The sequence below is a fragment of the Lactuca serriola genome, chromosome 5 (assembly GCF_051521515.1).
Source record: "Lactuca serriola cultivar US96UC23 chromosome 5, Lser_US96UC23_V15, whole genome shotgun sequence".
In the NCBI taxonomy this organism is placed as follows: domain Eukaryota; kingdom Viridiplantae; phylum Streptophyta; class Magnoliopsida; order Asterales; family Asteraceae; genus Lactuca; species Lactuca serriola.
In genome coordinates, this window is record NC_136412.1 from 304,398,044 (window position 1) to 304,470,132 (window position 72,089).

At 37.7% G+C, this 72,089-nt stretch overlaps 3 protein-coding genes across 7 annotated transcripts in view; 1 reads left to right on the plus strand and 2 right to left on the minus strand.

Moving 5' to 3' along the window:
* The window catches only part of LOC145054829 (ammonium transporter 2-like), a 4,957-nt gene extending 2,072 nt beyond the window's left edge, over positions 1–2,885 (minus strand). The window contains exons 1-2 of the mRNA XM_079003090.1: positions 2,173–2,885; positions 1–317 (exon numbers count right to left, since the gene is read on the minus strand). The exon at positions 1–317 is cut by the window's left edge and continues 73 nt beyond it. Of these exons, the coding sequence (XP_078859216.1) occupies positions 1–317; positions 2,173–2,814 (959 nt within the window). The 5' untranslated portion in view covers positions 2,815–2,885. The remainder of the gene's footprint in view (positions 318–2,172) is intronic.
* Positions 2,886–9,368: 6,483 nt separating this feature from the next.
* LOC145054830 (uncharacterized protein At5g02240-like) lies at positions 9,369–14,517 on the plus strand. 3 transcript variants are annotated; one of them, XM_079003093.1, is made up of 8 exons: positions 9,369–9,593; positions 10,297–10,568; positions 10,655–10,691; positions 10,783–10,880; positions 10,980–11,041; positions 11,129–11,252; positions 11,320–11,440; positions 14,334–14,517. In XM_079003093.1, exons 1-7 carry the CDS (start codon positions 9,413–9,415, stop codon positions 11,437–11,439), a joined length of 894 nt encoding a protein of 297 aa, XP_078859219.1. In that variant the 5' UTR covers positions 9,369–9,412; the 3' UTR covers position 11,440; positions 14,334–14,517. The 3 variants fall into 3 exon arrangements, with proteins under 3 accessions (XP_078859219.1, XP_078859220.1, XP_078859217.1); XM_079003094.1 differs by lacking the exon at positions 14,334–14,517 and adding an exon at positions 11,575–11,675; XM_079003091.1 differs by lacking the exon at positions 14,334–14,517 and having other exon boundaries at positions 11,320–11,554.
* Positions 14,518–28,379: 13,862 nt separating this feature from the next.
* SIEL (ARM repeat superfamily protein) lies at positions 28,380–34,280 on the minus strand. Of its 3 annotated transcripts, none has more exons than XM_079003097.1 (9): positions 33,545–34,280; positions 33,394–33,474; positions 31,898–32,131; positions 31,555–31,746; positions 31,332–31,472; positions 31,157–31,246; positions 30,598–31,079; positions 28,924–30,000; positions 28,380–28,769 (listed from the first exon to the last, which is right to left on the minus strand). In XM_079003097.1, the coding sequence occupies exons 1-8, from the start codon at positions 34,268–34,270 to the stop codon at positions 29,205–29,207; spliced, it is 2,742 nt and encodes a 913-aa protein (XP_078859223.1). In that variant the 5' UTR covers positions 34,271–34,280; the 3' UTR covers positions 28,380–28,769; positions 28,924–29,204. The 3 variants fall into 3 exon arrangements, with proteins under 3 accessions (XP_078859223.1, XP_078859221.1, XP_078859222.1); XM_079003095.1 differs by having other exon boundaries at positions 28,380–28,774; XM_079003096.1 differs by having other exon boundaries at positions 28,380–28,824.
* Between the last annotated feature and the right edge of the window lie 37,809 nt (positions 34,281–72,089).

The following is a 72,089-nucleotide window of genomic DNA, read 5'->3' on the forward strand; positions in this document are numbered from 1 at the left end:
ATGACTATCGCCGCCCATGATTGCACCACCCCTGCTCCCGGAGTAATGCAGGCTAGGCCTGTCATCATACCCTGAACAGCCCCAATCACCGATGGTTTTCCAAAGAAAACCACATCGAGAGTCGTCCAAACCAGAAGACTTGTGGCGGCGGATATGTTTGTGTTTAACACCGCCACCGAAGCAGGAACGTTAGCTGCGTATGGAGCTCCGCCGTTGAAACCAGACCACCCCATCCATAGTAATCCGGCTCCGGCGAGCATCAGCAATACGTTGTTTGGAGGGAACCTTTCCCTATCACTTTTTAACCTTGGTCCAACCTTCAATGCCAAAAATATTATATACGGTTAATTTGAATAGCAATTTAATTTAAAAATAATTCAAGAAATCATAAATATAAATGGATTTTGAGATAGTTTATATGTTTCTTTAGTAGTTACTATTTTTTTTTTTTGACTATTTAAACGTTATGAATAATTTTTGTTTTGTTCTGTATAATAGTTTTTTTTTATCATACATAATTTATGGTTTGTAGGGTTAAAAAAAACATTATATTGTTATGTATTACGAAAAATATATTGTATACTAATCAACTCACTATCAATAAGGCATCTCAATTGTCAAATAAAGGGAATTTTATTGATTTGATTGTGATAAACATGATGGAATGAAACTACATATCCTATTGATCATTTTTTTATTAAACTATAATGATTATATTATTAAATACAAATTTATTTTTATTTTATTCTAAGAAGTTAATTTTAACTTTTAAATAGATATTGGTTCCTACTTCCTAATTGAAATAAGATATCAGAAGTACTTTAGACGGACTCTCACTATTTGCGCTCCAACTCGAAAGATGTATCAATATATAAATGAACATAAGGTTATAGAAAAGTTGAATACATGATTTGATTAAATTCAATTCCATTATGATTCTTTAATTCTTTTCAAAAAGATAATGTGAAACAAAAACCATGTAAGCTTGACTTGTGAAAAAGGTTGGTAGGCGTAATATTATTGTTTATTTATATAAGCTACATACTCTTTTTAATAAGTTTTGTAAATATAAGCATAACATATTTGATTCAAAATGGTGTTGGATTTGCAGAGAGTTGGCTCGTCAACTCTTCATCAGTTTATGACCCTATAGTATCTATCGAAGCAACCACTTGATCAAAAGAAAATGAAGTCTTTAAATAATTGGTATCATATATGGAATATCATGTGAATGTATGGTCGACAATACATATAAAAATTTGACTATATATCTATCTAAAAAGTCTCCGCGTTTACAACCCTTTTTGTTTTCCTTTTGCATCTCTATAGTATTGTGTATATTTTAGCTTGTTATAAAATTGTTTTTTAGATAAAATATACGATTATTAATTTATGATTTAATATCAAGTAAATAACACTCTATATTATAATACTTCATTTATACAAATTATATTTCATATTTGTTACAAAATGTACCACGTTATATCATTTGCATGGAAGCAAACTATATTGATCAGCTAATTAAAAAGATAAAATATTAAATATCTTAATTTTAAATTATCACACATCTTATTTAAAAACAACTTTGTTATTAAAAATGAAAAAATAAAATAAAATCTCACACAAAAATAAATATTTGGTCATTTTATAAAACTAATATTATACATTTGTATAGACTTTTTTATTTATATATTTATACATGATACTTGGTAAAACAATGTTGTCATCAAAATATCATTAATAATCATATTATATTATCGTGTATTTATTAATTTCATCGGTGGTTAACATGTTCGCACTTTGGTTATAATAATCATATTATAACCAACAACTTATTTATTTATTTAATATGTCTAAGGGATAAATAAACAGTTTTTTCCTTCAAAACACGATCAAAAAGAAAGTTAAAAAAAATCTTTCACCAACTCATGTAAAAAGTCTTGCAAGGTAAGTAAGGCGAAGTCATATTCTTAAATTCTTACTCAATTTTTTATTTTAAAAAGTATAGTATATGTAATTCATAATCCGTGTTTCGTATTTTTAAACTATTTAAAAGTTCATTTCATCAAATTTCATATCTCCTGTTATTAAAATTATATTTATGAATAAATACAATATGTATTATCTATTTTAAATAATGAAATTAATGATAGACAGTAAACGTGTACATACCCAGTAGGCAGCAGTGAAACCGGCGATCCCTGATGACAGATGAATAACATAGCCGCCGGAGTAGTCAATAACACCCCAATGATACAGAAAACCACCACCCCACAGACTAAATGCTCCGACGGTGTATGAAAACACCAACCACAGAGGAACGAAAGCCATCCAAGCCCTGATATTCATCCTCCCAAGCACAGATCCAGCCAGCAGAATCATCGTAATAGCAGCAAAAGTGAACTGAAAATACACCATCGTAGCCATCGGATAAAACGGCCTGGTCGCCGGAGATTCAACTCTGCCGTCGCTGTAATAGTGAATGGTCTCAGGCAGGACGGCTTGACGGGCGAGATACTTCTGACCCAACGCCGGTGCACCCTTCCCCCAGAAAGGAAGGAGTTCATCGCCAAAAGCCATCCGGTAGCAAAGTAAGACCCAGCAAATGAGGACGGCGGCGAAGGCGTAAAGGGCCATGAAGGCGGAGTTGACCGCCCATTTCTTTTTGACGACGGAGGCGTAGAGGATGACGAGCCCCGGCATGCTTTGGAGTCCGACGAGGGCAGATGCTGTCATTTGCCATGCGTTGTCGCCTTTGTTGAGCCAATCGGGAACTGCCGGGAGGTGTTCTTGGTATGCTCCCGGTGTCGCCATTTTTGTTCCAAGATTTGTTCTAGATTGATGACAAAGTAGGTGGAAGTTTGTGAATGGTAAAAATAGGGTCATAATGAGTTATTTATGGAATCATGTCTGCATATTTTGATACCGACAGAAATATATTTTCTTTTGCTTAAAATTATAAAATATGTAAATAAATAAATTATTAACCCAAAATAATTCTCATTTGTGAACATGTATTTTTTCTCTTGAAGAAATAACACGTACAATTCATAATCATAACTTGTTAATAAATTAAATCATCCTTTTAAATATTTGACAAAATGAGCTCCTAGTAGGAAATTAGAAACGGATGCTAAGCACACCAACCAAATAAAGAAACAATTACTCGGATTTTTTATTGTTTTGAATTTGTGTTCTAGTTCTTATGTACATGAAATGAATTGTAAGAGGAATAGTCTTCTCTATAAGACTTATAAATCATTTAGCAACGACTTCTTTCTTCCTCGTTAATTTTCGTTGAAAATGCTAATTAATAAGATGGAAAAGCTAGACGGTATTGTAGGAATTAAAATTTTGTCAATATTAACACAATTTTTGTTACTATGCTCCCCAACATTTTTTTGGTGACTTTTTGGACGATTAAAGAATGAAAATTCAGACGCTCATTCTAGAAAAATTAATGCCTAATTAGGTGTAAATTGGTTAGGCAAGTGATTTTGTATACCATGATATTTCAAAGGGGGTATTAGGAATTTTAATATAGCCTCTGAGTTTCTCTCTCTATCTATATACATAAGTATTTATTTCATAGTTTCATACATAAGTTAACAATCTACACGTAAGAAAATTTTGGAAAGTAATAGGAAAAATAATGCAAAAAGTCGTAGGTCTTTGAGGGTTGGCGCTAGTCTTTTGGTCTTTTGGTATTGTCAAATGTCAACTAATAATTGGTCAATGGGTGAACGTCTCGCGGCAGCTTTGTTCATTTAAGGGGGAAATGGAATGGGGTATCGAGACAACTAGAGATGGAAATTGGTTAATTAATAAAGTGGGGTTGAGGCTAATATTTATACCCGTCCGTACATTACATAAGGTGGGATTGGGATTGCGGATATCTGATCGTTTTAAAGATAACATATGTAACTAAAGGCTATTTTTAACTGGTTAAGGGTAACACGATCATTAGTTATATTAAGATTTAATTAACTTTATATAGATCTCTTTAAATAACCTCAAGAATGTCATTCTCATAGATGATATATCGTCTCCTCGATAAGAGTCTAATGGTTGAGATGTGAAATTTCACGTAGAAGGTATTAGGTTCAAAACATGTGACCCGTAACGAAAGCAAAGAACAAGAACTATCCACAGGGAATGGTTTATTGAAGTCAAGATGCCCATTAAGGCTTACCAAAAACCTTTTATAAAGAATGAAGCTAAATTTTACAAGAGCAAATTTATGAACATTTAAATTGACATGAAGTTTTCATGATTTACCTCCTAACTAAATAAGAGAAAATAAAAGTACGAAAAACAAATATACTGCCATAACAACATAGTAAAAGAAAATAAAGAAATAAACTAAAATTGGAAAAAAAACTAACAATGAGGACCTAAACGGAGTAATTTTCCGACGATATAGTGTAGGCCTTCAAATTCCTTACGAACCTGTTTCCAAATGTGTTGGTAGCATATAAAGTTTTGTCCATATTAATGGTTATAGTAGCTACCACGTAAAGAAATTTTTCGAAATTGAATTTATTGAAATCATATCTTCGAAGTACCATGAGTCAAGAAAGATAAACAGATTAGCAATTTGAGTATCGAAAGTCACTTTCTACAAAGTCTTGATTATTATAAAATAAAACTTGTTTTTATTTCAGAAAAAAAAAGTACGTAGGCATCAGTTTTTGTATGTTTTTGTTTGTATAACCATGATTGAGTTTGATTATAAATTTATGTTTCACCTTTGCTATATTTCTTTTACATATAAGGGCATTCATTTAGTATATCGCATTAGGCATTGAAAGTCAATGGACCGATCCTACAAGTTGGGCCTCTTTGAACTCATCTGTCTTTCTCCCATCTATCAATGAAAACATGAGCTATACCATCAATCTCCTCCACATCACCCTGACACATCCAAAAAGATTGGTAGTTTTTAAGTATAAAGAATAAAGAGAAAATGGGAATGTGAGAAGATTGTTAGTGATCATGTGATAGTTACATTGTGGAAATCTCTCTATAGCTACACATGGACTAACTATGGCTAAGTAAACAAACTAATAGACTAACAAATAGCTAAGTAATCTCAAAATAAGACATGTGTTAAATATCGACATCCTCCCCTCAAGTTGAACTTTGATGAATATCATCAAGGTTTAACTTAGAAATAAGATTTTGAAACTAAGGATTCCATTATCTTTTGTAAATATTTTTGCTACTTGTTTCTTTATGGGAATATCATAATATGCTTTGGTACTACAAATCTAAGTTTATATTGATCATAGACTAGATGGCAACCAATATAAGGTGTTTGGTTCTTTCATTAGATATTGGATTTTCAGTTATGTGGATATGAGCTTTATTATCACACCATAAGGTGACTAGAATTTTAATTTTAATTTTCAAATCTCTAAGGATGTAACTGACCCATAAGAGCTCACACACCGTAGAAGTTAAGATTTTGTATTCAGCTTCACATGATGATCTTGAGATGGCTTTTTGTTTCTTTATTGTCTAAAATAGTAAGGATGATCCTAGAAAAATACAATATCATATAAGAGACTTTCTTGTATTATGCAAGTTACTCGATCAAAATCGGTGCATGCATTAATCGTGATTGTCGATTAATGACGTGCCCCCTAGCACGGGCAAGGATTAAAGCCCCGGGTTGGAGGACCCTTCAGTTGGCTTGGCCAAGCCCAGCATGGCCGCCCCAATAGGGCTCCAACCCCCGGGTGTCCCCTCAGGGTGGGACGTCCACACAAAAGGCCCGGCACGCCAAGGGCACTCTCCGCTACACGACAAACATAACGAATCCAGGCGACAAAGAGTTTGCTCAGAGCATTATCGTCTAAGCCAATAGTTGTCACCGACACAACAAGGGACACGATTAACCAATCAGGGTAACGGATCCTGTCGGAACAATAGTCCTTATCTCTCGTACAGACCACCGAGGATCATCAATATAAAAGGATCTTTATCCCGCTTTGAGAAGTAAGTGATCTCTACAAGTTTTCACCACTCTCATCCTGATACTCCTCACCGACTTGACCGTCGGAGCGTTTTCCTAGGACCTCCTTCCGGAGAACGGCTGGCGACCTTACTTATCGTGACTTTGCAGATTCTCTCCAACGCAGGATCACATCCTCAAAGCTGGTGATCAGAGCCAAGGTCGCATTATTTGGTGTCGTCTATTTTTATGACAAGCGATTCACAAAGCCACATTCCATTTCACCCCCAAAATGGCTAACGAAATCGCCGGTGAACCCTCAGATCAAATGAATAGCCCGATACGACCAATGATATTGTTGAAAATATCTATCACCCCCATGATGCCAACGAAGCAAGTCGTCACAGCTATCTGTGATGCATCTCCATCCGGCCGCCCGACACCGACATTCATGGGCCACGACGATACAAACCCAAAACACAGCCTACAACCAACACCTAACACTTATCCTTAGTAGCACGACACCACTGGTCTCCCATACCGCCGGTGGACAAAATATATTCCCCCAAACCCCATTACCGCCGATCTTCCAAACAATCGACGGTCCACAACAGATTGCGCAAATAACACTACTAATAACATCCCAAACCGCGAGTGGACATCCACCCCTACTGCAAACACTGACAATCCATATAAACAGTGCGACCAACGGCCCACACGCAGCACCCCAGACGTCAACTTATCCGACGTTTACGGCGAGAACTATGTTGTCGTCGTCATTACAACAATATCAACAACCCTCGATAACTTAACAACTCACCATTCCGTTCCAACCACAAAACTTCTATGGCCCAACACCAACAAATCTAGAGACGTACAACAATATGTTGATACACCCATACTTGGCAATGCAGCAACCCAATTACCACTATATCCAACAAACCCCGAACCAAGACTGCCTCACGCGAAGCCTCACCTCACTATTTGTGAAAGAACTCCTAGACTACGAGATACCCAACACTGTAAAGCTACATGGCCATAAATCCTACAACGGTATCATAGACCCGGACAACCATATCGACACGTACGAGTGGACCATGACATCCCTCAAACTCGACGAACGTTTTTGGTGCACGTATTTCCCTATCACAAGACCAAGTCCATGAACCAATCCAATAACAACAAATTAGAGAATACAATAGTTATTTTCTAAGACAAACTAGATACAAACCACCGGCCAAAAGTCAATGACTAAACAACACTTGAAGGAAGAATGAGCAAACAGAGTTTCCTGATAAATAATACCTATTATGCGAACATATGCCTTTACAAAACTCTATCGAAGACACCACTGACGATCTCCCTCATCCATATTAAATAACTATTAGTCTTGAAGCTACACACCATATTTTAGGATGATATAACGATTAACGAATGCGTACTAACGATTCTCCCACACATAAAATTGGACGAAATTTTAAGAACCCTCAAATTAAGCTATGCCTCTCTTTTGGCTCTCTTTTTGCCTTCTTGCATTCCCTTTTCCACATAAGAGCAACCACAACGGACCTGCAAATTTGTGTTTTGCAGACCAATATTCCTTTAATGGACCTCTATACTTGCCGGCATTTTGTGTAGCGCTACAGTATCCCAACAAATTGATGTGAAACTGTTCATCACCTCTAATCTATATATATATATATATATATATATATATATATATTCTTTTTTATCCCCTTTTTAATAATAAAAGAAAACATTACTTTTATTCATTTGTTATGGAAGTAATTTAAAAACTATACAAAACACTCTTTTGTTGTATATTTTATGGTTTTGATGATTTAACAAAATAAAATAATTAATACAAAATGATGTTATTAGATAACAAACTCATATATATATATATATATATATATATATATATATATATATATATATATATATATATGTGTGTGTGTGTGATTCAACCTTAACAAACATAACATAGATAGTAAATGAAAAACATAAATAAAATAAAAATGTAGAGATTGTGAAGATTGTTTCCGTTCCTCAAGGTACTCAAAGTATTGGTTACAGTTTTGAGATCATTGGTCTTATCTTGAACTTGAACTCCTTCTCTATGATCTTCTCCAGATCCTTGATATGGATGTGGTTGGTTTTGAGATGCTCGATATTGAAATCTTTGTCCGTAAGATCCTTGACCTTGATCATCTTGTTGAGACTCTTTTATTATTTTCCTCATTTTGAATATACTTACGAAACTCAGGATCAGAGATATTATTCAAATTATTAAATGCCTTAATTGAATATGTTGGATAAGTATACTAACTTAGACAACTAGTTTTTATTTATACTGTATTCAAACGTTAAAATAAATGTAATGTTTTTTTTTTCTAGTTATATAATATCTTCAATTCAATTTTAAAATGTAATTTTCATCTTATTTATGTTGTAAAATCAGTTAATACTATTATTAATAATAATTAATAAATTATAATAAACTTAATTAAATAAAATCATATAATTTTATAAGAAATATTAGTTTATAATTATAATATTATGTTTATGGTGTTAATGTTTAGTGTACGATTGGAATTGAAAATGATTTTTACACAAAAATAATATGACTTTTAGTGTTAGCCTAGTGTTCGTCTAAGAAAAATTAGTTGATCCAATATTCAACAAAGCCCAAACACTTAACAGTATAAATACAAATAAGGTGGCAACCTAACTAGGAGGGAAGCCCAAACCCCAACACCTTGTGAATTTTTGACAATTTCTTTACCTTTTGAAACACCAACATTTTCCACTTAACTATATCGTTTAGCAACCGGTTAGTAAGCTATTTTGGAAACTTAGGTCTTAGAGATTATCATTATGTTGCCCATATTATCGTTTATTTCTTTGGTTCTTCCAATCCTTCCATTTCTTATTTCCTTGATTCCATGTCGACATCTCAAAGAATGTGTTTGATATGCCACATTGTGCCATAACTGCTCAACACTCCTCAAATGGCCAAAGCCAAAATCGCCTCTAAGATAAATGATATAAACTCAATAAAAAAAATAATTTGAAATATTAAAGGGGTGTTTGGGGTTGCTTTTTAGCCTAAATTTTTTTTTTCAACAAAAAGACTTTTTGTCTTATAGCTTTCTGCAAAAAAAAAGTTTTAAAATGTGTTTGAATTATCTTTTGAGAGAACAAAGATTAAAAAGCTAAAAATCACAAAAAATCATAATTTCTAGCTTTTAAAATCATTTATTTTTCTTCTTTCCAAAAAAAAACTTTTAGAATTAACAAACACCTATTCATACTTTTAATTTTTTAAAAAAACTGAAAGTTCAAAAAATCCCCAAACACTCTCTAAATAAATGTTGTAAAGAAGTATAAGAAAGAAGGGAGTTTTGCCCAAATACTTTTTAAACCCTCCTTGAAATCCACTGGATAGCTCCCTCCATGGCTTCTCTCACACGTGTCCTCCTACCAACTTTTTCACAATTTCCTCATCACCCTTCCACTTCTACCTGCACCAAAAATTATACAATTTCTTCCACAACCCGAAGGAGATTCTCAGTTTTCTCGATGTCGGAATCCAACCGCACCACCGTCCTCGTCACCGGAGCTGGTGGCAGAACTGGTATTCACTTTCATCTACCACTTTTCCTACTTATCTCCTCAATTCTGCGCCCATAAATTTGCTTTTTTCGCCAAAATATCTTATCATTTTTGACACTATATATTGAATTGCGTAATTTTTGGTAGAAGTAGACGGCTTTTCGGTTATCTGCTATGGAATTGAGTAGCCTTGCTATCGGTTTTGAGTTTTATAGGGTTCAGCGGTTTTGATAACCGCAGAGTTTCATCCTTGGTTGACTTGTGACTTCCCAAACAATTCAAACAGAAAATATCCGAGTCAAATTAGTTACTGTAGATCTGAATTAAAGTAAATCACTAGCGAACAAAAACAGTACAATCTCACTTAAGTTATCGAATCAATCTGTTCTTTGGAGTTTGTAATCTTCTTGTGCTGTAGAAAGGAAGAAGATCTTAGAGTTTCTAATTCCAAAATCCCAAACGTTTGTTTCATAATTTGAGATGGTATAAGCTTCTGTACATTCTAAATACAATTCTTTCCTGTTTGTATGTAGTTGATCAATTCATTACCAGAAGACTGGATGATTTCATACTAACTTTTGTAGTTCTCAAGTCAAAGGATACACTCACAATTTTATTCTTGAATGACTTATACATAATACATCCATTTCATCTTTGTTTGAATGAAACTCCAAGTGTTAGCTCCTTTAATGGTGTTTACATTTATTGCTTGTTTTATTTTGTAGGTCAAATAGTTTATAAAAAACTGAAGGAGAGATCAACCGAGTATATTGCAAGAGGTTTGGTTAGAACTGAAGAAAGCAAGGAAAAAATTGGTGGAGAAGATGATGTTTTCATTGGTGATATAAGAAATACCGAAACTATCCTTCCTGCTATTCAAGGCATAGATGCTCTTGTAATTCTAACAAGTGCAGTCCCTAAAATGAAACCTGGTTTTGATCCAACTAAAGGTGGAAGACCTGAATTCTTTTTTGAAGAAGGAGCAAACCCTGAACAAGTATTAATTACTTTAATACCCTTTACATTCAAATAGTTTCTTCTTAATTAGTTACTATATAAATTATTAAACTTGTTATGCTTTAGGTTGATTGGGAAGGGCAGAAAAATCAGATAGATGCTGGTAAGGGTCTTTTGGTCTTTCTACTTATTACCTGTTTTATATTTTTGGTTTGTGTTTATTTAATTTTGGTGAATCTTTATAAATTATACAGCTAAAGCTGCTGGAGTGAAGCAAATTGTTCTTGTGGGGTCCATGGGTGGAACAAATATTAACCACCCTTTAAACAGCTTGGGAAATGGGAATATTCTGGTTTGTTTAATTTTTTTTTATTTAAAGATAACAGTTGTAGTGTCTGTATATAATTAATATTAAATAAAAACTTTTTTCATCTGTGATTATTGGTTTCAGGTGTGGAAGAGAAAAGCTGAACAGTATCTAGCAGACTCTGGCCTTCCATACACCATTATAAGGTTATAATTGGAATTACAGTTAAAAGTTTTAACCAACTAAATTAACTGTCACAAATGATGATAATGATGATGATGATGATGATGTAGGGCTGGGGGATTGCAAGATAAGGAAGGTGGGGTCCGCGAGCTGCTTATTGGGAAAGATGATGAGCTTCTCCAGACTGAAACCAAAACCATTGCAAGACCAGATGTGGCTGAAGTCTGTATTCAGGTACATGTTGTGAAAAATGACGTTTTTGCCCTTTGGGATATTTGTTGTGACATTTTTGTAAATGTAGGCACTGCAATTTGAGGAGGCGAAATGTAAGGCGTTTGATCTTGCATCCAAACCTGAGGGAAGTGGGACCCCAACAAAAGATTTCAAGGCCTTATTTTCACAAGTCAATACTCGTTTTTAAGGTGAGCATGTCTTGCCATTTGTTCATTATAAGAATCAGCATATTGTGAATGATGAGTTGTAATAATTTCGGATATTTTCAAATTAGAATTATTCGAGAATTTGAATTTGAGAAAGGCTTGTATGTTTGTGTCAGAGGGAAATGAAATTTGCAGTATGCTTCTTATGAAAACCTAGTAAGGCTTGAGGGAGTGGCCTCGCCACCCCTCTCGCCAAAAGGCTCGTGATTAGATGCTACCACATCCCCACCAGCTCTTAGCAACTTGACACATAAGTTTTTTGAGTGCAACATCATTTTTTTTTCTTAGCACCTAATTCTTAGCATTTGGTAGGGATCCGAGCACTCCATTGTTTTTTTTTTTATTTTCTTTTTCAAATTTAATTAAATTGTATTTTTTTTTAAACCCAGTATAATTTAATATACAATTTGTAACAAACATCTAGACTTAAAACATTTTATTTCATAGGTTATATATGATCATTTGTTTAATACAGTAGTATTTAAGCAAACAATTGAAAGTTTGGAACTCATGATTTTTTATTCTAAACAAAATAAATACTAAATAATAATGCTTTTTCCACGGATACATGTAAATGTTATTTTTTGATGTACAAATGGCCACGTATCTCACATGAAGAGGTAGTATTTCCCATGATTAAAAAAAACAACCAATCAGGATTAGACAAAATTGCAAGAATGGTCCATGTGGTTAGGCCGAAAACGTATTTTCTTTTTTCTTTTTCTTTTAATAAAAGTATTTGAATAAATAAAAATAAACTGAAAAAGTAAAAAAGAAAGGGCAAAATGGTCATTATTAAAAAATTTAAAGTAAATTGGACCAAAGTGGCAAGAAAATGAAAACCTTTGGACCATGATTGCTAGTCCAAACCTATTTGGCCCAAAGTGGCAATTTCGCCCTAACCACAGGGACCATTCTTGCAATTTTTGTAGCACCTGGTTCCTGGTACGCAAAACTTATCTAAGTATTTTGCATTTTAGCCTTGGACTCGGCGAGTTGTAGGCCCGACTCGCCGAGTAGCGACGAGATTTTGAGCACGTTTAAGTTGGCGACTCGGCGAGTCCACATTCTGGACTCGGCGAGTCCCCGCTGTCTGATGAAACCCTAATTTCAAGGGTTTGCACCCTATTTAAACCAACCTTATGCGCCCCAAGCTCGCCCCCTTCACCCTCAGAGCCCCCTATATCGTTCTAACCTCGTTCCTTGTGAGATTGAAGTGCTTGGGTGTGATTTCTTGAAGACTTTGAGAGAGAAAGTAGAGTAGATCAAGAGGAGAAGGAGGCCAGACATCTTGGTGTTATTCCAGAGATTTCCTTGAGGTATAACTCGGTTTCCTCTATGTTTTCATGCTTATAGTCCCCTTTGAGCTCCATTAAAGTCCTTCTTGAGCTATTTCCAAGCTTGGGTATGAATTAGGGTTTGTGATAAGCTGATTAACCTTTAGATCTAGGCATGATTGAGCTCCAGGAGCTCGGATCCACTGCCTTTATGAAGCCATATTGTATGAAAGCCCTAGATCTACTCTTTTAGTGCATTTTGAACCCTAAAACCTTCATTGGTGTTTATTTACACGTAAAGTTGGAAACTTTACGTGATAATCAAGCCCTAAGAACCCAGATCTATGTATGGCATGAGCTGGATTCAAGCAAAATCGAGTATATAGTATTTGCATGTGAAAGACTCGGCGAGTCGTTCATCGGACTCGGCGAGTCGAGTCGCGAGTCCCCGAGTTTTCCCCCTTTTCGTGTTTGCTGAGTGGGGTAGTGAGTCATGGGGTGTGACTCAGTGAGTCGGAAGCCAGACTCACCCATGAAGGAACTCGGCGAGTCAATGCCCTGACTCGGCGAGTCTAAGGCAATCTTCTTGCCTCAAGAATAGACTCGGCGAGTTGTTCATACAACTCGGCGAGTCTCAGCATAGAATGTTCTTCGGATGAATACGAACTCGACGAGTTGTTCATACAACTCGGCGAGTATGATGAAGGACTATTGGACTTCGGTTTAGAAGGAAAACTCGTCGAGTCAATGCATAACTTGACGAGTAGAGACGGGATTATGGTCAATTGAATGGATAGGGACTTGACGAGTTGGCGAGCCAACTCGACGAACTGGAAGTTGACTTTGACTTTGACTCTTGGTTTGGTTAGGGGTAAATGGTCATTTTACCCTGAGGTCGGTTAGCAGTATTTGACTGAGTGTTTCGTGGGAATTATAACCAGAGGATTTCCGGGGCAGCAGCAGTAGAAGACGGTCAGTTCCCACGCAGATCAGCAACTACTTTGAGGTGAGTTACCTTCCAGTAGCGGTGGGTCTACGGCCACAATGCCGGCCCACCAGTAGGAGTTGTATGTTAGATGATTGTCTTTGTGATATCATCTAGGTTTGCTACTACCTGATATGTTATATGCTGGCATGATATGTATATGTGATAGTAGTAGAGTTCGGTTGTTAGGACCGAAGGGTAGGTCAGACACCCTAGATATGTCTGACAATATGTGATGATATGTTTATATGCTGACATGATATGTTATATGCGATAGTGGTAGTAGGAGGGGAATAGTCCCCAAGTTCGGTCGTTAGGACCGAAGGGTAGATCGGACACCCCAGATATGTCTGATAATATGTTATGTTATGATATATGTGATAGTAGCAGTAGGGGTGAAATAGACCCCGAGGATCGGTTGTTAGGACCGATGGGTAGTCAGCACCCCAGAACGGCTTGACATGGGTAGGTCGGCACCCCAGAATGGCCGTACCGGGTAGGTCGGGCACCCCAGAATTGCCCGGCAGTATGTATGATATGTGATTGTATGGTATGTGGTATGATGGGGGAACTCACTAAGCTTCGTGCTTACAGTTTACAGTTTTGGTTTCAGGTACCTCTTCTTCGAAGGGGAAGGAGCTGGCGCGGTAGCGGCACATCACATACACGCTTTGTATTCCGCACTATGAGATCTTCATGGGGAGTTGTACTCTGACATTATTATGTTTTATAAAATGGTTTCTAGACACGCGATATCTTTTATGAAATGATATAATCGGTGAATGTTTTATTTCTAATGTTTTGCAAAGTATATGTTTTTAAAATGAAATTTTTGGCTCATATTTTGGGACGTTACAAGTTGGTATCAGAGCCCTGGTTTGAGGGATTCAGACACACCTTCGGGGGTGTCTGAACTCAAATCGAGGGATTAAAAGATTTTAAAGAAGAAAATATTTTCTAAAAAGCTAAGTAAAGAGTTTTAAGAAAGGACGAAGTGTGTGATATGCGCGACCGACCGAGCTCAAGTAAGTATTCCCCAAAGTACCCATACAAGCTTATGTTATGTTATCAGTTTCAATAGAACAACATGCTAGAATAGGACTAAGGATCTAGGAGTGATGCCTTATGTGTCTGCTTTATGTGCTTCAGTGTATGAAAATTGCATGCTAGAATTGAGTAGACGGCAGTAGGATAGCCTGTTTAGGTTATGCCTGATAGTATGCTAGTTCAGCTTCTCTCTATGAGGACAGATTTGTTTGAGATTGTTCCCTTTTGTCTGCATGTTGCTTGCTTTGTGCTTCGTGGGACTCTGAGTGATGGGAGTTAGACATTAGGTGAATACGTCACGTCACATGTGATCAGGGTTGAATAATCTTAGAGTGCTGGATTTGGCCCTATTGCGCAGCTCTTGTCTGAGTCTAACCGTTGTAGAGCTGAGTCTGTTACTCGAAGGATTATCTGAGCCTCACCACATTTGATGGTATTCAGGTAATGGCTAATTGACATTACAAGGAGGCCTTCAGCAGCTGAGGACCGGATAGGGTGGAGTTAGAGATTTCCCTAGGGCAAGCCTAGGATGAGTATAGCATTGATCAGCGATAGTGAAAGGGATCTAGTGGAGTCAAGGCAGTCATTGAAGAAGGTACAGATAGATGTGGAAGGTAGTATGTGCCCGTACTACTGAAAGCAAAGGATCCATACCCGAACCGAGGTAGGCCAAGATAAGACCAGGGAACTTGTGGTTGGTGTGATCCCTTCAGAGGTATCAGTATCGCTAACGATTATTATTTATGTATTTCAGAATGGTGGTACTACGCTCGAGGCCAACAGTTGGCAGTTCAGGAGAGGGATCAGGTTCGGGATCAGGTTCCGAGCCAGTAGATGAGGGGCTATGCGACTTCATCACGTCAGAGATCACCAGAGGCATCCTTGAGTCGACCCCCATTATCTTCGGGTCGATCAAGGAAGGGATAGTTGAGTTGATGGAGGAGCGCCTCAGAGCATTCATGAGCGACATGACATCTGGACAGTCGGGATCCCGCACACTGTCCTTCAAGGACTTCAGGGGAAGTGGTGCGTCGGATTTTCACGGGGCGAAGGACCCCATAGCTGCCAGACGATGGATTGCAGACATTGAGTCTGCACAGTTGATTAGCTTCTGCCCTGAGGGGTCGAAGGTGAGGTTTGCAGCAGGGTGTTTACAAGATCGAGCTAGGGATTGGTGGGAGTCCATGGGTGACTCGTTGGGAGCCTCGGCTGTCGAGGCTATGACCTGGTCGGACTTCGCGACCAGGTTCAGGGAAGAGTTTGCGCCGGCTGTCGAGCTTCAGCAGCTGGCTAGGGATTTCTTGGATATGAGGCAGACGACGGAGACTGTGGCGGAGATCACCGCCAAGTTCCGGGAGATGGCATTGTTGGTGCCCCAGTACGCGGGTGATGAGGACATGAGGAGGACCCGCTACCATGACATGCTCCGAGCTGATATTCGAGAGCATGTCAGTTTTTTCAGCTTGCCCTACCTTGGACTCTATGGTTGCCAGGGCGAGGGAGAGGGAGATAGATCTGGAGCACATCCGGAAGAGGAAGACAGAGGAGGGACAGGCAGGAGGGGCTTCGGGGAAGAAGCCCAAGGGACCAAATGGTAGGCCGAAAGGCCAATCAGAACTGAGCCGCTGCAAGAAATGCGGTAGGCCTCATGAGGGGGCATGTAGGCTGGGATCGTCGGGCTGCTATAAGTGCGGCAAGACGGGGCATTTCAGTAGGGATTGTACCGCCCCTGCACCTGTGATACAGACGTCTGTGTTGCTGTGTTTACACTGCAACCAGAGGGGCTATAAGAAGGCCAATTGCCCCCAGTTGACAGCATCAGCGCCGGTTAAGGCGCCAGCTCCAACTACCCTGCGGATTATGGATGGTCGGCAGGGCAAGGCAGAGGCTCCAGTGGTGAGGAGCCGGGCGTTTTAGCTGACTACCGAGGAGGCACGCGCCGCACCCGATGTTGTGACGGGTATGATTCTTTCTCTCTATTTTATTTTTATGATGTTATGATATTGATATGTGCTCTGTGTATATGCTTTAGGATCGTTCCATGTGAACGGTATCCCTGTTCAGGTGTTGTTTGACTCGGGTGCCACCCGATCGTTTGTTTCTCTTACGCTTAGCAAGAAGTTTACCGAGTCTTCGGGCATGTTGGATTGCCCTTTAGAGGTAGAGATTGCCGATGATCAATCGGTGCGGGCATCATCGGTGTTCAGAGATTGTGTCCTGAGGTTATTTGAGGAGCGTTACTTGGTGGATTTGGTTCCCATTCTGTTGCGTGGGAACAAAGTGATTATAGGCATGGATTGATTGAGCCCTAATGGGGCGGTGATAGATTGCACACAGCAGCTAGTGCGGACCAGGACCTCGAGTGGGAGAGAGTTGGTGATCCACGGCGAGAGGCCACAGCGTGGACCCACAGTATGTTCAGCAGCAAGGGCTAGGCGCTACCTTCAGCAGGGTTGCGCGGGATATGTCGCGTACGTTATGGATACCCGAGAGGCGGGTAAGGCGACGACGAGCGAGGTTCCAGTGGTGCGAGACTACGCTGATGTGTTCCCGGAGGAGCTTCCTGGAATACCTCCGGAGCGTCAGGTAGAGTTCAGGATCGACCTAGTTCCTGGTGCGGCTCCGATAACCAAGGCACCTTATCGATTGGCTCCTCCCGAGATGCAGGAGTTGTCTACGCAGCTGCAGGAGCTGCTGGACAAGGGATTTATTCGACCGAGCAGTTCACCCTGGGGATCCCCGATCCTGTTTGTGAAGAAGAAGGACGAGTCGCATCGGATGTGTATAGATTACCGGGAGCTGAATAAGGTAACGGTGAAGAACCGTTACCAACTCCCGAGGATTGATGACCTCTTTGATCAGTTACAGGGAGCATCTTGGTTCTCCAAGATCGATTTGCGTTCAGTTTATCATCAGATGAGGATCAGAGAGGAGGATATATAGAAGACCGCTTTTCGGACGCGTTATGGCCATTATGAGTTCGTGGTGATGCCGTTTGGGCTCACCAATGCTCCTGCCGCGTTCATGGACCTCATGAACCGCTTGTGTAGACCGATGCTGGATCGGTCTGTGATAGTTTTTATTGATGACATCTTGGTTTATTCCAAGACGCAGGAGGAGCACGAGGAGCATCTGAGAGAGGTTTTGGAGACCTTGAGGAGAGAGAGCTTGTACGCCAAGTTCTCTAAATGTGAGTTTTGGTTGCGCGAGGTGCAGTTTCTTGGGCACCTCGTCAACCAGAACGGGATTTCAGTAAACCCGGCCAAGGTGGAGGCCGTGATGAGATGGGAGGTTCCGAAGTCTCCATCCGAGATTCGGAGTTTCCTAGGATTAGCAGCTAAAGCCTCATGAGGCAAACTACCCAACGCATGATTTAGAGTTGGGGGGTGGTCTTCGCCCTCAAGATTTGGTGGCATTACCTCTACGGTGTTCGGTGTACCATTTACACGGACCACAAGAGTTTGAGGTACCTCATGGATCAGCCGAATCTGAACATGAGGCAGCATCGGTGGTTGGACGTGGTGAAGGATTATGATTGCGAAATCCTTTAACACCCGGGGAAGGCCAATGTGGTGGCCGATGCGCTTATCCGTAAGGCAGCACCGATCAAGGATGTGTGTATGAGGATGACTGTGGTGACTCCCCTGTTAGAGCATATTCGAGAAGCTCAGCAGGAGGCTATGAAGGAGGAGCATCGGAAGAGCGAGCGAATAGTGGATCAAGTCACCTCCTTCGATTATGATAGCCGAGGATTATTGACACTACACTGTAGGGTGTGGGTGCCGTATCACGGAGGTGTGCGCCAGATCTTGATGGAGGAGGCGCACAAATCCCGATTCTCTATTCATCAAGGGGCGACGAAGATGTATAAGGATCTTCGTCTAGACTATTGGTGGCCCTGCATGAAGCGGGATGTGGCTTGGTATGTCGAGCGATGTTTGACCTGCAGGAAGGTCAAGGCCGAGCATCAGAGACCGCACGGCAAGATGCAGTCGTTTGATATCCCGTTGTGGAAATGGGAAGATATTACGATGGATTTTATCACAAAACTTCCCAGGACTGCGCGTGGAGTAGATTCGATTTGGGTTATCGTGGATCGATTGACCAAGAGCGCCCATTTTATTCCGATCCAGGAGAGTATCTTGGCTGAAAAGTTGGCCGATATCTATATCAGGGAGATAGTAGCGCGGCACGGAGTGCCGGTGTCGATGATTTCAGATAGGGATGTGCATTTCACTTCCAAGTTTTGGAGGAAGTTTCATGACAAGTTGGGCACTCGTCTGCATTTTAGCACCGCCTTTCACCCGCAGACGGATGGTCAGAGCGAGCGAACCATTCAGACTTTGGAGGATATGCTGCGGGCGTGCGTGCTAGACTTCGGTGGTAGCTGGGATACCTATCTTCCCTTCGTTGAGTTCTCATACAACAACAGCTACCACACGAGTATTGACCGTCCCCCATTCGAGATGTGCGGGCGGAGGTGCAGGACCCCGATATGTTAGGGTGAAGTTGGCCAGAGGGTCATGGGGAGCACAAAAGTGGTGCTCAAGACGACCGAGAGAATCCAGCAGGTTCGAAGCAGGCTTCAGACTGCGCAGAGTCGGCAGAAAAGTTACGTCGACAAGCGCCGATCAGACCTAGAGTTCCAGGTCGGGGATATGGTTCTCTTGAAGGTGTCGCCTTAGAAGGGCGTCATTCGATTCAGGAAGCGGGGCAAGTTGGGCCCGAGATACATTAGCCCGTTCAGGGTTGTAGCCCGGGTGGGAAAGGTGGCATACAGGCTGGACCTGCCAGCCGAACTCAGTCAGATCCACAGCACCTTCCATGTCTCCCAGCTGCGGAAGTGCCTAGTGGATGATTCAGCAGTGGTTCCGTTAGAAGATATTCAGGTTGATGACAGCCTGAATTACATTGAGCGCCCAGTCGCAATCCTCGACCGGAAGTCGAAGGATCTGAGAAACAAGAGGATGGAGATAGTGAAGGTGCAATGGCAGCACCAAAAGGGTCGGAGTGGACCTGGGAGCCGGTGGAAGAAATGATGGAGCATTACCCCAAGCTGTTCCAGGATCAAGCAGCAGACTTCGAGGACGAATTCTAAAATAAGTGGGGGAGATTTGTAGCACCTGGTTCCTGGTACGCAAAACTTATCTAAGTATTTTGCATTTTAGCCTTGGACTCGGCGAGTTGTAGGCCCGACTCGCCGAGTAGCGACGAGATTTTGAGCACGTTTAAGTTGGCGACTCGGCGAGTCCACATTCTGGACTCGGCGAGTCCCCGCTGTCTGATGAAACCCTAATTTCAAGGGTTTGCACCCTATTTAAACCAACCTTATGCGCCCCAAGCTCGCCCCCTTCACCCTCAGAGCCCCCTATATCGTTCTAACCTCGTTCCTTGTGAGATTGAAGTGCTTGGGTGTGATTTCTTGAAGACTTTGAGAGAGAAAGTAGAGTAGATCAAGAGGAGAAGGAGGCCAGACATCTTGGTGTTATTCCAGAGATTTCCTTGAGGTATAACTCGGTTTCCTCTATGTTTTCATGCTTATAGTCCCCTTTGAGCTCCATTAAAGTCCTTCTTGAGCCATTTCCAAGCTTGGGTATGAATTAAGGTTTGTGATAAGCTGATTAACCTTTAGATCTAGGCATGATTGAGCTCCAGGAGCTCGGATCCACTGCCTTTATGAAGCCATATTGTATGAAAGCCCTAGATCTACTCTTTTAGTGCATCTTGAACCCTAAAACCTTCATTGGTGTTTATTTACACGTAAAGTTGGAAACTTTACGTGATAATCAAGCCTTAAGAACCCAGATCTATGTATGGCATGAGCTGGATTCAAGCAAAATCGAGTATATAGTATTTGCATGTGAAAGACTCGGCGAGTCGTTCATCGGACTCGGCGAGTCGAGTCGCGAGTCCCCGAGTTTTCCCCCTTTTCGTGTTTGCTGAGTGGGGTAGTGAGTCATGGGGTGTGACTCAGTGAGTCGGAAGCCAGACTCACCCATGAAGGAACTCGGCGAGTCAATGCCCCGACTCGGCGAGTCCAAGGCAATCTTCTTTCCTCAACAACATACTCGGCGAGTTGTTTATACAACTCGGCGAGTTGTTCATACAACTCGGCGAGTCTCAGCATAGAATGTTCTTCGGATGAAGAGGAACTCGACGAGTTGTTCATACAACTCGGCGAGTATGATGAAGGACTATTGGACTTCGGTTTAGAAGGAAAACTCGTCGAGTCAATGCCTAAATCGACGAGTAGAGACGGAATTATGGTCAATTGAATGGATAGGGACTCGACGAGTTGGCGAGCCAACTCGGCGAGTCGGGTCAACTGGAAGTTGACTTTGACTTTGACTCTTGGTTTGGTTTGGGGTAAATGGTCATTTTACCCTGAGGTCAGTTAGCAGTATTTGACTGAGTGTTTCGTGGGAATTATAGCCGGAGGATTTCCGGGGCAGCAGCAACAGAAGACAGTCAGTTCCCATGTAGATCAGCAACTATTTTGAGGTGAGTTACCTTCCAGTAGCGGTGGGTCTACGGCCACAATGCCGGCCCACTAGTAGGAGTTGTATGTTAGATGATTGTCTTTGTGATATCATCTAGGTTTGCTACTACCTGATATGTTATATGCTGGCATGAGATGTATATGTGATAGTAGTAGAGTTCGGTTGTTAGGACCGAAGGGTAGGTCAGACACCCCAGATATGTCTGACAGTATGTGATGATATGTTTATATGTTGGCATGATATGTTATATGCGATAATGGTAGTAGGAGGGGAATAGTCCCCAAGTTCGGTCGTTAGGACCGAAGGGTAGATCGGACACCCAAGATATGTCTGATAATATGTTATGTTATGATATATGTGATAGTAGCAGTAGGTGGTGAAATAGTCCCCGAGGATCGGTTGTTAGGACCGATGGGTAGTCAGCACCCCAGAATGGCTTGACATGGGTAGTCAGCACCCCATAACGGCTTGACACGGGTAGGTCGGCACCCCAGAATGGTCGTACCGTGTAGATTGGGCACCCCAGAATTGCCCGGCAGTATGTATGATATGTGATTGTATGGTATGTGGTATGATAGGGGAACTCACTAAGCTTTGTGCTTACGGTTTTCAGTTTTGGTTTCAAGTACCTCTTCTTCGAAGGGGAAGGAGCTAGCGCGGTAGCGGCACATCACATACACGCTTTGTATTTCGCACTATGAGATCTTCTTGGGGAGTTGTACTCTGACATTATTATGTTTTATAAAATGGTTTCTAGACACGCGACATCTTTTATGAAATGATATGATTGGTGAATGTTTTATTTCTAATGTTTTGCAAAGTATATGTTTTTAAAATGAAATTTTTGGCTCGTATTTTGGGACGTTACAATTTTGTCTCGGGATTAATCAAACCATCATTCCTTTCTTTATGTACTCTTTTTCTTCTCGTTGTGTCGAGTCTTCTTTGGCGTACCCCCTAGCTAGAGCCTAGGGGTGGTGTATAGTGAAGCCTTAGCGAGAGTCTTTAACATGCCCACTCCCTATAGCCTAAGGGATGCGCCAAGAACATCTCGTTAAGAAGCTAGCGACATGAAAGAGAATGAAGAGATGAAATCTGATTGGCTCTTTCCTTTTTCTATTTTTTTTAGTGATTCACCTTTGTTGTTGTCTTCCCCAATCTCCTCTCCACACACTTTTAGTTATTCACTTGCTTCCGGAAAAAAATGTGATATATAATAAGCTTGAAAATGGAAAATGGGAGTCTATCGCTGCAATCAATTGATGGGAGGAAGAAGACACGACAATCTGAATTTGACAGAAATGGACCTCCAAAAATCCTAGACTTACACATCATACCCCCATTTTAATTTCCTCTCACAAACAGAGTTTCTGAAATTACCAAAAGGACCCTGCACTTAAATATTACACTTATTTTCACGTAATTGATTTATATTATATTAATTGTTGGTAGTTTAAAAAAATAAAATTTGATTAATATTTATGTATAAAAAATATTTGTGTATTAAAATAAAGTAAATTAATTAAATTAGAAAAAAAAATTAAAAAAATTCCTATATAATTTGATGTCATTTGGTTATCCTAGTTGTTTGCGAGAAAGTTTGCTCTTAAGAGAATTAAAGGTAGAATTTCTTCGAGTGTTCTCAAAATGGTGTAATAAAACAAGAGAAAAGTTATATAGCGAGTTCTCAAAGTAAATTAATTTCTCAAAGACCCGTTTTGTAGAATGAGTGATTATTTCCTGATAAATATCAAAAAGTTGTGATTTGGTGAATAAGACATGCCTTTTTATTGTTATTGTCATTTTTGTGATTAACCCAAATTTTATGGGAAAATACTGGATATAGACATTATTTGGGGTTGAATTCCAAAATATAGACACAAAAAATTGAATTTCCGGGTATAGACATGGATTCCACGGAGGGAGCTCCGCGGAATCCACTATAGCTCCGCGGAATGACAAAATCGTAAACAAATGAGGGAATTAAAAAAAATCAAGATCCGTTCCGCGGAGCTACCTCCGAGGAATGAACTCATTCTGCGGAGATAGCTCCGAGGAATGGATCTTCAGAAAAAAAAAAAAAAAAAAAATTAACCTCCAATGATTCTTTTATGTAAATGTCTCCAATTAAAAGACTAATTTTTTTTCCACCTCACATTCATTCCAAACATTGTCAAGAAAAATTCATACTATCATAATCTTTTTTTGAAAATAATTAGTTGGGAAATTAATATAAACCTCAAAGAATCGATTTTAAAAAAAATCTGAAGATCCATTCCTCGGAGTTACCTCCGCTGAATGAGTTCATTCCTCGAATGTAGCTTCGCGGAATGGATCTTGAGTTTTTTTTTTAATTCCCTCATTTATTTACGATTTTGTCATTCCGCGGAGCTACAATGGATTCCGCAGAGCTACCTCCACGGAATACATATCTATACCTAGAAATTCAATTTTTTGTGTCTATATTTTGGAATTCAACCCCATATAATGTATATACCCGGTATTTTTCCTAATTGTATTATGATTTATGTGTATTTTTAATCAGAAGAATGACCAAAATATGAGATGTGATTACACAAAATTGACTAATTTTTTAATATTTAATAGTGTTAATTTCAAAAACTCCTAAGACATTTAGGAGTTTTCCTGTTTAGATCATAAGTTCTTTGACCAATTAAAAAGCAAGTTTGCAAGTTACATGCAAGTTTTTTTTAACTAGTTCTTTCAACATTGATACAAGAATTTTAGAGAGAGAAAGTAATATGAGAGTAAATTGTTCGTCATGATCTTATTACAGATCACCTCCAATGAGTTTATACAAAGATGAACATAACGGAAATAACTAACTCTAACTATTTACACATAGCTACCTCTAACTATACATATTTACAAATATACCCCTCTAGTAACTTTAACTTTATAATTTCACATCCTCCCCTCTTGAACACTGATGAATATCATTGAGGCTCATCTTGGAAAGAAGATATTGAAATTGCTGACTACAAAGCCCTTTTGTAAAGACATCAACGAGTTGTTGATTAGTTGGTATGTGTCGAGGCATAACAAAACCAAGTTTGAATTGATCTCGAACTAAATGACAATCAATGTCAAGATGCTTAGTTCTTTCATGGAAGATTGGATTTTTAGTGATATGTATAGTTGAATTATCACACCAAAGAGATACAGGAATCTTCAATTTTACTTTCAAATCTCTTAGGATGTAACTTATCCTTAGAAGCTCACAAACAGTTGTAGCTAAGCGTCTATACTCAGCTTCACAAGATGATCTCGAAACTGTCTTCTGCTTCTTTGTCTTCCAAGATACAAGTGAAGACCCAAGAAATATGCAATAACTAGATAATGATCTTCTAGTATCAGTACATGATGCCCAATCTGAATCACTATAAGCAATAATGGTCAGAGGTGATGAATCCTTTGGAAAAAATAACCCCTTTGAAGTACAACCTTTAAGGTATTTTAACACATATAAAGTAGCTTTCTAATGGATATCAGTTGGTGAATGAAGAAATTGACTCAGTTGTTGTACTGCATAACTGATGTCTGGTCTTGTAAAATTGATATAATAATCTTCCAATTAACCTTCTATATTTCTCAGGTTCTTGTAGTATTTTCCTTTTATCTGAACACAATTGCAAGTTTTTCATAACATGTGTTTTTGTAGGTTTGACTCCAGTCATACCAATATCATTCAATATATCCATTATATATTTTCTTTGATTAACATAGAGCCCTTCTTCTGTTTTTAACAATTCTACTCCAAGGAAATAACTTGCTTCTCCTAAATCCTTTATTGTAAAAGCTGCATGTAGTTGATCTTTAACTTTTTGTATTTTACTTGCATTTGGTCTAGTTATTAAAACATGGAAAAATGCCACCGTAGCCCCCACGAACTTTCACATTTTGGTTTAAAAGGTCCCTATTGTTATTTTTTGGCTTTATAAGGGCATGAATTTTCTTTTTACCGGCTAATTAGGGATTCTACCCAAATTCAACCGGTTTCTTTGCCTAGTCATCACCTAACTTAGAGTCAACTCACCCAACTCAGATGACACATCAATGACTCACTAACGAGTTGCCTTGCTTGGGCCCTAAGGGTATAGTGGTCACCCAATTCATCACCCATTTCCGTTGCCAAATTTGTGAGATTCACCAAAATGTCAGGTTGTCAGCTATGTCATTGTATCTTAACATGAAATCGAATTAGGGATATTTGGATGATGCAAAAGCGTATGGATGAAGTCCTTGACCTAGCTCTTGCCATCGAAATGGTGGAAAGGGCATCCAGGGCCGGGGGCAGAAGCTGTAGCCAACGAACAACAATTGACGATTCTTATCCATGATTGTTAAATCTTTTGCTCATCTGTTCTGGAATCGATCTTTGTGAGTAATGGCATTATCGACATCAATTTTTATTTTATCAATTGATTCTTTGTTTAAAAAATTTTATCTACTCAGTCTCGTTTCAACATCAATTTAGTTTCTTGTTTATGTCATTCGATGAAATTAATGATGATATGAAGATTCGATGTTTTAAAGTTTTGAAAATACAGATAATTGTGGTAATGAACTCGACTGATAAGCTGTTTGATCTTAAAATCGATTTGAAGAAGTGGGATTTGGTGTTTATGATGTTCTGGGTTCCGAATGGTTAATTTAACTCATAGGTTGTGTCATACGAGCGAATGAAATCGTGACAAGAACTCAATGGAATGAAATCGCGTTTGTAAGGGTGTTCTTGTGAGTCAAACTAAAAAGGTCAAAATTGGAATTATTGATATGTGAACGGTGTAATCGGATTTGAAGTACAGATATCAGAAGCGCAACTTTCATCTGTCATCAAAAATTGAATAGATGTTCTTATGGGTCAATGGGAAAGTCAAAATTATGTTACCTACGGACATTTGACTCGGAATTAGCATTGTGTTTGATCGATTTTGACGAATGGGTTCGTTGTTGGATACTTGACTTATCTCAGATTCTCAATTGGGGGTCGACGGATGCAGCCTGCTGAGGTGTGCCAAGGAGTGTGAGTATGTCTCCAACCGTGGCAGTGGTCGTTGATGGAATGATAACGGGGGTTGGGGGTTGGGGGAGAGTAAGACGAAGAAGAAGCAATGAGAAAGAAAGAAAGAAATGATGAATGTTATTTTGAGGAGAAGTGATGATAATGGCGATGGATTTCACATGGTTGTTCTCCCTCAATTTCGTGTTCTCCTGTTCGTATACATTAGGTGGCATCTGATCTGGCAAATGAGTTGGCTTTTTTTAATGATGTGTACAAGATAACTGGCTGATTGTGAAAGGGGTGACCGGGTGACCCCTTCACTTTCTAGAAAATGGCCTTAAAAGCCGGTAAAAAGAGAATTCATGCCCTTATAAAGCCAAAAAATAACAATAAGGACCTTTTAAACCAAAATGTGAAAGTTCGTGGGGCTACAGTGACATTTTCCCTTAAAACATCATGCACATGTACAACTAGTGCAAGAAAATCAATCTCTTCTCCTTTTGTGAATAAACAATGATCATGAGATGATTGTTTAAACCCAAAATTGATCAATTTATTACAGAACTCTATATGCCATTGTCTACTTGCTAGCTTTAGCCCGTATAGAGACTTATTCAGCTTACATACTTCTCCTTTCTTAGCTTTTGAATAACCTTGTGGAGGAGTTAGATAGACCTCTTCATCCAAAAATTCATGCAAAAAAGCATTATTTATATCAAGTTGGTGTAGAAACCAACCATTTGACGTAGATAATGACAGTAACACCCTTACTGTTACAACTTTTGCCACAGGGGAAAAATTATCCAAATAATCAATTCCATAAGTTTGATTGTATCCCTTTGCAACCAATCTTGCTTTAAACCTTTCCACAGTTCCATCAGGTTTCAATTTTATTTTGTATACCCACTTTGAACCAATGGGTTTTCTATCAGGTGGTAAGGGCATAATCGTCCAAGTATTATTTTCTTCCAAAGCATCAAGATCTTTATTCATTGTCTTTACCCATTCATGTTCAGTTGATGCTTCTTGATAGCTTTTGGGTTCAGTAATTTTTTAAACTGAACATAGAAAGCTTTTGTGAGTTGTGGTTAAAATTGGTGACTCAACATATGGGTAAGTAGGTGATGTATGAGGAGAAGTGTATGTGGATTTTTGTAGAGGAGCTGAAGAATTACTACAATGCATTATGTAATCATCATACCATGATGATCTTTTTGAAATTCTTGTGGATGTTCATAAAGGAACATTATGCTTATCAGCTTCTTCTTCTGAATTATTTTCATCATTGGAAGAAGATTGCTCCTGAGAATTAGCTGATTGATGATTGTATGGTATTTCAACTTCATTTGTAACATCAAAATTATCTGGATCATAATCATCAATAGGAATGAAATCTTGATGATTTATTTCAAAGGGTATTTCCGGAATATCATCATTTGAACTGCAAGTACCCACTCCTTTAAAATTTCACAAGTGTTGAACATCTAATGAATAAAAATACATTACCCAGTTTGAAAATAATGCATGTACAAAAATATAACATATAACAACCTACAAATACATACCTTGTCAATTTGAAAATTTGTTGCCTTTAAATTTATACCATCATATTGGTGTTCTTTCCATTGTATCAACTATTGTTTATTTCATCATATTCAATGTAAACGCTTTATGGTTTGTTTATGCATATGCTCAATCGCTCATGTGAGTCGCTGATGGGTTTATAGTGATTTGCCAAATTTTCCCTAAATATCTATACGATGGATCATGAGATTAAATCTCTCTGGCATATTCTCAAGAAAAAAAATGCTAGTCTTTATGATTTGGAAGTCTAAAAGACCATTAGGAATTTGGTTGTCAAAAAATTGTGGATTCGCTTTATGATTTGGAGGTCTGAAATCATTCATATGGTTTGGGATAAATTGTTACAGTTTCATCCTGTCAAAAATATCCAATGTCCATCAGGTGAACTTTTAGGTAGGCAAGCATTAATATTCGCGGAGCATTGAGGGATGTCATGTTAGAGAGAGACACAGAGAAAGGGACCGCATTGGTGTTTTTTCAAATAAAATAATTAATTAAAAAATAAATACAAAAGGGCATTATAGTTATTTTATTAACAATGACGAGTTGCATGCTTTAATAGATAGACGAACACTTTGTGGAAACAAGGAGACTTACATAGGGAGCAGTTCCAGAAATTGATGGCAGTGGGCCATCCATAAATAAAAATAAAAGCAAAAGGTAAGGGCAAAACTGTAATTTCAAAGTATTTATGGGTACTTCTTGTTTCAAGAGCTAATGAAAAGGAATTTTGAACCGGTTTCCATGTTATCTTTCGAGTCATTTTCATCACCAACTTCTTCGTGAGTTTAAGTCAGCTTGTATTACTTGAAATTCCCCAAGAGGAACAATGCACTTTGAGCGTTCATAGCCCTGAAAACCTTCATCTTTGTCATGCACATCCACGCACCATCTTTTCTATTAAATTTTGTAAAAAGCCAGTAAATAAAAGGGCTATTTATGAAAATCTAAAAAAAAAAAAAAATAGAATAGGGTTGTAGATGGTCTTGTGCCAATATTAAATAACAAAAATATGTCTATTTAAAGTTTGAGTAAAGAAAATATACCAGAGAATAACTGAAACATTGAGGCCAACAAAATTCTTCACTTGCAACAACCGATGAAAACCTTTCAACATTCATCAAAAGACTATTTTCAATAACGAGGACGATGAGGGCATTCACGTCTTTTCCACAGATGACATATCGACATCGAGTCTTTGTAATTGTACCACATTGTTCCACCTTTTTGGACGGGACAAAAGGTTACAACTTTTTGTCTTACATGTCAAACACAGTACAACCTGTTGTGTTCTGTGTTCTATTAAATCTGTCATGCCTCGCCACCTTTAACCTTTTTTACCCACCATAGAAAGGAACACCTCTTTTTCCTTGCAAAGATAAACAAGCTCATGTGTGGGCCCACCATGCCCTCTAAAACCATCAACCTCCTCCTCACACAAACATTCCATGCCTACACATACCCTCAACACAAAACAATTCACTTTCGGGGTTCTATGGAACGGGGGCATAAACGTAAATTCTCTCACCTTCTCACAACCTTCAAATTGTTTCAAATCAACATACACATACTCCCTCAACTTCTCATACATTGTCATTTTTACCCATAACTTAGTCTCAATTGGTACATTATGTAACCTAATCTTTAATGGTATTCCAACAGGTAGTCCAGCCACAAAGGGAATCGGATTTAACCAATCATTGTATTTGTATTTGTATTTGTATTTGTCCCCAACATCAACTTCTGCATCCATGTATTTTATGTTTTCATGGAATATAATTTCTTTTAAGGAAAAAAACTCTAGTTTTTTTATGGCAGATTCATCGAATATAGACGATTTTAGTGTAGAGGCGACATGTGTCAGCTCCTGGATATGTAGCTCCTCTTCTTTACTCAACCTGATGAACCTGTGTTGTAATTCTCGGAGTTTATTTTCCAGTTTTTGCAAAATGTACCCCAAGTTTCCTGATTCTTTACATATTAAGTCCATTGGGCACATAACATGCCACCATGCTTTTGAAAGTAGTTTCACCACATCAAGATATTGTGAAGTAAATGTTAAATGAGAATTGGATTGACATGATGGATCAGTGATAAATGTTGCTAGTTCTTCCTTCCAACTCCTGCATGAATTGGATATAATTAAAATGGGTATCGTAGTATAGTAATTTACATTTTTGGTCCCTGGGCTATATCGATTTTTTTAATATGGTCCAAAAAGGAATCTTTTTGTCTTTTTCGTCATTGATTTACCGTTTCATAACACTTTTAGTCCAAAAAAGAATCATTTAGTTCATCAAATGTCAAGTTAACAGCCCAGCTTTATAAATTAATGAAAACAGAGAAGATGAAGGCAATGGCAAAATGGTCATTTTCATATGTTTTAGTCCAAAAAAGAATCCTTTAGTCTTTTTATACCTACTTCCCAGTTCAGACTCCTGGAAAACTTTTAGTCCATGTTTCGTCTAATAAGTTAGCAAACCAGCTGTTCCTTTAATGAAAACAGAGAGGTCAAGGGTAAAATGGTCATTTTCAGTTTTCATAAACTTAACCTTGGCTGTGAGCCAGGGACTAAATGTGTTATGAAACAGTGAATTAGGGATGAAAAAGGAAAAAAGATTCTTTCTGGGACAATATCCAAAATAATTGATATAGCATAGGAACCAAAAGTGAAAATAGTGCAGCTTACAAATTATGGAAATTATAATAAATAAACTAACCTTAGTGTTGTAAGCACTTCATGTATGCATCCAAACTTCATCAAAGGCCATATTTGTACAACATTAGCAAGGATAAACTTTATATAATTATCTGCATTATCATGCACTTCAAAATCACCATCATTATTATTATGCACCATGTCTAATCTGACACTGATAGGACATGTTATTTGAGTATCGATCTTAGTTGCCACATCATCTTCAACCATCTTGTCTTCCCCTTTCATGAACTCTATAGGGTGGAGTCCACTTGATCTACTACAATGTGACAAATAAGCCAAAAGTGTGTCCTGATTCATCACTCCAGTCAAGCTTCTAGAAATTCTTCCAAGAATTGTAACAGCATAAGAATATATTATTGATGGAATGCTATCCAATTGTTGTTGCTTTCCATGGGAAAGTGGAATAGATATAGCCAATACAAGGTGTGCAGCAGTTTTTGAATTATTAAAGTCCCAATTGCATTCAGAAGAAGGGTCCACCTAAAGATTTATACTTTATATCAGTTTTGAGATAAACATATATAACAAATAGGTTGTAAAAAAACTAAATTCTCAACCTCTGGAAAGAATTCTTTAATGATGCTGATAGCAAAACTTCCATGATTTCTGCCAATATCAAATATAAGAGAAAGAACATCCATCTCATCCTGAGTCAAAATCATTGTCAACATCACACATTCTTTACCAATATCATTAAAAAAAATAAAATGAAAAACTTTACACGAAACTCACTTGTGGATATTTCTCTAGACTCTGTATGAGGCTATCAACAACTAGTTTAAACAAAATCAGATCATGGAGTTTGGTTAATCGAAGTACTTTTCTTGCTGTTAATCTTATTGATGAGTTCATGTCGATTAGAGCACCAAGGAACTGTAAAATTAAACAATTAATAGTTTAATTCAATGTAATTAAAAAGTTAAAACATGTTTAATTGGATTAATAAGAAACTTACCATGTGCATGTGCATTTCTTGCACTTTTAAATGGCCATAAACTGCCATATGATGCATTGTTTCAAGAGCTTGTAATCTTACAACAACTGAATCATCATTCAGCACATCCATTAACAAACCTAAGGCTCCAGTAGCAAAGCCAGCAGAAAGAATAGCAGGCATCCTCATGGAATAACATGCACAGCTTCTTACCTTCAAACAAGGCAGACTCATTTAATGCAAAAAATAGCAATGCACTTTCATTTCTTCCTATTGCAATTACCTCATGAAAGAGATAAAATGAAAGTAGGATGCTTTAATACACAAATAAACGAATGTAAATGTTGGTATATTTTGGAGTTACCTCATGGAATTCATCCTCTAATCCATGTATAAAAGCTCCAGCAGCACTTGAAGCTGGTAAATTGGAATGCTTTCTGGAGAGTTGACCATGTAATGTCTTTTCTTTGGTGATTGGCAAGACTTTCTTGGAGAGGGTTTGCATCAGAATATACTCAGATGTCATTCCTAGCTTCCCAAGAGCATTAAAAGCTTCAATTTTCACATTCATACTCATGTCCCTCACCATTGAACAGAGCTGCAGATACATTTGATGTAAAAGATGATGAGAAAATGGGATAAGATCATAAGAATGTAAGTAACTCCAGAAAGTTCAACAATAGCTCATTCAAGTTAGGCTTAAATGCAAGAAACAGTAATGTACTTGCATTTGATTGTTTATTAAAGCATCCTGCTTCCATTTCTTGTTATTACAACACTGTTACTTTGAATTTTTTTATCCAATTATAGCAATTACTTTCACTGCTATAACTGGGTGACTTTTGTAAAGTATAATGTGCTAATGAGAAGAAAAAAAATTGGAAGTGTAATGCTTTAACAAGAAAAAGATTGAAAGTAGAATGTTGTTATAGAAATAAATGGAAGTAGGTTGCTAAAATGCACAAATAAATCAAATGTATGTTGCTATTTCTTGCATTTAGCCCTTCAAGTTATTGTTTTTTTTTGTGGTTCTTGTAGACATAAAGCATTTGTATAGAGCTAGAAAAGCTCATATGCTATCTCACATGTCAAAAAGGTTGAAAAGAATAAGTGTTCAAAATCAATATTGGTTCTACAGATCAGATTGCAAGTAAATATAGTGAGCCCCCTAAGTTCATAAAAATATATAGATAAACAAGAAGATTAATTTCTCTAGGTCATATATGCTTTTTAAATTCAATTTGTAAATAGAACTTGAAGTCTTTTTCAAGATTAGAAAGAAGCTAAATCATACACTCTGGAAAAGTAACACCCTCTGTTTTCAGAATAATAATAGAATATCTTGAATTAAGCTTCTTGATGTTATATCCTAACTGAAAGGCATGCTTTGTGAGTAAATTTATTGGTTGTATTTTAATTATTATGAGCTTTAGAAGACAAAAGAAGGTGGAAGGTTAGAAATGTAATTGTTATCATCCAACATAGAGTATTGGTGATTCATCACCTTCATATATGCATGTGGCAACCATTACATCCAATTCAGAGTGAAAACATGGCTAGCCAAAAAGGCGATCAGATGCCTTTAAACATCTTTTAACATAAAAGAGTCAGTTAAATAGGAGAACATCTATGAGTTCAAGAATGAAAACCAGTGATGTGTTTATGGTTTCAGCTAAAGCTAAGGACATAAAATGAGTCAAGCCTTTAAAGTAAGTTTTCATGAGTGATTTTTATGTTTCTAATATATGATAATCTTAATTCTTAATATGAAAATGTATGATGTCAAGAATCGAAACTTGGGAATGATGTATCCCTCTTGGGATTATATCTAAATTATAAATGATAAGATTTGATTGATACCTGAACATACAATGCATCTGACCAATCTCTTTTGCTTTTGCCCTCACTATTTGCCACTAGAAATTTCCCCCATTCACTTACCTGCCACACCAAAATGATTAAAATCCATTTGCAAAATCAATTCAATAAACAGAAACTGTCAATACATTACCATATGAACAGCTGAGCATCTCACGCATTCCTCAATATCAAACAGAAGCTCAACAGCACGAAGGTAACATCCTTCAATCATACCACGATCTTCAACGACAATGCACTTGCACAAACCAATCAAACCATCCAAAGCAGCCTTCCTCACGTAAGGATACGGATCCTTAGTGAACCCTGTCAACACCGTGAGCAGAAGCGAAGGCCGGACATTAAATATCTCCACATCCGATAGCAGCCTTTGACGCACAGGCACACACGAACCGAAGCAGAGAGATAAAAACAATCCCTCGGTCCCCTCTGAAAACGCGGAAACCAAGTTGGACGCGGAAGCGGGATATATGGAAACAGAGGTAGAGAGTGCAAGTCCGGCGGCACGTGGGGTAATGTTGGGGCAGTGTAGGGAGAGAGAGTGGAGTATGGTGGTGATGCGGGGAGAGAAATGGCGGCGGACGATGGAGATTTCACAGAGGAGGGTGATGACATGGAGATGGTAAAATTGAGGGTTTGATGCTGATACTGCTGTTGATAGAGTTTCTAGGTTTTGGAGGATGGAAGAGATTGTCTGATCGGAGGTTGAGGGGTTTACAAGGAGAGTTCTAGCGATAGAGAAGGATTTTAAAGATATTTTTGTTTGGTTTTTGCAAATTTGTTCGAAATTCGAGAGAAGCTTTTGCTCCATGTCGATGGAGTCTTGGTTGAGCCCCAAGTGCACAGGGTATTGATTCATATTTGGTTTGATATAAGAAATTTAGAAAATTACACAGATGCCCCGATGGGCAGAAAAATAAGTAAGTCCTCACCAAAACTCCAAAAGCCTTGGGCAGAAAAACACCTAGGTGCTCACCTAGGGCTTCCTTAGGCTGCTGAGAGTCGAGGCTGGAACATGCTTGGAGGCCGATGTGTCAGCCTCTAAGACGTGTGAACATCGCCCCCAACTCCGGTGGGTTGGGCTTAAGGCATCTCCAACCCACCCTCAAACTCTATTTTTTTTCTCATTTTTCTCCAACCCTACCTCATTTTCACCTCCATTTTTGGAGATATGAATAGTATTCCCCCATCTCCAAAAATGAAGGTGAAGTTTGGTTGTCAATTTTAATCCATCTCATTTTTATTTTATACATTTCTAGTTTATTTTATCTACTAATTATAGTTTAAATGCAATATTTAATATTTATAATATCATGTTATATACTAATTTATATTAATTAATCATAAATATAGAGTTTAATTAGTAGAGGAATGTATTTGACAATATATATAAGTTATAAAAATGGAATATTCTAGGAATATACTTTTTGGGGTAGAAAATGGAGTAGGGTTGGAGATGAAATACTATTTACTCCATTTATGGAGGAAAAAATGGAGATGGGTTGGAGATGGTCTTAGCGTCTTCACGGAGACGAGAGAAGACACGTGATTTGATTGACTACTCTACTTTTTTGACCGTTTATAAAAAAAAAAAAAAATTAATTAATTATTTACCATACATTCTCTATATATATCACCATTTTTTCTCATTTCAAACACACACACCACAACTTTTGAACACAAACATATACACTACCAAAAAATTATTCTTTCATCCATGGATCCAAACCAAAATACTCCACCAACCCGAACACTCCAAATGATCCGCTAGCAAATATTGGCTGCATGCAATTGTTATCACCCCCCGTTGCACAACAACCTCTATTCACCAATCTTTCATACCGTCCACACTACTACCAGCAACAACCACCACCAAAATTTGTTCAATCCCAATTTCAACCATTTCAACAACAACCTCCTCCACAATTTCAGCCCCAAACTTCCCAACGTCAACAAACTTCACAACCATCTCAAGTTCCATTATCTAAATCTCAACCCGTAAACCTCAACATTGTAGACGACGACGAACGGGTTCAAGAAACACAACCAAGTCGTAGAAGGCAAAAAAAATCAAAAGATTCAACAAAAAAAGAAAAATACCCAATGGACCGAGGAGGGGGAGGCAACTTTAGCTAAAACTTGGATTTTCATATCACAAGACGAGGGTATCGGCAACGCGCAATTGAGACAAAGCTTTTGGAATCGTGTTTTAAACCACTTTCACTCGTTATTAGGAAGACAAACGAGTCGGACATACGACTCAGTCAATGCTAAATGGCGTGACCTTAGAGAGGCTTATACCAAATTTAACGACGTATTTGACAATCTAAAAAATATGCATCGAAGTGGTAGTAATGATTTCAACATTTTATCAACGGCGTTGCACCAATACAAAATTACCAACAATGGTAAACCTTTTGGCAACCAAAAGCGTGGGAAGTTTGTCACAATGGCCCAAAATGGGTCCTTTATCCGGAAATGACACATCCGGGATCTACCATCGGTTCCAACAAAAGGCCGAGAACGTCCGAGTCGGACATCGGTGCTAACCTCAACCTCAATGATGAGTTCGACGCCACCGAGGGGGAGTGTCCATCGAACGTCCATCTTCATCGACCACCGGGAAGGGACAAAGCGAGAAATGGGGCTTCGTCTAGCAGGAAATCAACCAACAATGACGTATTAGCTGAGAATATCGAGAAAATTCTACATTTTTTAGAAAAAAAAAATGATTCAACGGAGGAGCAACGCCGGCGACAATTGGCACTCACCGATCTTCAAATCATAAACACGGTGTCGCAACCAAATCTCGACCCGAAAAATTTAAGGGTGTTTTTGAAAATTCAACAAGAAGTTCTCGGCCAATATCGCAACTAGATTTGATGTTTTTTAGTAATTTAGGTTTAATTTTCTAAGTTATTTTTATGTTTTTTAGTATTTTAGTTTTATTTTTCTATGTGTTTTTATGTTTTTCTAGTAATTTAGGTTTAATTTTCTATGTTTTAAATTATGTAACGTGGTTTTAATTAATATAAAATATTTTATTATACTATAAATTATGTTTTTATCTAATTTAGTCATAAAAGATAAAAAAAAAGTTGTGTATTTTATAAATTATGTTATTTATTTAATATAATGTTAAAAAATAAAAAAAATAAAAAAGTGAATGTTGTTAGTGGTGACCATTTCCTATGTGGAATGGGTTGGTGATGAAGGTGACATGGCGCAAAGGTGGCACCACTTTTCCGGTGGGTTGGTGGTGACCACTCCACATAGCCTTACGTGCAAAGCCGACGTGACGAATATTCTCATGCGTGAACACCGGCCCAAAGGGCGTAAATGTATTGTGTTTGGCTAGCTTTACAGACGATTACGAAGAATGTGATTGGCGGGCTCAAAAAACAGTCACAAAACCGACCGTTGCTATATACCCTTTGGTATATCAAAAAAAAATTATTTATTTTTATATTTAAACCATACCATCTTGCCTATAAATATCAACCATTTTATATATATTTAACACTACAAACACATCAATTTCTTTCTATATCCTCATATTTTCTTCAAATTATGGATCCAAATCGAAATACTTCAAATGCTGCAAATAATCCATACTCATATGTTGGTACTTACATGCATATGTTAATATCCTTAATTCAACAACAATCTCTATTCACCAACCATCCATACCCTCAAACTACTTCCACACAAGAGTTCAGCTCTAGCGCCGACCAGCCAAATCTCCTATCCACATAAACATAAGTAACAAAACATACATTAAATAATGGGTTTGATCCAACCCCGGGTGAATGCTATGGGCCAAATCATAGTCTTATATCTTGTCATGGGCCAAATCATGGTCTTTCCTTGCAATGTCGAGGCCCAAATCTCGATCTTACATACAGCTGCCAGAGGGCCAAATCATGGTCTTCCATACAACTGTCAGGGGCCACATCTTGGTCTTTCATATAATTTCCAAGTGTTATATCTTGGTCTTACTTATAGCTGGCAGGGGCCAGATCCTAGTCTTTAATATAATTGTCAAGGGTCTGTCCTAGTCTTTCATATAATTGACAGGGGCCAGATTTTAGTCTTTCATATAATACATAAAGTCATATGTAGTCAGGGATCAGATAGACAGTGGAACAGATAACCCACCCGAGAGAAAACAATCAGAAAAGAATATCACAATCATGCATTAGACCAAGATTTCTCAGGCTATCCAACTTAAACCACATAAAACCCAAGTTATCATTACCATTTAACCGTGTAACATAGTCACTTAACAAATACTAGCATATACATACCCTTGGTAACTAGCCTTCCCTAGTTACCATGTCATTGACCACTTCTCAAATAAGTCCTTCGTTGGTTAGCCATAGATAATCCTGATAATTGGCCTACTCCAGTTACCCTAACCAATCATAACTCTTAACAGTACCATACGATCAACAGGCAAGACTATACCAGTATAGCATACCAAGACACTAAGTGTCCTAAACTGCACAAATATACAAAGGGGTTATCCTAGCCACTAACATAATTGTACTCTAACAATACCTTTATACTAACATTAAAAGGATATACAATAGGATACGTGGGATGGTGAGAAACTCACCTGAATCGCAAAACTGGACAAGCGCAACAACACTTTAACTCCTTGTACTAATCCATCCCTCAAACCGACTAACACCAAGACAGAAAAATCCTCAATCAGCAATCTAAATCCTTCAAGTTTGACCCTAAGTCAAACTAGTCAAAAGTCAACGGTCAAAGGTACACAAAGTCAACGGTTAACTTAGTCAAATTCAATGCCACATTGTGACAATTCCTTGGTCACGTCGTAGGGATGCAGAGACAAAACAGTTACGATGCTAGGTTTTGCCACGTTGTGACCCTTCCTTGGATACGTTGTGAAGACTGCCATAAGCCATATTTTCATATTAAGGACTTAATGTGTTAAGCCCTTTACTCTAACTTTCCAGAAGGCCTCCTTGTCTTCTAAAGGACCATAAAAATCATTACTTTATGGACATGCATGTCCAATGCACATCCTTCTTAAAACTAGGTCAAAAGGGTAAGAAATGGATTCAAAACTCCATACATTGCACCAAACAACATGAGAATCTAGATCTGGAACATATGATGACCAAGAGACCTCAATGAGTGATAAAGTTGCCAAATTTATCCAAACCAACCAATCATAACCACAAATCATGAAGGAAAAGGGCTCAAAAAGTAGATCCACAAGAGCTGAACCAAAAAGATGGAAACTTTGGGACTTAAAAAAGTCTAGAAGGTGCACCAAGAGATGTAGACAAGCTTACTAGACGATCTTTTGCTCAACAAAGTCTTCCTTCAACCTTTAAGTGACCAAAACACCATAAAAGAGCAAAAAGGAAAGACGAGAGGCTAGGGTTTCGTTTATAGGGAATGGAGGTTGAAGGGAATGGCCTAACCCTAGAAGTAAGGCTCTTAAATACGAAGGAAACCCTAAAAAAACATGGGATCGGGTTGTAGTTGTTGTCACGTCATGACCTTCCTTTCATGTTATCATACTCAGCCTACATACATCCCTCATGACAATATCTAATGAACTTATCACCATACACACCTTCAAGAGAATCCCATAACCACCCCTGGATCTACTGCATTTATGCCTCCTCATAACCTTACCCAAAGGTAAAGTATTAGTAGATCTAATGAAATGACGACCATCAATCATGAACAGAAACGTCCTCATGAATGAACGAAACAGATCCCATCAATACATAACTAGCTCGATAAAACTTTTAAAGTTAATCAGAACTGTTGCTAAAACCATGGACATCTTCCAAACTCTAGCTGAACTTGACGATAGGCAGATGAATCCATTGAACGTCAACTGATACAGCTAAAAAATTCCGAAGAATCATCGCTTTTATGATGAATGAAATATCCAATTTATTGATAATTCATTGACATCTAATCTAACGAACCAATACATTGTTGAATCAAAACCCACACAGAGCTGGCCAAACCAATCTTTGAAATTGATTTACCGATCGAAAACTGCCCAATCTAGACTATAAATAGCAATCCATACAACGAGCTGACAAATCCCTCAACAACCGATACTCAACCTAAGTTATCCAAGTGCCTCCTCATTTATTCATTGGCATCCCAAAAGGAACCAATGGCTACAACGAGCTCTCCTATAACAACTTCTTGCCACAAAGACAAATCTTGCATTCCTGAATACATACTATTGATGGCAACTTGCTTTGCACCCCCGTCTTGACCATTCCTAAACCAAAGTCTCGCATACCCAAACCATGGATCCCTATGGACCATTCTTCCGAAACCAAAAAAAAACTTGAATAGATCGATGATCCTCCAAGCAGAATACCCAGTTCTTCCCCACTTAGGGTTCAAACTACCACCAATTGACATTGCAAACTGAACAAATACTCAAACCGGCTAACCCTAACCAATAGTATCCCTAGCCCATTGGAATGTATAACATAACGCAAGTTGATCTTCTAGATAAAGACCAAGCAAACTCAAAGAGATTCCAATTCTCGGATGGAAACCTCAAAAACTTTTAATCATAACTGCCTTTAAGATCCAGAATTCCGCAAAGATACACAAGCAATAATTGACAATCCATTCATGAAACCAACTTCCTATTTAGAAACGAATTAGCTACTACACTCCTCACCTCCAATGGGGTCTATGGATCGATATGATGATTGGTTTAGGTAGGACGGCATGCCTGCTATGAGCGCCTGTAAGGATTAGTGTGTGAGACCGCGATCCACAAACTGACGTATGGGACTCACCCTTTACTTTGGAATATAGAGGGGAAACATAACGCGTCACAAAAGTGAGGCAAGGTTTGGAACTCTACTTCACCGTCAATTCGTGGCGAGGACCATTCATAAATATAAGAGGCATCATTCTCCTAATTGGGATACACCAAAGACAACAAAAGTTATCGTTCCCAATTCACTTCCTTGATCACCTAAAACAGTCATCTAGCACCTTTCCTAACTATATTCAAAGAATACCCTTGATCTCATCTTAAGGCAATCATACCACAAGGATCCTCTTGTGTATTCCCACACTGCGATACATGCTGCCAAAAACAACTATCTAGCCCTGTGTTGGGTCTACACCCCAACTCTGAACATCACATGTTTGCTATGTCTTTCCTTCGGGCATAACAAGCTGGAAGAACGTAACCCCGCCGTAGATAACGACATTCCAATCCATCTATCAACCACTCAGCTTCCAACTGTAATCCTCGAGCCAATCATAACAATCACTTCCTTATTGAGTATCGCGACTCAACTGACACTGCCTCGAGCAAGGCCCTCGAGACCTCAAAACCAACTAACTCACCTAGGTCTGCAACATTCAAACCCAAACTAACATGACCACTGTCACGATCAAAATCCAGGTATTTACCTTTCTTTCCCTTATAATGAAGTTTCATTGCATAATTGGTACCTTCGTATGTTTGGCGTACTTATGGGTACGCTTAGTGTGACATCCCCAAAATCTCGGCCAGAAAAGACCGATTTTCATTTATGCTTTTAAATATTTTCAGAGTAAATCCTTTTGATTTGAAAGAGTTGCGGAATTTGTTCCCAAAACAAAACATGATAAAATAATATTTATCAAAGCATTTCATCAAGAGATGCATTTCATTATATAATCAAAACTCGGGATGTCATGTTCCGATACAGACCATAAAGCATAAACGATAAACATTACAAGTCATTCAACAAATATATACATATACAGACTTGTAAACAAAACAACAAGATGATCCATCCATCTTACGCCCTTGTGCCACTTCCTGTAATACAAATAAAACTGAGTGGGTCAGGCTTGGGAGCCTGGTGAGCATATAGGGTTTTCAACCCACAATAAATAAGTTATATTTAATTTCACCAACCAAACACTATCCCGATTACCCATTCCCGTTATCCTCACTTTATGTCCCTAAAACAACTATCTCAAGGGACCTAATCTAGGATTTTCATCGGGACGGACATCACTGCGAAGGGGTTTCCTCAACAATAGATATCCTAAAGGCAACCATGAGGGGGATAGAGTACACCGGTGAACACATCGTTCACAACACCTACAGGTTATGAACCTGCTAGCGTTCCACTGGACTGTCTAGAAAGAGTCCGTGGTCGTTATCCATACTCCGCTGAATAACTAGATCAACAACAACAACAACATCGAGGCCTCTCATCTGTTTATTACACACCAACTATCTACCCATGTTCTACCCAACATATTAGTAGATAAAATATATATTTTCATACGTAGTTTAAAGAAAACCTGTATAGCATGCTTTAATCAACACATATATCACATAACAGATGAGGCACACACACATAACACATATCTCATAAAGAAATAAGCAGATCTATAAGATAGAAGAGAGTGAATACTCATTCACACATAACACAACCAAATATATACACATAGCACGTATTTTTATATAAAATACTTCGTATTATTGTATTAGAAGAAATAACTACACACTCACTTGATCAGAAGACGATCCGACAGCACTACGGCTTATAGAAGTAGTAATCCACAGCAGATCTGGAAGATCTCCTCGAAAATCGAACTTCTCGCGGGCAGAGCTTCGACTCGGGAACCGCGCTTCTCGGGATCTTCGGGATCTCGGGACTTGCCTCGGGGCTAGAGTATGATACCGGGGCTTCGGGGTAGCTTCGGGGGTAAAAATGCAGAGCTTCGACACGAAAATGAGAGGGAATTGGCAAAAATACCCGGAACCCTCGCATCCTATTTATAGGAGGCTGGAGCCTCGGAGTACGCGGGGCGTACTGCGTTACGCGGGGCGTACTGCCCAAAACGTCATTGCTTACGTATCCGAAGTGCTCGAGTGCGAGTGTCGACATCCCTCGGAGTACGCTGGGCGTACTCGAGTACGCGGGGCGTACCTCGGATCAGATCGGTGACTCCTTCGGATAATGCTTCCGAATTTTTGATTTAAATTTAAATACAAAATGATTAATAAACTTCGGAAATTCATAACTTCTTCATACGAACTCCGTTTTCGACGTTCTTTATATCCACGGAAAGGTGAGACCATGCTCTACGACTTTCGTTTAGACTCCGTCGGCTAATTTTGACTTTATTTTTATTAATTATTTTTAATAGGCCGCGACAGAAACTTTCGTTATAAATTCATAACTTCTTCGTTTGACGTCCGTTCTCGCCTAACTTTTTATCGCTTCGATACCAACAACGAGATCTTTGATTCTCATTTAGATTGCTTCGGCTAACAACCGCTCGATCTCAATTCGAGTATTTCAGGCTGTATACCGCTAAGCCGGAACTTCGATAAATCATAACTTCCTCATACGAAGTCAGATTTGGGCGTTCTATATATATTCGGAAACCTCGTTTCGACTACTACAACATTAACCAAGGATATTAAGTTTATTTTACACTTAAATTTTGACGCTTATTTTTTTTTATTCTTAATTAATCATACCACATAATTAAGCAATTAAGCACAAAATACATAATACTCAAATAATACATTCTTATTATTTCAAAACGGGTTACAAAGGTTAACCTAGACTATTATATTGCTAAAAACGGCAAGCCCGGAAACACAGGCGTTACAATTCTCTCCACCTTAGAATGATTCCGTCCCCGGAATCACACATCAACAAACAAATGCGGATAGCGACCCATCATGTCACTCTCCGTCTCCCAGGTGAGATTCGGCCCATTCGTGTGTTTCCATCGGACAAGCACTAACCCAACCATCTTGCGTCGCAACTTCTTAGTCTTTCGGTCAACAATTGCCTCTGGTTCTTCAATCAACCTTTTGCTCTCATCAATCCTCAATTCAGAAATTGGAATTATATCGGGAACTTCTCCCGTGAACTTCCTCAAATAACACACATGAAAAGTGTTATGAATTCCATTCAGTTCTTCGGGTAATTCGAGCTTGTAAGCTTGGTTCCCAATCCTCTGAAGAACTTTAAACGGTCCAATAAACCTTGGACTTAACTTTCCCCTTTTACCAAATCTTATAAGTCCCTTCCACGGCGAGACTTTAAGCAAAACCGAATCTCCAACTTCAAAGGTCATCGGTCTTCGCTTTTTGTCAGCATAGCTCTTTTGACGATCCTGAGCCGCTAACATTCTTTCCCTAATTATTTTCAACTTTTCAGCAGTTTGATGAACCAACTCCGGTCCCATAAACTGCTTTTCCCCAGCCTCAAGCCAACAAGACGGCGTACGACACTTCTGTCCATACAAAGCTTGGTAAGGTGCCATCTTAATGCTCGAGTGGAAACTATTATTATAGGAAAATTCTACCAACGGTAAATGTTCATCCCAATTACCTAGGAATTCTAGAGTACATGCTCTCAGCATATCTTCAAGTGTTTGTATCGTTCGTTCGCTCTGACCATCAGTCTGCGGATGGTAAGCTGTACTTAAACACAACTTGGTACCCAATTCCTCTTGTAGACTTTTCCAAAACCTCGATGTGAAACGGCTATCACGATCCGACACAATCGTTAACGGAACACCGTGAAGCCTCACAATTTCCTTCACGTAAGAATTCGCAAGCTTCTCCATAGACCATTTCTCCCTGGCCGCTATGAAATGCGCACTCTTAGTGAATCGATCAACGACCACCCAAATCATGTCGTGACCATTCTTTGTTCTGGGCAGTTTAGTGACAAAATCCATAGCAATGTCTTCCCACTTACCCATAGGCACAGGCAAAGGTTCTAAACTCCCGTACGGTTTCTGATGTTGTGTCTTGACTCTCGCACAAGTCACACACTCGGCCACATACTTTGCAACATCAAGCTTCATCGTCGGCCACCAGTAGTAGGGTTTCATGTCCCTATACATTTTAGTGCTACCCGGATGAATCGAGTACATGGTCTTGTGAGCTTCTTCCATCAGAAGATCTCTGACTCCTCCTGTCTTAGGTATCCAAATCCGATCTTGGAACACCTTCAGTCCATGACTGTTTACACCGAACACCAACGTTTTGCCCAAACGTTCCTCCTTTCTGTCATTCTTCTCAGAAGCTTCGCTCTGAGCTTTCTTTATACTTTCCAAAATAGTTGATACAACTTCAATTCTCAACGCTCTTGGCCTCTTCCTTTCGGGATTGACTTTCCGACTGAGAGCATCAGCAACAACATTAGCTTTACCGGGGTGGTAAAGTATCTCGCAGTCATAGTCTTTAAGTAATTCTAGCCAGCGTCGTTGCCTCATATTCAATTCTTTCTGATTAAAGAGGTATTGGAGACTCTTATGATCAGTGAAAAGTTTGCACTTCGTGCCATAGAGGTAATGCCTCCATATTTTCAGAGCGAAAACTACCGCTGCCAACTCCAAATCATGAGTCGGGTAGTTCTTTTCATGCTCTTTCAGCTGTCGAGACGCATATGCTATCACCTTTTCTCTTTGGGTCAAAACACAACCCAAACCAACACCAGACGCATCACTATAAACAGCGAAGTCTTCAACTCCATCGGGTAGAGAAAGTATCGGTGCCTCGCATAGCTTCTTCTTTAGCTTCTCAAATGCTTCCTGATGCTTCTCACCCCAAGCATAAGTAGCTCCTTTGTGGGTCAAAGCTGACAATGGACTAGCGATCGAAGAAAAGCCTTGGATAAACCTTCGGTAATATCCGGCTAATCCTAAAAAGCTTCGAATCTCCATGGGACTTTTCGGTTGTTCCCACTTCGTCACAGCTTCGATCTTCGTTGGATCAACCATTATCCCTTCTTGGTTGACCACGTGACCCAAGAATTGGACTTCACGAATCCAAAAATCACATTTGAGGAACTTAGCATACAGCTTCTCCTTCTTCAAGACTTCTAACACTTCTCGCAAGTGTCTGCCATGCTTCTCCTGGCTTTTCGAGTAAATCAGAATGTCGTCTATAAACACTATCACGGATTTATCAAGGAACGGGTTACAAACCCTATTCATCAAATCCATGAACGCTGCTGGAGCATTGGTTAGTCCAAACGACATAACCAAGAACTCGTAGTGTCCATATCTAGTTCTGAATGCAGTCTTCTCGATATCTTGCTCTCTTACTTTTAGCTGATGATATCCTGACCTAAGATCGATCTTCGAGAAATAGCTCGAACCTTGCAATTGATCAAACAGGTCATCAATCCTCGGCAACGGATATCTATTCTTTATTGTTGCCTTGTTCAGCTCTCTGTAATCGATGCACATTCTCATACTTCCATCTTTCTTCTTTACAAATAACACCGGAGCTCCCCAGGGCGATGAACTAGGTCTAATGAAACCGTTGTCCAATAACTCCTGAAGTTGCATCATTAGTTCCTTCATCTCCGTCGGTGCTAATCGATAAGGTGCTTTCGCAATTGGCGTTGTTCCTGGCAACAAGTCAATACGAAATTCCACTTGTCGATCAGGCGGTAATCCAGGAAGATCTTCGGGAAATACTTCCGGATAATCACACACCACTGGAATATTCTGCATCACCTTCTTTTCCTTCTTAGCATCAATCACGAATGCTAAAAACGATGTACACCCCTTGGTCAAACATTTTCTGGCTTTCATCAATGAAATGATTCCAGAATTCACTCTGCGTTTATCTCCATACACCATAAACGAATCTTTCCCAGGCGGGTTTACTTTGACTATTTTCTTCTTGCATAAAATTTCGGCGTCGTTGGCGCTTAGCCAATCCATTCCCAATACGATGTCGAAACCATTAAGTTCGATAGGCAATAATTCCTCGTGGAACTTATTCCCATTCAGATCAATTAAGATGTTTTTCATGCGATAGCTAACAGGTACAAACTTGCCACTAGCAACTTCGACTAATAAGGCATTATCTAGTCTATCAACAGGCAAAGCTAGCTTTCTACCAAATTCATGCGATATAAAGGAGTAGTTGGCTCCAGAATCAAATAAAATTTGGGCAGGCAATTCGTTAACGAGAAAGGTACCTGAAGCGACATCAGCTTCATCTTTAGCAGCTTCCAGTGTCATCTGGAATGCTCTCGCCTTTGGCTTTGGCGGAATGTTGGGTCTAGCTGCCTCCTTCTTCTTCGGGCAGTCTCTCGACATATGACCCTCCTCACCACAACCATAGCAAACTTTCTTTGTGAGGGTACACTCATTGGCATAGTGCCCTGGCTTTCCACACTTGTAGCATGTGTTCGCCACCTCACATTTTCCATGATGCTTCTTCTTACATTTGTCGCACCATTTCGCTTCACCTCCACCTCCCCTCGAACCAGACTTCGAGAACTTGTTTTTCTTGTTGGACCCTGAAGTTCCATCGAACTTCCTCTTTTCTCCAACATCTATTCTTTCCAGACCCTTTTCCTTCTGCTGGGCCTCCACATTCTTAGCTGCACGAACAGCCGTTTTCAGAGTGGTTGCCATTTTGACTGTCGGACCAAAGTCAGCAGGCAATCCGTTAGCAAACCTCTCAATCTTGGAGAGTTCCGTCGGCACTAGGTACGGAAACAACTTCATCTTCTCAGTAAATGCAGTAGCATAGTCATCTATGCTCATCTTCCCTTTCTTCAAGTTTTGGAACTCATTGTTCAGATCAATCAGATCTATCTCCGAACAATACTGCACCCTTAACTGTTCCAAGAACTCCTCCCATGACATTTTCAGGGCTTCTCCTCGTGGCATAGTATCTGCCAACAACTTCCACCAACTCAAGACTCCAGTCTTCAGTTGTCTAACCGCAAATATGGTCTTCTGTTTGTTGCTACAGTCGCAACTTTCAAATACCATCTCCATTTCGGAGATCCAATCCATTATCTCAACAGGCTTTGGGCTCCCAGAAAGACTTGGCGGTTTGGCGCCCAAGAAATTCTTGTACATACGCCCATCCTTGTTGTTTCTCCTTTCCGGATCGTTCCTTCGTTCCTCTTGAGTCCCAACTTGACTCATCATGCGACTATTGTTCCCTTCCTCCGATTGCTCGGGAATTAATTCGGGTTCCTCAATAGGTATGATAGGTTCATCCCTATTATTATGCAACATTTGTCGCATCTCCTCCCTTTGTTCGGCTAGCATAGCCCGAATCATGGCTTGCACCGCAGCCATTGTTATTGGTTCTGGTGCTGCTGCTACAACAGGTATTTGCTCAATCACTGGCGGTTGATTCCTGTTTTCATCTGCGTTTCCAACGCCACTCCTTGTTCTCACCATTTTTGATCTACACACCGAATAAGGTGAAATTAGATCCTCATTCACGATAGATATTCAAATCATCCTTATCACTCCGAAACGTTTACATGCTAGTTCTAATAACGTAGGCATACGCTTAGAATCCTACACACATAAGGTTTCCAGATCCGGTCGGCAACAGACCGTAGATCCGAACAAATAATATCATATATGGCAACATATAACATTTAGCACATAAAGCATTTTAGGCAACTTTCCTAAAATAAACTAGTGCTCGTGTCTAAAATCCAACAGACACACATCTCATCATTCCATTTAGCATTCTAAGTTTAAGTCTAGAAATCCTACAAATTCCTAGTTCGCTTAAACTAATGCTCTGATACCAACTGTGACATCCCCAAAATCTCGGCCAGAAAAGACCGATTTTCATTTATGCTTTTAAATATTTTCAGAGTAAATCCTTTTGATTTGAAAGAGTTGCGGAATTTGTTCCCAAAACAAAACATGATAAAATAATATTTATCAAAGCATTTCATCAAGAGATGCATTTCATTATATAATCAAAACTCGGGATGTCATGTTCCGATACAGACCATAAAGCATAAACGATAAACATTACAAGTCATTCAACAAATATATACATATACAGACTTGTAAACAAAACAACAAGATGATCCATCCATCTTACGCCCTTGTGCCACTTCCTGTAATACAAATAAAACTGAGTGGGTCAGGCTTGGGAGCCTGGTGAGCATATAGGGTTTTCAACCCACAATAAATAAGTTATATTTAATTTCACCAACCAAACACTATCCCGATTACCCATTCCCGTTATCCTCACTTTATGTCCCTAAAACAACTATCTCAAGGGACCTAATCTAGGATTTTCATCGGGACGGACATCACTGCGAAGGGGTTTCCTCAACAATAGATATCCTAAAGGCAACCATGAGGGGGATAGAGTACACCGGTGAACACATCGTTCACAACACCTACAGGTTATGAACCTGCTAGCGTTCCACTGGACTGTCTAGAAAGAGTCCGTGGTCGTTATCCATACTCCGCTGAATAACTAGATCAACAACAACAACAACATCGAGGCCTCTCATCTGTTTATTACACACCAACTATCTACCCATGTTCTACCCAACATATTAGTAGATAAAATATATATTTTCATACGTAGTTTAAAGAAAACCTGTATAGCATGCTTTAATCAACACATATATCACATAACAGATGAGGCACACACACATAACACATATCTCATAAAGAAATAAGCAGATCTATAAGATAGAAGAGAGTGAATACTCATTCACACATAACACAACCAAATATATACACATAGCACGTATTTTTATATAAAATACTTCGTATTATTGTATTAGAAGAAATAACTACACACTCACTTGATCAGAAGACGATCCGACAGCACTACGGCTTATAGAAGTAGTAATCCACAGCAGATCTGGAAGATCTCCTCGAAAATCGAACTTCTCGCGGGCAGAGCTTCGACTCGGGAACCGCGCTTCTCGGGATCTTCGGGATCTCGGGACTTGCCTCGGGGCTAGAGTATGATACCGGGGCTTCGGGGTAGCTTCGGGGGTAAAAATGCAGAGCTTCGACACGAAAATGAGAGGGAATTGGCAAAAATACCCGGAACCCTCGCATCCTATTTATAGGAGGCTGGAGCCTCGGAGTACGCGGGGCGTACTGCGTTACGCGGGGCGTACTGCCCAAAACGTCATTGCTTACGTATCCGAAGTGCTCGAGTGCGAGTGTCGACATCCCTCGGAGTACGCTGGGCGTACTCGAGTACGCGGGGCGTACCTCGGATCAGATCGGTGACTCCTTCGGATAATGCTTCCGAATTTTTGATTTAAATTTAAATACAAAATGATTAATAAACTTCGGAAATTCATAACTTCTTCATACGAACTCCGTTTTCGACGTTCTTTATATCCACGGAAAGGTGAGACCATGCTCTACGACTTTCGTTTAGACTCCGTCGGCTAATTTTGACTTTATTTTTATTAATTATTTTTAATAGGCCGCGACAGAAACTTTCGTTATAAATTCATAACTTCTTCGTTTGACGTCCGTTCTCGCCTAACTTTTTATCGCTTCGATACCAACAACGAGATCTTTGATTCTCATTTAGATTGCTTCGGCTAACAACCGCTCGATCTCAATTCGAGTATTTCAGGCTGTATACCGCTAAGCCGGAACTTCGATAAATCATAACTTCCTCATACGAAGTCAGATTTGGGCGTTCTATATATATTCGGAAACCTCGTTTCGACTACTACAACATTAACCAAGGATATTAAGTTTATTTTACACTTAAATTTTGACGCTTATTTTTTTTTATTCTTAATTAATCATACCACATAATTAAGCAATTAAGCACAAAATACATAATACTCAAATAATACATTCTTATTATTTCAAAACGGGTTACAAAGGTTAACCTAGACTATTATATTGCTAAAAACGGCAAGCCCGGAAACACAGGCGTTACACTTAGCGTGTTGGGAGGAATGATCACAAAGGTGTATCACGTACGCGGGGCGTACCAAGGGGTACGTGGGGTGTACATGGCTGAAGACCAAAACCCTAATATTCCGATTTATGACCTATATAAACGTCCTTAAGTCATTTGGAACTTACCCTAACCAGCCTCCATTACTTTCAAACGTCCCTAAAACCCTAAAATCCTTTGTGTGTGTGTGTCTTTAGCTTGTGAGTGCCTCAAACACTTACTTTTTGGTGTTCTAGCAAGGAGAGGGGAGTGGAAAGCAAGCCTTGGACGTGGAAAAGCTTTTGGATCCTGCATTTGGAGCTAATTGGGAAGCGTGTGGCGGTAAAAAGCTCAAACCTTGCCATTTTTTTGCTAGTTTGAGTTCGGGTTTTGTTATGAAGTCAATTTTTGGTTCTTAGACCTTCTTTTGGGAGTTGTTCAGCTCCAGAGACTACGATTGTTAGATCTAAGCTCCTTGAGCATGCTTGATGCATAAAGTTGCCATCTGAAAGGTTATATTGAGACATGCATGCGTCTAAGGTTTAAAATGTGGTCTTAGTGGGAGAAATGAAGTATTGGGGACCCATGTGGCATGCAAGGGCACAAAGTTGCCAACTTTATGCTCTATGACATCTTAATAGACTCAGATCTGAAGTTGGGCGTTGAAATCTTAAGCATTAAGCACTTGATAGACTTTTGTGCATGGGATAGTTGTACGTTGGGCGTAAGGTCGCGTACGTAGCACGTACGGCCAAAGGGTCGAGTACGTTAAGCGTACTGATGTGGTACGCTGGGCGTATGCACCATAGGAGAGTTGGGCTTCATTGGGATTGCAAGCTTATTAGGTACTATTCAACCTTGGGCGTGGTCCCATTCAAAGTTATTGGACTTTTGTTTTAGTTGGGGCATTGATGTCATGATTGGGCCTTATTGGGCCATGTGGCCCATTGTAGTTGGGACTTTGATCTTGGTCCCATTAATGTAGGTTTGACATTTGGGATTTAATGGCAGGCCTTAGATTAAAATGTTGGGCCTTTTTCTAAGTTGTGACTTAATTCTAATTAGGGTGTTTTGTATATTTGTGTAGTGTGAGATTTTGGGCTAGTAGTTGAGTAGCTTTTGTGTTCGGCAGACTGAGGTGAGTCTTTTCACTATACCAATGGGTCGAAGGCTCCAATATCGGCCCATTACTTGATGTGAAATCTCTATAACTGATTATGCAATGGTCTGTTATTTTGTGTGTATTGATTTACGTGAAGAGCATGGGGGGAGCCCATGGCACCTGGTAAGATCATGAGGGGGAGCCCAACACATACTACATTCCACACCTACCCATATTTGTCACAAGGATCATCACAACCTCCCAACACAAACATGACTAGGATATGCATACATCTTATCCTCACTCTCTCAAAATTGGCTAAACATTCCTCATCTAGCCGGCTGCTCACACATATACTCATCCATGAAATTTCCACCAACCCTGCAGCTAATCGTGCATGATAATCATACATAACATTGGATCATATAAACATTTGAATGCTTGATTCTAACCTAAGCCTTTCATTAGACAAGAACATGAAATAAGGCTAAGTCAAACATTATCATGCTATAAGATCTTAGTTATGCACACCATTGATGCACACACTAAGAAACTACAATAATGATGTCAATTTCATCTAACATACAAGAAGTCTTCCTAGGTTATCAAGCATCACATATCACACAATTCTATCAAGCAGATCCTAAAGATCCCTAGCCTATCATTAGCATGTTATTCTACCATAAAATATCATGTCAAATAACAGTGTGGTAATTTGGGGTATACTTTCTTGCTCCGGGTGATCCTACACATCGCATCCTTCCTTGGTTACTTTTGAAAACCATTTTTAAAACTTTTTCAGTTCCCTAGTTTGAGTATGGATTCACACGAATCTTCACCCAATTCTCTTAAACCAAGGCTCTGATACCAACTTGTAGCATCCCAAAAATCAGAATAAAATTTTCATTTTTCCAAAACAACCACAATATAATAATTGTTTACAAAAACATTGTTTCAAAAGTATAGTTCATAAATCATAGTATCCCAAAATCAAATAACATAAAATCCAAAGGATGTTCACGATCACGCCTTTTCCTTGCCACGATTATCTGAAGTTCCTGAATCAATAAACTAAAAATGTAAGCACGAAGCTTAGTGATTTTCCCCCAAAATACCACCACACAAACATATAACAGCATGCATACTGGGTCTATATCTAACAGACTGGATTACCCTCGAGCCCACATTATGAGTCTAGCTTGCCTTTCGGCCTACAGATCATGTCTGACTTGCTCCCAAGCACACAACATAAGTCTGGCTTGCCTTAATGGCCTACAGCTTGTGTCTGGATTACTCCCGAGCCCACAACATAAGTATGGCTTGCCTTACTGGCCCACAACTTATGTCTGGCTTGCTCCCATGTTTGTTGGCTTCCGAACATAGCAGGATTACCTCAACCCAACCATACCATGTCAACATATAAACAATCAAGGATCAAGCAGACACATAATACAAGCAAGCATCAATCACACTACTCACTACCCATTACTAGTCCTCTTATAACACATTGTCCCGCTACCAACTAACCTCCATGAAAATACGTAACTATAAGTAACTAGAGGTGAGATAGCCACCTGACAGATGATCATATTCTAGAGCCACAACCAAACAAGGAATGTGCAAGAAAGACTTGATCAAGAGTTCTCACGCTATCCTATGTGACTACATATAGTCCATAGGGCACTCCACTATATGATAACCAACAAGTACATGTAGACATACAGATCTAAAAGATCACTACTACATAACTACACTTGATATACCAGAGTACATAATCCAGTGGGCTGACATTGGTGCCTTCGACCCACAAGTATAGTGGGGAAAACTCACCTCTCAGTTCGAACAAGTAACTGAATAGGTCTCTACTTTGAATATCAGGTCTAACCGTTACCTATTCATCAAGTAGTGACCAATCTCAAATACAACTCAAAATACCCAAAATATCTTTAGGTCAAACTTGTTAAAATCTTGGTCAAAGTCAAAAAGTCAAACCTGGTCAACACAGCTAAGTACGTTCCACATACTCAGCTTGTAACCTTGGCGTACACAAGTTTGACCAGAAACGCGATGGCTAACCACGAACGCCTAACGTTCCTAAGGGAACGACCAACATTTGCGACTAAGTCTTTTTCCTTCTTATTAAGAGCTTAATCCTTAAGCTCTGTTGCCCATATTCTAGATCTAGCCTGTAACAACCAAAAATTTGAGCCAATTTAAAACATTTTATTTCATTCAAAAACCATTAAGTTCATACATCTTATTTTCAAAATAGTTTAAACATCAGAGTATCCCCCAGAACAATATCACACAAATAATAAAACATGAGGAGCGGTATGATCACGCCTTCGCCTTACCACAATCTCCTGAAGTACATGAAACAATACCTTGAACTGTAAGCCCGAAAGCTTAGTGAGTTACCCCCAAAATACCAACCACATACAACCATAATCATAACATATTATATCACAATACAGAACAACCATGCCTCTCAAGACTGCAGCGTGACTGGTCCGCCCTCAACAGGCATTCAGTTCACCTGGTCTACTCTCTGAGTCTACAATATGACTGGACCGCCCGCACCGGGCCTTCAGTCTATCTGGATCTATCCGAGCCTTCGGTATGATTGGACCGCCATACGGGCCTACAATCTATCCGAACCACTCGTAGGGTATGTTGGCCTTCAGCACAAAGCAGGACCGCCTCAACCCAAACATCAAGCAAATAACCATGTGTACATATAACAGGAAATCACATAACAGTCCATAGGCAAACAAATCGATCTAGCAGATCATAAAGCATAGCATCATCCTTACCAGGATATCGACCTAACCGGTCACTAACATAGCATCATCCTATATACCAGGATACCGACCTAAACCAGGTCACTAACATAATACTATCCTAATTACCAGGACGCCGATCTAACATATCAATAAGCAGATCAACAGTACAAGTATAGATATCAGATATAACTATCTTAGAGATCATCGATCATCGCAATCTCTCATGACCAAGGCATTAACCTAACCAGGTCACTAACATACCAATCCTAACAGATCACATGAGCATAACAACATACTGTCTATTTTGATACCAATCTAACAGATCATAACCACACGTAGCATATTGTAACCAAGATAACAACTAAAAGGGCCGGCCTTGGTGCCTTAGACCCTATTGATATAGTGAGGATAACTCACCTGAAATTGCTGGCTGAGAAGATAAGACCAAGCTACTCCGACCTCTGACACGATTGCCGCCACTGAACACTACCAAAGAACCAATTCCATAAATACCAATATTACCAAAGTACCCTTGGAAGTCAAACTGGTCAACTCTTGGTCAAGGTCAAAGTCCTCAGTCAAAGTCAACCTTCCTGATTGACTCTACTCGTCGAGTCACCCCGTCGACTCGCTGAGTTCCCTTACCCAAAAAACTCTCATGACACAACTTAACACGCCGAGTCGCCCCAATACTCGCCGAGCCCAATGATCTCTGAGTCCCATCCTGTCCAACTCACTGAGTCACCAACCGACTCACTAATCCAAGGCTTTAACCAAAAAGAGGTTGGGGTTCTGCGACCTGACTTGCCGAGTCCAAGGCAATCTTCAACAGACTCGCCGTGTTGTTCTTCCAACTCGTCGAGTCTATGCAGGGGTTCATACAACTCGTCAAGTACATCCATGTGACTCGCCGAGTCTCTCTAATTCTCAATCCATTTAGAGGCTTTTCGAGCCATGCTGAGGCTCCAATCCGTAGATCCACCCTTTTACAATCTATCCCTCACATAAAGTTGCAAACTTTACGTGAAACCAAATAGATATAGGCCCAAAACACACTAGGGCTTGGGTTTTAGACAAAAGGGCTTCACCAACAATTCAATAACTGATGCTTTATGACTTTCTGGACCAATACAAGTCTAGATCTGAAGTAACAACCTCAGATCTGGACTCCAAACCCGAATTGGATCTCAATCATACCAAAAATGGCCCCAAATCTCATTCAAGAATAAATCTAGAAGCAACAAAGGAAAGGTAACAACTCATTACCTCCAAGATGTTCCCAAAACTGCAGTAGATTCTGGATCTACACTACTTTCTTGATGCAAACCCTTTTGATCTTCAAGTTTCTTCCACTAGAACACCTCTTCAAAGCTTCAATCTCCCTCCAATGGCCTTATACACACGAGCTAGGGTTTACTGGATCTCAAAGGGGGCTAAGGGAGCTGAGGGGAGGACATTAAGTCCTTTAAATATGGTGCAAACCCTAATATTAGGGTTTTTCTCATCCCAACACCAACTCGTCGAGTCCAGCTTCCGACTCGGCGAGTTGGTCACTTAATTCGCGACCCAAACCCGCTCCGACTTGGCGAGTAAGCGTACCTACTCGTCGAGTCCCTTCTTCGAAATTACACTTTAAACTCTTAAATCCTACTTCTGAAATTAATTTGGGATGTTACATAGCCTTAAAATAGCATCCTTAACTATAAATTTTCCATTGTGCATGGCCATTAAGTGCCCAAACACACAAACTCTAACTACTTAACCAATTAAGGCCTTGTAACTCATGCATGGAAGAAAACTAACAACCAAGATCACATTTTTATGCTTCTAGATGTTCCAAAACGTCTGAACGGACAACTTATATGGATTAGAGTAATTCATAATCATAATACCAAGCTTATGGGACCAAAAGAACACAATTTCATAGCTAAACAAGATATAATCAATGCTTCATCAAGTTCATAGCTTTTTACCTTTAAAAGGTGTTAAATAATGTTGTTATTTTGGATCCAAAGTGCTCCACTCTTCCAAGATGATCCTCTCTTCTTTCTCCCTCCTTCAAGATTACCAAAACATGCTCTAAGGCTCAAAATGCTCTCAAATGAATTAGGTTTTGCAAAGGTCAAAGTTGGGTCTGGAGGCTGATGAAAGAAGGGATGATTGGGACTTAAGGAATTTTAAATAGGGTCCAAACCCTAAATATTAGTTTTGGGATTCTATCACAAATGCCCAACGTTCCTGGGGGAATGCCCAACATTCGCGGGCTTTGCCCAATAATTACGAAAATACCATTATGGACCAATTTGCAACTAATTCTCATATTGAGGGTGAAAACATAATTAATTCTCATGCTAGGGGGTTAAAGGTAAATGCCTACATATCCGAATGTTACATTGATAGTTTGAAACTTGTAACAAAATAAATATAATTGATTTTGGTGATTAAATAATAGAGATTATTTATGAGTATGGTTACTGTCTTTTTCGATTGTTTATTCTTGTGTTTCGCTTTGCATGTTTTACTTCCTGAATGATTTGATTATTCGAAACTCCACATTCGTTCATCCTTATGGAAGTAAGTAGTGAATCAAGACTGTCATGAATTTAATTATAGATTGTCTATGGGGATTAGACATTGCCTAAGATTGTTACAATGCTCACGAGTACTTAGAAAATGGGGATTTCGAGTATTGGATAAACTCACGCTCATAAAATTACTTTATGTATTATATCAAAAGTAATTCTGAGACGATAATATCTTTTATTCTTAAAGCAGGGATATGTGAGTTGTAATTTACAAGTCGGTTGTGTATTGGTATTGTGAAAACTCATTAGTAATGTGATGCTATAAAACGTGGTGACATGCATGATTTGGTGAGTAAAAGATACAAAAATATAAGTCAATGTTTATCTGTTCCTTTTGACCCAACATAACAAGTGATATCTTTGGTCCCCTTGGTGATTTGGTGTTCACATTGTAGTGTTGGGCATAGCCAGGACTAAATTGATGAATTCAATTAGTAGTCTTATGAGGTCATCACAAATCAGGAAACCAGGAAACATAATTTTGGACAATAGATTGATTGTAATCCATGTCTCATGTTCATACAATATCTTGTAGAACGGAGGAATATTTGATCACTTATCTTAGGGTCTATGTCTGATCAGATCAGAGTTTGGCACTTGCTTTGGAAATCATAATTTTCTGTTTAATTTAGAAGTTATAATTACAATTGTAGTTACAAATTTATCCAAGCAGGATACTATTCGACTAGGTGTCCAATCCAATAACTAAATTGGTATATACTTTAATTAAAAACAAAGTCCTTTTTGGGTTGCCCTCAAAACTAGTAATTGATGGAATGACTTTTGGAGAGAGATGTTGATTTATTGATTTATATATTATGATTAAAAAATATGAATAAATAGTTTGTTAATATATTATGAGATTAATATATTAATTAGAAATAATATTATTTAATTAATAATTAATAAGAAATTAATTGGAATTAACTGGATTAATTAAAAGTGCAAGGACTAAAGTTGTAAATGTTTAATAGTTGAACAAAAGAAGAATTCTAGAAGGTTCCTAGGGTTGAACGAAGTTTGGAGCCTCCTTAGGGTTTCTAAATTATTCCATATGGATAATATGGATAATGAGGAAACTAGATAATTACAGATTTGAAATAATATTATTTTATTTCAAATTAGGGTTTCTAGGGTTTTCCTATCAGCTATAAATATGGGTCCTTAGACTCCTCATTTTTGTCCATGCATTCTAAGAGTTAGAAGATCTGAAATTCTACCTCCATCTCCTCTTTCCTCTCAAGTCTTCCATTGCTAGGGTTTGGGTACAAACCGTTAGAGACTTCAAGCTTTTAGTTTTAGCTTCCAAGGATTCAGAAGAAAGGAATTACTTTGGTTATTTGCTATAAAATCAAGAGGCATGTAAACCCTAATCCTTTGTTATTTTTGATAATAGTAGGATATTCTTAGGGTTCTTGATATTCAATAGTTTATTGCTTTCAATAGAGAAAACTTAGATCCAAATAGGTTGCATGTGAACTTAAGGGTTAAGTTTTTCTGCCACATGTTTTAATTTTAACCTATAAAACTCATCAAACCTCTCATTTGTTATTTCGCACAACCCTTCACTATCTAATCATATTATTAAGTATAATAAATATACAATTAAATCAAGTAACAATCATATTGTACAATTACATTAAACACAACAAGTACAACATACATATCAATGAAGCATTTAGGATATTTGTATCTATGTGTAAGTTTGAAAGTAACTATGCACTCACCTGACTTAGGTGGGTGACTGGAGAATACGGCAGTGCTCCGCCAAACTCCATGACTTCTCCTCTGACGTGACCTAATTACAAATGTCACTTAGCTTAATATTCTTGACGACTAATGATAGTCTAGATTCCTCACTAATCCCAATGTCTACATCAAGATCTATCAAGTAAGGAACAACCAGGTAGAAGCATATCGAAGATAGGGTCTGTTTAGTATACATACTATACTGTTTGGAAATTCCACTTTAAATACCTCACCAAATCCAACCTAGACATCACTCCATAAGTAGATCAATCAGTATAATGACTTGGAATCACTACAAGAAAAAGGGGCATTAGAGACTGACATAATCAGTCTTTGATGGTTAATAATCAGTCTCTAATGAGAATTGGGGACTAATTTTGCTAGTCCCAAGCTAGTCCTAGAAACCTAGTCCTAGATAGTGGATTTTTTTATCTGGGACTAAAAATCAATCCCTAATATGTAAAAGTATCAACGACATATAATCAGTCCCTGATACTATCTCATTCACTCTTTAATGTGTTATCTTTAAATCCAAGATTTCATGTAATATTAGTCCATGATAATAACTTTTGGGGACTAAAAATCAGTCCTACATAGTATATCATTTAGTCTCCAATATGGTTCGTTCAAATCCTTATTCAAGTCATATCAGTCCCTGATAGCATCTTTTAGGGACTGAATATCAGTCTTAAATACTATCATCTTCAGTGTCTAACCTGATTTTTCAATGACTAAATATCAGTCTAGAATACACTTTTCTTCAGTCCCTAACCTGATTTTCAAACTAAAGTTTAATCTTTAACTAACATTTATAATGAATAATATAAACAATGCATTTGTTGTTAATACACCAAATGAACTAGTACTAGATAAATAAACCGTAATTTAGACATCATATCCAAATTTTAAACAACAAACAAAAATCTCTATGAAACTAGTTTATAACTAAACCATACGTGAAAGAAGTTCCAAACTTTACCGAAAGCTCATGGATATTACGTTTGCTCTGATAGGTCTGTTATGTCATCGTAGGCATGGACTTCCTCTTTATCAGGTGCGCATAATATTTTTTGAGAATCCCGAAACTTCGAGATAATAAATTGGAACATTCTTTCACAATTTTCCTCACTTTATTTGACTTTCTGTTTGTTTACTCGAACCTCCTCCTCGAGTGCAACAATCTCACTTTCATATCTTCTTCGTCTTTTGAGGTTGATTGAGATATTTCTTCGGTTGATAAGACATGTATATCTTTTTTCCTCATAACAAGTCCACTTGAAGCCTCCCATCCAAATAATAATGTTTTATGTTTGGCACAAACAATTTTAATGACTTTTATCTCTATGTCATATTCCATTTCTACAGTAATGTTTGTTCCCAGCGAACTAATTTTGCACATTCTTTCTCTTTGAGTTGGACAATATTTTCTAATACAACATAAAAACATATTATAATAACTTATAACACCAATATCAATATATTATAACTAAAAATCAATATTAGTCAAGAAATCATTCTTACGTATTGAATATGTGACTCATCATTTATCCATTTCTTTATAGGGTGAAAATGCAATTTATGATATAGCTTGATTGGGCTCGAGGGCAATCGAGTCTTTTTATCTGTCTGTAATAATAAAGATTAATATAAGAAAATGTACATATAGTTTTTCATGAATATATTAATACAAATATATATTAATTTGATAGTTTACCATGGCGAATTTGTGATTTGTTATCGATCGTGTGCGTCTCCATTGCCTCCACATTTGTTCATCAACATACTCCATCAGAACTTTATCTTCATGTGGTAATTCAAAATTTTCCTACATTTAATACATAATTTTAAATTAAACATTGTTAATAGTTTTTTTTTTTATAATAAATTAGTTGCAATTATAAAGTTTAAATTTTACCAAAAAGAATAGATTGAGGAAGACGATATATAACTTACATGTAATCTATTAATAATTTATTCTTTATTTTCTTTTGCTACTTTCTCCCATGTATGGAATTCCATTGACAAAAGCTCTGCATCACAAATCCAACCTCCGTTGCAAAACATGTTGCTGAATCCCCAATGAATTTCTTTGTATATGTATCTCTTGTCAATTTAATTCGAGCATCAGGTTGATTTTCCACAATCTGTGAAGCCATTTTATTAATATTAGGACCTCGCCTCCGCCAATCTAGTTGATGATACACCTGTTCCCCCACCAACTGACATGTTACATACATTGTGTTTTTTTATAAATTAAAGTACACCCATGATACATGATTATGATGATTTGTTGTTAGTTGTTTTATTACAATGTGAATGTGATGACATGACATTGCAGCTTAAAGAACCTAATGTCGTAAATTAGTGCATTGTGCCTGCCATATTTGAGTGCGGGAGTTCTATCCAGGGGTATTTTGCAGTTAAAATAAACTTTTTTTTTTCTGTTTGGTAATTAGCTGTTAAAAAAAACATTTTTTTTCAATAAAAAAGAATAAAACGAAAGCAGCCAAGCTATTTTATAAACCAATGGATAATTGGTGCTACTCTCATACCAAGCCAAAAGAAATGTTCGTGCAAGAGAAATGTTCGATGTCCAAATCTAATTAAGATAAAATTTCTAACTTCTGAGTATAAAGTGTTGTAAACACAATACTTTTCACAATATATGACAATATTGCTTTTGTAAATGAATACGTTTGGTGCTTAGGAACTTAAGTATTAGAGTTACTTTTAGGGCCATATTTAAATCATTATTGATTGCAATTTTGTATGTCAAACCGGAATTACAAGTGCTAGTTCTGCTTAAATTACAAGCAAAACAGAAAACATTGGTTCTTCACTACCAAAAATTTAATCAATAACTAGATGTAACAAGGCACTACACTTTACTTTGTGCACAAGGTGTGGGTATCTCATCAGAATGCTATCAACAATAAAAAAAATGTTATTTATGAAATTGTTGCTGGAAGAAAATCTATCTAATCCTAGTACCCTTTGTTTATTTTATGTAAATATCTTACATATAGCATTAAACATTTACCACAAAATAAAGAATATAATTTAAAATGAATTCACAGTTTGGTTTTTGACAATAAGTTAACTATTATTATTGATTATGTAATGGGTTTGGAATTGTTTTTACAGTTGGATTGTTTTTATTGAAAAGAAGTCATATAGTTGCTAATCTTTTCTGTAATTTATTTAATAATCTTTGCCATGAACCAATTCCAATTATACGACCTGTGTTTGTTCACAACTAATAAAATTTAAATGTACAGGAGAAAAGATTTATGGGAAAACTTGATTGTACTCCAAGCTTTATTGAGAAAAACATGAATAAATGGTCAATTAGAATTGTATACATTGCTTTCACCTAGAATCGTATACATTGATTTCACTATATTTTTCACACACAAAAGTAGATTTTAAACAGTAGACATTGTAGTTAGATTAGGCATTGAACTTACATTTTAGGCATTGCATTTAGAATTTAGGCATTTTAATTAGATATTCATTGTAGTTATATGATAAGCATCGTACATAGTTTAGAAGGCAATGCGCATAACCAATCAAAATTTTTATGTTAAAACAAATATTTGTTACTCCAATATCTAGCAGCAAAAAGTTTCATCTTCAAAAAAATCACTCATAATCATTTATTGGTTTATCTTTTGCTTTATTGTTTTATCTGGTGCACAATTAATCAGTCAGTGTAATAAACAATAGAAAGAAAACAAGAGGCACAAATACTCAATCAATCGATATAAAAAAAATAGTCGATATCACACATTTTGGAATTGACTTTTCACAAAGCCCTTGACTCTTTGCAGTCGCTAGCCTTCCTTCAATTTTGGTAAGGTAATGATAAGGTTTTGAGTGGCCGAATGTGATTGAATAACCGTTCCATTAATCTATATCCATCCTCGACAATTCTGGAAAAGATCGTGTTGATCTCGTATCCCGTCCAAACCATAGGCGCGTTCCTCCTTATTTGCAATATTAATATTTTATTTGTTACATTTTTTTAATAAATCTAAGGACTAGTACTTTTCCATTAAGAATTAAATGTTTTTATATTTTTTTTTATTGAATTTCAATGTTTTTTATTTCAATTTATACAAATTGCTATAAAGTTTTGTTTTTTACCATGTTTTTAAAACCGGACCGGATCGGCTAGCTCAACCGATTCAATCAGGAACCGGTCCTCAATCCAGTTCTTACAGGCCAAACAACCATTCGTCATGTGCACCGGTAAGAACCGGTTAAACTTGTAAGAACCGTTAGAACCGGTCCAGTTGAACAGGTAAAAATCGGAAATTTAAAAAAAAGTATTTATTTTTTTATTTTTTGTATTTTTTATATAATTAATATTAATAATAATGTAATTATGACATCATCCGGTTTTTCTGTTTTTTGAGACCAGTCCAACCAGTTGAACCATAGAACATATAAGACAACTGGTTTGGTCTCCGGTCCGGTTTTCAAAACCTTCTTTCTTAAGAGTAAATCACATAAATAGTCCATATGGCTTGAATTAATTTACGAGTGGTGGTTATCGGAAGTGAATGGAATAGATGTGATGAGGTGGAGTGGAGGGCATGGGTGTCTCAAGGACTAAAATTCAGTCCCTAATGATTTCTCTCTGAAGCCAAATGTGTTTAGATTATCCAAGACTGAAGTTCAGTCCCTTATAAGTTCCTTCGAATTAGTATTCGTGACTGATTCATCAGTCTCTGATATATGGCATCTATGACTAAATAATCAGTCGTAAATACAAAGATCTAGTCAATTATAAGTGTTCATTCGAATGTCAAATAGTGCATGTCTATTAGGGACTGAAATTCAGTCTTTAAAAAGCTTCTCGTCTGTAGGATAAATTAGTGTAATTGTATCAATGACTGAACTTCAGTCCCTAATAAGTTCCTTACATAATCAAAAGTGACACAAGTCTATCAGTGGCTGAAACTCAGCCCCTTATAACTCCCCCACCCCCACCCACCCCAAGTCAATGTTCGCGCTAAACTATTCGAGAGACAAAAATTCAATCCCTAATGTGTTTCCCACCAAACCTAAACCGACGCTAACATAATAGGGATTGAATTTTAGTTTCGAATAAGTTTGGCCAGACTCTAATGATTCACACGTTAAAATCAGTCCTAGATAGTATCTAAGACTAATTCATCAGTCCTAGATACATTGTATCCAAGACTGATTAATCAGTCTTTGATATTTTAGTCACAGAAGCCCTTTTTTCTTGTAGTGTCACATAATAACGACTATGACTATAATTAAAAGTTACATTGTAATATCCATAAAAATCACAAGAAATTTAAACTTTTTAAAACAACCCAAAACCATAGAATGTTTACAAAATCATTGTTTTCAAAGTATTGTTCCATATTAGAGTATCCTATAGATCAAAAGTACATAAAACAGAGGATGTGTATGGTCACGCCTTCCCCTTCCCGAGATCATCCAAAGTACCTGAAACCATAACTAAAAACCGTAAGTCAAAGCTTAGTGAGTTCCCTCAAAGTACCAACATATAAACAGATAACATATACTGGGTCCACAGCTAAAAGACTGGATTACCCATGAGCCCACAATATAAGTCTAGCTTGACCTCGGGGCCCACATCTTATGACTGGCTTACTCCCTGACCCAATCAGTCAATGGACTGAAATACCCTTAAGCCTTCAGTACGAGTCCGACATACCACCCGGTCCCCAGCTCGTATCTGGAATGCTCTTGAGCCCTAAGTATGAGTCTAGCATGTCCTACACGGCGCTCAAATCATATCTAGAATGCTCCAGGGTTTGTTGGCTACAGCACGAAGCAGTACAACCTCAACCCAACACAATATGTTGACATATAATAGATAACAAACATATACAAATAATCATGCAGACAGAATCACAGGTAGTCCTACAGATCTACCAGACTAACATATCGACAACTAGCATAATCATGCATATCTATTCCATACTCCACATATTAGTGAATAAAAGGATATCAAACCAATGGATCGGGCTTGGTGCCTTCGACCCATAAGTACAGTGAGGAAAACTCACGTCACAAACTGGAAAAAAGCTAATGAGGTCTCGATTCCAAATCTCAGCTCTAACCGTCACCTATCTAACCAAATGACCAATCTGAATCAAAATCCCAAAATACCCTTAATTCAAACTTGGTCAAAGTTAAAGTCCAACCGGCCAAATCAACTAAGTTAATTGAGTCAACCTAGCCGAGTCAACTCAACCGAGTCAACCCAGAGTGAGTACGTGGGGCGTACTCCAAATATACGTTGGGCGTACTTGAGTGTTGACCACCATCAAGGTGGTTGACCTTGTATGCGATGTGTACTCCAGGTACGTGAGGCGTACTCCCAGACCTCCAAAATCCTATTAAGAGCTTAATGGCTTAAGCTCTCACATCTATATTTCAGATCCATGCTATAATTCACTCAAGAGTCATAAAATTTCCAACTTTATGACTTTTCATGCCAATTAAGTGCTTAACTCAACTTCTTAATCCATTAAGACCTTCTAAATGATGTTTGGAGCAAAACCAACCATTTGGAACCTATTTTTATGACTCAAGACCCATGAAAAGGTCTGAAAGGAAAACTTAATGGGTCAAGAACATGATATGTTCATGAATCTCCATATTTGGGACAAAAAGGACCAAAAATCATTCCAAAACAATATCTAAATGAAACTTCACCAAGTTCAGAACTTGACACCTCAAAATGGTGCAAAAAGATGGGGTGATCCTGGATATAAAGAGTTTCACTCCTCCAAGATGGTCTCTTCTTCCTTACTTCTTATTCAAAGGCACAAAACACACAAACTCAAGCTTAGAAATGCTTCACAAGATGGATTAGGGTTGCAAAAACGTATCAAGAGGATGGAGGCTAAGGAAGTGAGGAGAAATGAGGCTATAATGGGGTTTAAATACGAGCCAAACCCTAAAAATTAGGGTTTGCATGCGTAGTACATATGCCCTATGTACATGTATATGCCTTGCGTACTAGGGCGCGCCCTAGTACGCTCAACATACACCCGTACACATGGCGTACTCCCCAACATCCAATATTACGAGAATGCCACTAGGGCCTTCGATGCACACTTTCTTTTACTTAGGGTCCAAAATGCAATATAATTCAATTATAAGGTCAAAATTAGAAGTACCTTATCATCGGGATGTTACATACACTTGAATAAAATAAGTATAGATTAACTTACAGAGTACACTAATGAAAACTAGGAATTAAGCGGGCAGAACTCCGACTCGAGAGCTCCTAATTGTTTGTTATCTGACACCGTAGGGCTTTTCTAAAGGGTTTGGGAAATCAAGAGTATTGGGACTAAGGGGTGGAAAGAACTCTAGAGGATTCGGGTGGAGTTGGGATGAGGAAATGGGTGGAACTCAAGGGTTTATATAGGATGGAAAGTGGTGCGTGCCACACACTATATCCCATATGCATCGAGTATCTGGTCGGCCAGGGTGACATGTCGTTCTCTGTGTGGTGCCACGTGTCGAGCATCTGATAGAGTGACAGTGTGCGTCGCGCATGTTGTCTGTGCGCGCGAGTGAAAATTCATAACTAATTCATAGGAGATCTGTTTTCGATGGGTTGTATATCCACATGTAGCTATCGGCGAGATCTACAACTTTCATTTAAACTTCGTCGGCTAATTTTGACTTTATTATTAAAGTTATATTTTTAACAGACTTAAACTATTAAAGTATGTTAAAAATTCATAAATCTCTCATATGATATGCGTTCTCGACTTTCTTTATATCGATAGATAGGTGTTGACGATATCTACAACTCTCATTTAGATTATTTTTCCTAACAATCGACCGATTTCAATTTCGGTTTCTGAGTCATATATTGCTACACTGAAATATTATAAAAATCATAACTTCCTCTCACAAAGTCAGATTTGAGTGTTCTTTATATGTACAAAATCCTTGTCACATATACTATAACTTCGGTTAAGATGATTTATCCTAAATAATCTTTTGCCAAAATGTCATTTTATCACTTATTTGATTAGCCCATATCTACAGGTGTTACATTCGACGAAACCGAAAGGATGACTCCACAATTAATCCACCTTCGTCGACCACCGGGAAAGGACAAAGGGAAACAGGCGACATCATCATCCGGAAAAACGAGTACCGAAGAAGTACTTTCGGAAAAAATAGACAAACATCTACTTTTTCTCGAAAAAAGTATGAAAATCAAAGGAAACTCTTAACCAAAAAAATAGCACTTAACGATCTAAAAATTTTGAACGCACAACCTTAATCGTGTATCGTACCGAAAAACCTAGCAACATTTTTAAAAATGCAACGCAAGATCATCCAAAAATACGACGATTAATTTTTATGTTTTGATTTCTATGTGTTTTTTTTATTAGTAATGAATGTTTAAATTTATAGCTTTTAATTTTTATGTATTTTGAATTGGTAATGTAGGTTTAAATTTCTAATTTTTAATTTTAATGTAGTTTTTTTAATAGTAATATGTTTATTTGTGTTTAAAAACTAGGTTTTTTTTTTTTTGTAGAATCTAACGTAAAAAAATAGTATAAATAATGTGGAGTGGTAACCATTTCCAATAATTAGTGATGTGGTAGTAAGGATGTAGTGAATTTGATGTAGAGTTGATGTGGTGTTATTTTTTTAGTAAACACATTATGACCATAACCTTTTGCCTAAACGGTTGAGAGTTCAAGTTTCAACAAAATATATAGATTTAGGAGTAATATTATATGGGTGTATGCATTAGCCATTCTAAAAAATTAAAAATAATATAAAATTGGGTCTTTCTCTTCAAAATATAAAAACACCATGACGTCCCCACCTTCATTCTCAAGTTTTAAGGAAGGAATCGAGGAAAATGAAAGGATAAATATGTTGAAAGGATAAATATGTTTTTGAGTTTTTTTAAGGATGAAATAAAGAATAAAACATGTTCTTAAATTTCATTTGAGAAATATGAAGGGAAAATTAAGCTTTTTTCCCCTTAAAATATAAATGTGGGATGATTGGGAGGGAAATGATTCCTCTATGTTCTCCTCAACTTTAAACTCAAAAAAATGCCTTGAGAGAATCGGTTTTAGAGGTGTGGGGACTCTTTTTTTCCCTTTACCGTTCATTTCATTTCCTAAATGAAACTGGAGAACACACTTTGTTTTTCTTTACATCCATTACCCTCCTTAAAAATTCAAATAAGACATTTTCCCTTTTATCTACCATAAAAAAACTCTAAGAATATGTGCAAACATTCCCTCTCTTATTGATTCTTAATCGGCACAATCAATTAGGGGGTCTAAAGAAAATTTGGGGTTTTTGGAAATTATGGTTTCCCATTAAACCATAAATTGTAACCCTCAGTCTTTCACGAGTCCTCCTCAAAAACTAACAAAACTTATGATAATGTGTATTTCTTTTCAGATAAAATCAATTACACATCATTGAAAACATTTGTTAACACCAAACAAATGAGATATTAATTGAGAAAGGGACGAAATGGGGACTCGACAAAAGGGATGCATGAAGTATGGTACCCGCAGGAACACCCCTAAGTGATGTGGTATTGCTCCCATAGAACTTCCCTTACTCATGCTTGCTTCTTGAAAAGGTTGTCATGTGTGTGGGAAATATGACTATTTCCATGTGTTTTGAAAAATTTGGAAAGGAATGAAAAAGAGAAAATAGTATTTACTGTGGATTTGATGTTGCATGTGGAAAGTGTGACTTGTATAACCACCACCCCTAAAGGTAGACAAAGTAGACAATCGATGAGTGTGGTACCCGAGGAACCGACGCCTCCAAGACCATGATTCCTAGCATTGTGGGTTGGCACTAAATGAGGGTTGAAAGGGTTCACCGCATCCTTAAACCTACTTGTCTCTTTCTCTCTAGGCATACCGTCACCTTGTATCATATTATTAAGTATTTGTATATTGGGAGTGTGTTGGGGCAGGTGTATTATTTGCATTAGGAATTGGCTAAAAAGACACCTCATATTAGAGAGAGAAGCTAATGTAGCACCTAAACAACAAGTAAAGTAGGAATGTTAAGGGTGGCGAACTCCTTTCATCCCAAATGTTAATCACGTGTACAAGGTAAAAAGTAATTAAAATTAAATATTAAGACAAATGATACATGACATGTTAAGATTTTTCGCAACTAAAAAAACTAGTAAGCGAAAAGAAAAAATACATATTAATTAATTTGGTTTAAATATAAGTAAGTTGCTTTTTGGATAAAAACAAAATACGTCATTGGTTATTAAATAAATCAGTTGGTTGTTATAGATAAAAAATCAAATATGTTACGGGTTTTTAGTAAGCCTAATGCTATAAGTATCTCTCATTTTTTTCATATTCCACTTTTTTCGTCTTTTGTTGTTTTTTTTTTGTTTTTTCCCTATTTTGTTTTTTTTGTTGTTTTTATTATTTTTTTAATTATTATTATTATTATTATTATTTTAAATTTCGATAATCATATAAAACTCAGACAACATTTTAAAATTCGGATGAAATTTTAAAATTCAGACGACATAATAAAATTCGAACGACAATATAAAACGGACAAAAACAAAGTTTGTCTTTATTTATAATTGATATATTAATTGGTTCAGTTTTACACTTGTGTGGTGCGTTATGTGGATTGAGAACAAACTTACTTTTGTTTCATTTTATATTGTCGTTCGGATTTTATAATATCGTCTGAATTTATAATGTTGTGCGGATTTTAAAATGTTGTCCGAATTTTATATCGATATCGAAATTAATAATAATAATAATAATAATAAACAAAAAAAAGGGAAAAAATGATGTCAAATCGAAAGTAAAGGTTGATTAGATTGATGTTATAGGGGTAAAATTGGTTAAGGGGGTACTTATAGCACAACCCTTTTGGTAAAGCATATGTTGCCAAATGACATATTTTTCACAAGTCAACAAAAAATAAATATTAAATGTTCAAAAATGGTTAGATATTTATTAAATGTGATGGCTATTTGTATCTAATTCTATATCGGCCGAGAATGAGAACTAAACATTGCTTATCATAGGTGTGAATACATTTCCTGTCACAACGCATTTTAAAGGTCGTGAGAGCAGCAAATCTGTAAGAACTTTGTAGTTAAACATGCTCATGCAAGATCAATGCCATGATGCGTGACTCACTAGAAAGTTTCGTGCAATGAACAATATTATGATATGTGATAGAAGGAAATGTTACACATATAAAAAAATAACTAGTGAATAGTAACGAAACAAAAACACCTTTTTATAGAGTTTTTTTTTTGAAAGAGCACCTTGTTTATAGAGTTGTTTGAGTAGATGTTCATTTCTTTATTTGTTCCTAGAAACTTAAAAAACCATTATGACAACAAGTAGACATTTAAATAGCAACAAAACTAAAAAAAATACATGCAAATTGGAAACGACTAACCTTGATTGTCACATTGTCATAACTAACAAAATCATAGGCAATTTACATATCACTTAATCTCAAACTATGAAATAATACAAACAAGTCAATATAGCATGCACTATTTGTAGAGTTGCAACTGTGTTACAACTTACAACGGTTGATCCATTTGCCTAGTACAGCCATTAGAGAAACCATTTCACAATTCACAATACTACATTTCCACTTATGTAATGAGTTATTCCATAATTCAGCAACTAAAAAGAAAACAAATTTTAGATAAACATTAAAGCCAATTCATATTTTCAATAATAATAATAAATCATAAGTTCATAACCCAACACTAGTTAGGTTGCCATTTACATTAAATGAAATTAATTAAAATGTTCAAATTTGATATGTCCAAAGACACATTCTAATTTCAAAACCCAAATTGAGTCTTATTAAAAAAAATCTTTCCATTACCACCATGGGGGGTGGACAACCCTTTGAAACAAAAATAATTTATTTTTTAGGATTTATAACACGAGTGGGGTTCTCAAATGAAACCAAGAAGTAAGGATTGTGCATGATTTAACCCTTAGAAACAAAAGTAAATCATTTATTTTCTTGGAACCTTATGGATGGACAAGCTTCAAAGAGGTAGACCATTGCTTCCATAGAATGATAAGAAAACTTAACTTCCTATTTCATATCGTTCCCCTCTTCTGATTGCTCCCAGTTTTATTTTATTTTATTTTAATTATTTTTTCAAATTTTAACTTGAGATTTCCGATGTGAGGCATTTCTTATGGTTCTTGATTTTCGTGTTGACGATCCAATTCTCCAAAGTGGAAAAATCCATGTCATACAATATAATATATGATATTTTAGGGCCCATGAATTTATTTTCTTAATCGAATAACATTGATCAATAAATACCAATATGTAACACTAACTAAAAAATTTAGTCCCCTATGAAAGATGGGCCATATACGGTCGACTATGTTCCCATTTTCTGGGTCGGTCTTGTCAGGGCCGGTCCTGACGGTGGGCGACATGGGCGACCGCCCAAGGCCCACGACTCGAGGGGGCCCCAAAATTCTAGAATATATATATATATATATATATATATATATATATATATATATATATATATATATATATATATTAATTAGGGCTCAAATTAGTCCAAAATCACATTAACCTAATTAGGAACGAGACTAAGGATGGTAGTGGGGAACGTGGGAAATCGAGATTAGGGCGCCATATGAATCAGTAGCTAATTGAATCGACGCCTTCCCTTGATACTGAATCGTCGATTTTCTCTCACAATCTTTAATCTCTAACGGCTAATTGTCTCTCGAATCTAGATATAATACATCTCGTTTCCAGTTTCGTAATACTCAAATCTCGATTCTCACTTTGTCTCTCATAGTCTCACGCATCTCTCTACTCTCTTGCCTCTCTCGGATAATCGTAAACTGATTGGTATTCGGGTGAATTTCTCATCTTCGAATGCTACAATGAAACTTGCGAGTTCATTGCAGAAGGCTGAAATCGACTATTAGATTCAATTTCTTATAGATTTCAGTTGTAGAAGGTTGAAAATAAACTGATATTGACACGCCTACACAGGGACAAGGACACCAGGTAATTGTCTAATCAATTTCAGTCTCTTAATTCTCATTCAATTCGTTGGTTTCATTAGATTCATGTAAAGAGGAATATGAAGAATTAGGGAAACAGATATTTGTTTCACTAATTTACGAAAATTTTGTTTATGTATCAAATTGATTCAATTCAATTGAATATCTAGTTTTTCATTTTAATTTCTAGCCTTCTGTTTAGTAATTCAGTTTCAATTCTCAAATCTGAAAAAAAAAATGGATGCTTTAGCATTTTACCAGATTTTGATATTGAGTAGTGGCAGTGCCTTGATTTCCCATATTATGTTATGTATTTTTATTGTTGATTTATCATAAGACTAACAAACCTCTATATGAAATCCATAATATTATTATTTGCTTTGGATATTTTGTATATTCTGCTTAGTAATATGAAAGATATTTTGAATTTCAGGTTACCCATTTGACAATTTGTTCTATTTTTTTTACTATATCAGATTTCAGTCTTCAAAATTTCTAATGTTTTGCTTCTGACTTTATTCTTTTAGAATTTTAGCTTCAAAGTTCAAACATTCAAAGTATTACTACACTACTAGATATATGACATTCCTAATGATATAAGTTATGTTGTTGAAATTTTGGAGTTTGTTAAAGCTGTTGATTGTT

Coding starts and splice junctions, on each gene's coding strand:
- LOC145054830 (XM_079003093.1), top strand. CDS start 9,413: ATGGCTTCTCTCACACGTGTCCTCCTACCAACTTTTTCACAATTTCCT. Junction 9,594..10,296: donor CGGAGCTGGTGGCAGAACTG/GTATTCACTTTC, acceptor TTTATTTTGTAG/GTCAAATAGTTTATAAAAAA. Junction 11,042..11,128: donor CTTCCATACACCATTATAAG/GTTATAATTGGA, acceptor ATGATGATGTAG/GGCTGGGGGATTGCAAGATA.
- SIEL (XM_079003097.1), bottom strand. CDS start 34,270: ATGAATCAATACCCTGTGCACTTGGGGCTCAACCAAGACTCCATCGAC. Junction 31,247..31,331: donor GTCTAGAGAAATATCCACAA/GTGAGTTTCGTG, acceptor ATTTTGACTCAG/GATGAGATGGATGTTCTTTC. Junction 30,001..30,597: donor GAAGTGCTTACAACACTAAG/GTTAGTTTATTT, acceptor CAATTCATGCAG/GAGTTGGAAGGAAGAACTAG.